The following is a 72,089-nucleotide window of genomic DNA, read 5'->3' as shown; positions in this document are numbered from 1 at the left end:
ACTTAAATAAATAAAAAGATTCGGCAAAACTGAGAACTAGCCTATAGATAAGCAAGTCTGACACTGAATGATATATCAGCCTCCTTCAGTTTGGTCTTGATTCAAAAGATTCATTTTACTGTGAAAAGGCAACAGCTTGGATGCTAGGGGACAGAAAGAGAAACGCAACAAAGCTTTCATCTCAGACATATCTTATCCAAAGACTTACATTCATTGCAGCAATTATTTATTACTCACTGACTTTGTGAAGGCCAAATGTTAGGGTCTATAGGGTCCAACAGAGATGAGTGGGTCTTCAAGGAAATTAAATAATAATTATTTTGATAGTTAATATTTATTGAGTGCTTTCTATCTGCCAGACACTTTAAGAGCTTTGTGTGATTTATCTCACTTAAGGCTCATGCTAGCCTTGTGGAGTTGGTGATAATATATCCATAGTGGAGCTGGTGATAATATATCCATATCCAGGTAAGGAAAGTAAATCCTAGAGAGGTCAAGAAATGTGCCCAAGGTAACAAGGTGACAAATGGTATTAATTTGAATGCAGTGTTCATGTGCTTAACTATTCTGCCTTGCCAAATTTATTAGTTTCCTAGAGCTGCTGTAACAATGTATTTGAAGCCAGATGATTTAAAACAAGAGAAACTTACTTATTAAGTCTCACAATTCTGGAGGCTAGAAGCCTGAAATAACAGTGTCAGAGGTGCCATCCTTCCTCTGAAACTTGGGATGGAATCCTTCATTGACTAGCTTGAGTTTCTGGGGGGTTGCTGCAATCTTTTGTGTCCTTTAGCGTGTAGCTGCATGACTCCAATCTCTGCCTTCAACATTACATGGTATTCTCCTGTATGTCTCTGTCTTCATATGCTGTCTTCTTCTTTTTTTCTTTGAGATAGAGTTTCACTCTTGTTACCCAGACTGGAGTGCACTGGCACGATCTTGGCTCATTGCAACCTCTGCCTCATGGGTTCAAGCAATTCTCCTGCCTCAGCCTACCAAATAGCTGGGGTTACAGATGCCTGCCACCACTCCCTGCTATTTTTTTGTATTTTTAGTAGAGATGAGGTTTAAGGGGTTGGCCAGGCTGGTCTCGAACTCCTGACATCGAGTGATCCACCCACTTCGGCCTCCCAGATCCACCCACCTCGGCCTCCCAAAGTGCTAGGATTACAGGTGTGAGCCACCACGTCGGACTTGCTGTCTTCTTATAACACCAGTCATTTTGGATTAGGGGCCATCTTACTCCAGTGTGGTCTCATCTTAACTAATTATATCTGCAATAACCCTATTTCCAAGTAAGGTCATATTCTGAGATATTAGAGTTTAGGGCTCCAACATATCTTTTCTGGGGTGGGGGACACAATTCAACCCATAATACCAATGAATGGAGCTAGCATATGGGGCTATAATAAAATAGAAAGGACATTAGTCTCAGTCCAGTCCTGTCATATGAACTTAACGTTACTTTGAGAGAGGCACTTTCTTTCCATGGCCTTCATTTTCCTCAATAAAGAAAGATGTTGAAATTTATCATCTCTAACTTACTTGCAGTTCTAACATTCTAATGTTCCTCCATTTATAAATAATTATAATGAAACACAAGTTTTATTGGGGATGTTTAAGCACATATCCACTTATGGAGATAAGGGCTGCTGTGATGAAGGAGATGAAACTTCATAGGCTCTCGAAACCTTTAAGAATGATCAGGACGGTTTCTAGAGGTATTGTCTAGGGAAAGCTCCCTGGAGGAGACTCCTGACACGGGGAGATATGTTGGATTTTAGAGAATAGGCTGTTGGCTGGATGATGGATTGCATGTAGAGAAAGGGTGGAGATAGGCTGGAAAAGTATGTTGGGACATGCCAGGATCAGAATGGTCTCTACTTAATTGAGTGTGCTCAACGTTACCACTCCTAAAGGCTTTCAGCAGAGGTATTATGGGACTTGTGCACAGCCTGCATAAAATATGCAGGCAGATGGAGGAGTAACTAGTTAAATCACTGAACGAGTCTAGGTTAGTGTCAATGAGGACATAGCATTGAGTTTGTGAAGGTAGACACCAAGATTTTGGAATCTGATGAACTCTTATCTGAATTAATTTGGAGGGCTAGAGAAAATTCTACTTGACATAGTTATAAAGGCTGTACTAATGTGATATTTACTAAAATTATAATAGTATAATAAAGTGCTAAATTCAGAGCATGGTCCCAGAGAGAAATTAGAAGTTAGAACTAAAAAAGGAGCACCATGTCTACGGCAGTATATAAACCACAAGGAGGAAATCTAGGTCTGGGCCAGATGCCAAGGAGAAGAGGAAGCAACATGCAAGCTGGTTGAGACTAATGGTTCTGAATCAGGGCTGTAAACAAGGCAAGAATGTTTTGGACTTTATACAACAATGTAAATATGATAATTACTACTTAACTATATACTTAAAAATGGTTAAGAGGTAAATTTTATAATATGTGTTTCTTTAACCTCTATTAAAAACATGTTAAGGAGAGTTTTTTTTTTTCTTTTTGAGACAGGGGCTTGCTCTGTCACCCAGGCTAGAATGCAGTGGCATAATCATAGCCCACTGCAGCCTCAACATCCCAGGCTCAAGCAAGCCTCCGCCTCAGCCTCTTGAGTAGCTGGGGCTCCAGGCACATGCCATCAATCCCAGATAGTTTTTTAAAACTTTTTGTAAGGACAGTGTCACCCCATGTTGCTTAGACTGGTCTTGAACTCCTGGACTTAAGTGATCCTTTTGCCTCAGCCTCCCAAAGTGCTGGGATTACAGATGTGAGCCACTACTCCAGTCTTATGAAGAGGAAGAAGAAGAAGGAAGAGGAGGAGGAGGAAAAAGAACGTTGTGACCTTTCTAATTTGGAGCTGGCCATGTGGCTCAGTGGCAGGTCTCACATTTGGTAAGGAGCCAGGCCAGATGGATTTGGTGAGGAACAAGGTATGGGGAAGAAGCAAAAAAATATCAGAGGTTTAAAACCTAGATAAATGGTGGTTGAGTGTCAGGTCCTATTCATCGAAATAAGAAGGTTAAGAGGAGTCATTGATTTGGACATTAAATTTGTGAAATAAATTTTTAAAATTTTTGTTGTATTTTATAATATTCTAGAAAAAGGTAACAGGATGAAAATTAGCAGTAGGCAAAATTAATATATTCATCAAGGAAAAGCATAAAACAATACAAAGCTCCAAGGACGTAAGATTGGAAATGTCTACCTTTATCATCAGAGAGAGGAAATGAACTCTAAAGGAGACTTTACAAGTTTTTCAGAATAACCTTGTTGTGTTGTGGAATTCAAAGAGGAAATTTCAAGAAAGAGGCACTGCCCAACAGCAGAAGATGCCTCAGAGAAGAAGGATATAGACTGAAAATAGAGCATTAGATTTGGTAGTAAGAAGTTCACCAAGAGAGGTTTCAGTAGAGAGGACCAAATGTAAAGCATAAGGAATAGGAAGAGGTGAGCAAGAAGTACATGCAAAGAGAACAAATTACAGTTTCTCTGAAGGGAAGTAGAGAGACAGGTAGCATATTATACTAGGTAGATTGCCAGGTACAAAGAAAGTGTATTGTTTTATTAGTTCTAAACATGTTTGCTGGCAGGAGGAAATATTTGGAATTGGCAGTATTATAAGTAATAGAGGGTAATTGTGGAGCCAGTTTTGGAAAAGGTCGAAAAGGGGTGTTCAAGAACCTATATGGAAAGTAAGATTTGGCAAAGAAGAGGCATTTTGAAACAGCGTACCAACTGGTCTCCCTGCGTTCGATTCTACTCCAGTCCATTCTGCAATGTGTGTTCATACTGTTCTATCTAATACACTTATCTATTTATGCCAATCTTTGCTTAACATTCTTCAGGGAGTCTCTGCTGTCTTTGGAATAGAATCCAGGATCTTTATCATATGCACATTTCCAACATCCAGACCTGCTGAATTTTCTACCTTGTGTATTTGTCTTCTGGCTTCCATCAACACCACCACCACCACCATCACCACACACACACACACACACACACACACACACACACACACAGCAAAACAAATACATTGAATTCTCCAAATGTATCAGACTATCTGCCTATTTCATTTTTTATTTGCATATGTGGACTATTTGACTGACTTGTAATACTTTTTTTTCTCTACCCTCTCTAGTTTCTTCTCAACATTCAAAAAGTAGTCTTGTAATTATCAGTTTCCTATCACCATGTTAATTTACTTGTCTGTCTCACAGAAGCTTTTATTTCTGTATCACTAGTATCTTATAAAGAGGCTAATATATACAAATTGCTCAATAAATATTTACTAAATGAATGAAAAAGAATGAATAAATGAAAGGTATCGGGAAGAGAAAGGGTAGAGATGAAGCAAGGTTCTGTGGGGTTCTTTTTTCAGTTGAGGAGGAGGATTCTCAGTGAGATAATTACAACATTTTTATATAAAAGAAGAGAGGCCTCTTCCCAAGAGTGTGAGAATTTTTGCTGGATTTTTGGTGGATTTCTAGAAAGCAAAATTATCAAACTACTGTCTCAGTGGTTAGTAGATCACATTGCCTCATCTACCCCTCTAGTGGGCATTATTCGTCATCGTTGTGGTCATCAAACTAAACATAATGTTTTCACTGTGTCTGCACTACAGACCTGAAAGCGCCTACTCGCGGTACTGATTGAAAAGGAGGATCCACCTCACCTTTGCACCTGCAGTACCACACCCAGCAAAGTGCTAGCTTCTCTAGTGTATGCCCTGAGAAGCCAGGTAACTAAACCTGTAAGTGCCATGAGAGGGACTCCAATCAATAAAAGACAGAAGAAGAGATCAGGAGATTAATTGCTTGCCCTTTCTGCTCCTTTTGGCCAGCACCTGTACCGAGACGTGGTGGTTGAAAAAAGCCTCTCTGGAAATGACTAGCAATAATGTACTCCTTTGTGTCTGCTCTCCCTACTCTGTTCTTTCCTCACTCTTGTGTCCCAGGGATTGCATTATCCATTAAGGTGTTAGCATGCAAGTATTTGCCTCCAGATCTATTTCTAGAAAACCTGAGCCAAGTAAGGAATTTTTAAGAAATTTTCTAATGTTAAATTTACCATTAGAAATGCAAACAAGATTAATTAGATCATTTTCAATTAAGAACATTCACTTATTTGCATTGGGCTCTGTTTGGATCCTTGAGAAAACAGATATCATATAGAATGGTCATTGAAAGAGAAGGGAGAGTCATGAATACATGGGAAATGAATAGTCAAGCAACAGTCAACAAAATAGTGGTTCTCATTTTGGAGCCATCAACAGGAGGTAATCAGAAACACATGGCTATGGTGAGCATAAATGTATTCCCCAAATAGCAAAGTTTCCATTAAAGGAGCATATACTAAGGAGATTTTCTTTCATTGTTTCTGTTTATAATTTAATGTGCTTCCTGTGATATGAAATGTTAAAGTGTTAGATGCTATAAAAATAGATAAATCTATTGAGTGCCCTACTTTGATGAAGACAACACATCTATGTTTATATATTAAATTGAAATAATGTTAAGACTTGGCAGGTTGTAGGCAATATTTAAACTACTAACATTGGGAAAAAATTCAGAAGAAGTGACAAAAATACATTTGTTTAGCCAGGCCCTTTGGATTATTCATATGGAAAAATGAATTAAAGTTTGGCAAGAAAGAGGGAGAGTACTTCCTTACTGTGGAAAGTTGGCATATACTATACCATGATCTCAATCCATACTGAAAACAGCTTGAGACATTGAACCAGATCCCATGTGTAAAAGTGTACAGGGTAAAGTCACCCATCATCAAATATTTGTTAGTACAGAACCCTCCGTTAGGAGGCTGATAAAGTACAAAAGGTCTTCTCATAGACACAACTGCAACAAAAAAAAGGCTGAGAAATATGTATTACTTATTCAATGAGTAAAAATTCTGATCCAAGAAGTTTTCATTTCTGTGTATTTACTTTGGTTTCTGAATGTTTATCCCTGTAAACACTAGAACGTTCCCTGAAATACTTGTTTTAATATGCTCAGTTGAAGTCTTTAATAATGATTTTTTTTCATTTTTGGTTTTTAAATCTAGATTCAATTTACACATCCTGGAGGGGCAGTTAGTTTAACATATAACATACTGGTTGGTAAGCATTTTTAGTGGTTCTTAGCATGTTTTTAACTCTGAATATCTGACAGAAATCTATAATTTCCCCCCCAAAGATCTGCACATACACCTACATTACAGTATTTTGCACAAAATGTCAGGGACATATACATTTTATACATCTAAATACATTCTGGAATCCATGAACCCCCGGTCAAAATCAACTGTGTTAAGTAACTTTCAAAAACACTTAAAGCAAAGATTTGACTAAAGAAAAGTCCTAATAACAGGAATATATTGGTTTGCAAATAAAAATAACAACACAATCCAAAATTTACAGATAGAAACAATGCTACTTACATAAAATGCCTCAAAGCTAATTCTAGGTTTTCAGGAAAACCTATATAGCATCTAATCAGTTTTTTTTAATGAACTTCACAAATAGTTATTTTAGAAAATGATCAATATATTGATAAAGACATTCTCTCTTCATTTTAGCCATCTGAAAGAATAATAATTTAAATTGGAGTATGATTTGACTCTTTTTTGAAACATATACCATAAGTAGAATTAATTTGTAGCTGGTTTTAATTAATGTGTGTGTGATACTTTCTCACTTCCTTTCTGTCTCAAATAAAAAATGGCTTTAATCCGGGGGCTGACATAGGTTAAAAATGGAAGTACATGGCTAATGTTTGGAAATCTACTTGTCATATCCACTAGGCTCCTGAACTATAATTGTAAATTTAGAATCTTGCTCGTGATTAAAATACTTAATACTGTGAATCATTTGTAAACCAAATTCATCATGCATTTGGCATTTTTGGTGAAGAAAATTCTCAAGTGAATGTTTTACACCAGCAGCCAGTAAGTTTCAGATGGTTTACAAATAGTAGGAAATTCAAAGTTGAAATGGAATTTTCTATGACAGCCCACAAATAACAGCTAACATATGCCTAAATTACAGACAAAGCAGAAATCACACAGAGTGAAGAAGGGGAATAAGAAAGCTGTTAAGTTCATGAATAAAACCTTTCCATTCAAAATTCTTCGCAAAAATTTTAGGCATTTAATAGCAAGACTATCTCAACTATTTTTGAAGAAATTGCATTTCTCAATATTAGAAATGAATAAGAAATGACTTTAACAATCACTTTACATCCATTGTAACTGTGATGTATTCAGGAAAAGAAAAAAAGTTAATGCTAGTATAAATTAACAACAACAACAAAAATACACATTCTTCAATCACTATACTGTGCCTAAAAATAGATATGCAATTTCAGTTGCCATTTCATTTTAAAGTGTTTCTACTTATATTATCTGCTATTCTTTGTCATAGATATTCCTTGGTATTACAGATAACAAATGAAGTCAATTAAAAGTTTCACATTTTCTTTGTTTTAACTTAATGTTATTTTGTATTTCAATAATTTCTTGTAGTTGTGGTTTCAAAAGTTGTTACAAGGGCTTTGAATTTACTTTCATTTAGAGCCTCAGCCCTGTAGTAGGAACCAAGCAGCTTGGTAGCTATTGCTCTGGGGATGCATCATGTCATGATGCTAACCACGTGGTCAGGCTCCTTGTTCATAAAATGATGACAATAATATCTACTGTACCTGTCACACAGGGCAGTAGTCTGAAACAAAATAAATAAAAGTGTTTTTAAAATAAGTGAACAAGTGATGTTGGTCAATTGTGGATGTGTTGGTAATCATGGTAGCAACAGAGCTGATGTTCAAGAAGAAATTCTAATTCAAATGGTAACCGGGATCATAAGATCGACTGGAATCTACTGTAGATATAAGATGATGCTACTTACAGAGCCCTCAATTATGTTGCTACAATACTACTTGCCGTACCATTAAAATTTAGTAGGTTTGCCACCACGATTTTTTGGGGGTGGAGTTCTTTTCTTTTTCTTTGTTCATATTCTGTTTTACACTCGATTATTTTATAGGTTATTATTTTACTGGCATGCATGGGATTCTGTGTTATTTTGTGTGTTTTCTGTGGGTTTTTTTTCAACTCTTGACAAGGTTAGTAGTTTATCTGAATAATATAAACATAGAATAATCTGTATTTCCCTGATTCTATAAACAATAAAACAGTATATCAACTGTTTTGAAGAAACCTATTATACTATTACTTTAAATGCTTTAGAAGTAAATATATTGCTTTAGAGATGTGGTCACCAATTAAGAATCGATCTAGCTAATTATAAAATAAAACTTTGGAGTATCTTTGAGTCTGGTATGGTCTGGGCACTCATACTGACTGCCTGGAGAAAAGAAACACTCAAGGTTTATCAAAGTTTTTGAATCTTTGATTTATGGTTTTGAATTGTAAATCCTCAGATGTCTTAGAATCCTGACATTTTAGAAAGAATTCATATCACTTTACCCCTCCTCCAAACTGCCTACTTCATTCCACTGAAATGAAGAGAAATCCTAAGAGATAAAGTAAGGCCAGAACTTTCTGGAAGTAACTATAAGAAGTTGAAGCTTATGTAACGTGTTTCTCTGTCACAGGTCACTCTCTAGGCTGTTTACACTCTGGATCCCTTTCAGACCTCATGGAAGTTAATTTTAGTTTTACAGAAAGAACAGAGAAGCAGATTGCTGTCTTTGCAGAAATTGTCTCTATGAAGCTTATGAGAGCCTTACCTTTCTGGTTTCCTCGGCATTGCCAGAGAGAAGGAAGCACTGTTTGTCCTGGGAGAATCCTTTCTTGCATCTGCTTGCCTGGGTTTCAATGGATGTCTGTGGGACAGCCCCAGGGCCAGCGGCTGTGAGCTTCCTCGTCCCTCGGAGGGTCAGAGTCTGGTAGAAGAGACAGACTGCTACCACCAAGCCCACTAAGAAGGGTCGGGGGCAAAATCGCCGACGACAAGGGAACACTGGGCGACAGACCATGACCAGTTCAGCTTCACTTGGCCCCTGTCCACGTTGCGGAAAAAGTCATAGCAGCTATTTTTTGTCGGCATGAAAAATACTAATCTGTCTTCTTTTTCCACAACTCCAATCAAGTTTGCTTCATCCCTGCTTAAGAATTTTCCAAAGGGTTGTGCCAAGGAATCATAGGTCCCGAAAGTCTGAGGCATTTAAAAAGAGCTCTTCCATGAATGACAGTCAAAAGTGGATGACCTGAGTTTAAAAAAAGACATCAGAATAATAATAGTTGTAACGAATAACCTGAGTGTACCCCAGGCTGCCAAACTGTTGCCTCCACTAATACCTTATGTTGACATCTTTAAACTCACAGTAAAGGTTTCCGACTCTGCCTCAGCTTTGCAGGAAGGGAGAAAACAACACCATAGTAAATCTGGAGTCTGAAAACAGCAATGAAGAATGCAAAAGGTTAAAACCCAAAGTGCCTGTTGCACAGCTGAACGCAGGCCAGGTTGCCTTAGCAGTTCCTCAATTTTCCTCCGGTTTTTAAAGCAGTCTTGCTTTCAGCCTTTTGTATGCTCCCCTTCATTTAGTTTTAAATCCCCACTGTCCTGTAAGCGTTCACGGCTTTTAACATAAAAAGGGCATACACGATTTGAATGGACATGGGTACTGTCAGGGTTTTTGCTTGTATTTGTTTCATTCCGTTTCAAGTTCAAAGTTTTATGTACTTACTCAGTTTTCATCCTTTAGCCAGAAAAAAAAAGTTTTCATGATTTCCTAATGGATTGCTGATCAAAACCACTCGGAAGGAAACACCCAGTCGTATGACTCCAATTCATCTCACATACACACACACACAGACACACACACACACGCAGACACACAAACACACGCGCGCGCGCGCCCGCTGCACGCCCAGCGAGAGCAGAGGACCTCGGCATCGCAGCCACCCGGGCCGGGCTGAGCGGGGCGGAGCTAAGGCCGGGCTCCTCCGGCCCTGGGGGCTGCTGGAGCCGCGCTGTCAGCTCTCGCTCCAAAACGGTGGGCTTCCCACGTTGGAAGCAGCAGCTAGCATAACCCCAAATGAGGCCGCCCACCCAGAGCTGCAGAATTCAGAAGCATATCTGGTGTCTGATCTTCTATACAACTTCTTTTTCCTAATACAGAATTGTAAAAACAAATAGCCTCAGCCAATTGGTGACAAAGGTCGAGGGCAAAACTAAAGTGGACTCCATGAGTGATTGGGAGTTTCTTCACTCCAGGGTATTGTGGTTACGCTTCTGAGGATAAGGGGGTCACGAGTACTGTCTGGACCTCAGACAGCAAGCATCAGAACTACTCAGTCGCCCCTGTGCCTTAGAATCGAACTCATGTCACAGATGTTCTCATTACTCCTTTCCTGGACTATAGTTTGGTCTCTCAATGACCTGACACTTTATGGCCTGACATTTTGCTGCTGAAATGAGTTGATCATTGCAGGTGTCGGGGGTTAACTTTTGCCCAGTAGATAAAGGTACACGGTGGGCTTTGTCCAGAATCAGCTTAATCGAATTATGTGCAGACCTTCGGGAGGACTCTGCTGGTAGCGCAATTCTGCAAACCCCCATCCACTTTTGCTGAGGCTCTCAAGGGGAAAGGAAATCAGTCTAGTGCATGTTGCTCCCTCTCCCAGTCCTTGCTTTGCGAACTCTGGATACCCAGGGCTGTCTTAGGCTCATAGCGGGCATTATTTAAAGGCTCTGGATCTGAAGAGGTTTTCAAACTTGTTTCTAAGCCAAATTCTTGTGGGCTGAGGTTCTCCCGTGAGGCCACACCCCTAGAGTGAGCCCCACCCAGGGGTACGCTGCTGTCAGCCGCTTGTATTTTGAGAAACGGAGCGCCCCCTAGGGGTGTCCAGCTATCACAGATTCAGAGAACTGGGCATCTGAAGTTCTTGTGAGAAACCCTTTTAACGCCTTATAGAACAAATTAATTCATATATTACAGAAGAAATATCCACACGGACGGTAGATTTATCCCAAGCCCTTGCATGTATCACCTCCAGTGGCTTTAATATTATTTAATTTATAGGTTCAGAGTCTTTAATCTCATGACAAATGGAGTAGAGAAAAATAAAGTGATGCTTCACTTTTAGAAGCCAAAAGAGCTTTAAGAGAAAATGGCTAAACAATGGTGTTGCAGGACATATAGTTTTGGTGGATGTAATGTGATCTGAGAGATAATAAGAATTATGAGATTTCTAAATTGGAATCCAGGGTGTGACAAAGCTGTTACTGAGTGATAAAGAATCAGACGGTTCTGTTAAGTTCTGTTAAGGCAAGAAGTCTGAAAAACAGAGTCTGGGAAATCTGAAGTTATTTGTATGTATTATTTAATTGTTAAGAACAAGGTACAGAAGAAAGAGTAAATCAGATGCTAAAATAAAATTGCCTTTGGGTTGGGAGAAATGAAAGACAACAGTATTAAAAAATTTAAGAAGATGATATAGCTAGACTTCAAATAATAGAAATTGGGAAGAAGGTGGAAAATTAGTATCCCAGAAAGGATTCTAGTAGATTGAAGAACCCGATTCCCCATTTTAACTACTGAGTCCAAGGGAGACTCACGCCTGTAATCCTAGCACTTTGGGAGGCTGAGGCTGGTGGATCATGAGATCAGGAGTTCAAGACCAGCTTGGCCAACATGGTGAAATCCCTTCTCTAGTAAAAATACAAAAAATTAGCTGGGTGTGGTGGCGGGCACCTGTAATCCCAGCTACTCAGGAGGTTGAGGCAGAGAATTGCTTGAACCAGGGAGGCAGAGGTTGCAGTGAGCTGAGATTGTGCCACTGAACTCCAGCCTGGGTGACAGAGTGAGACTCCATCTCAAAAAAAAAAAAAAAAAAAAAAAAAAAAAAAAAAAAAAAAAAAAAAAAAAAAAAAAAAAAAAAAAAAAAAAAAGAAGGAAAGAAATATTTGCAAGAGAGAAAAGAGGTAGCATCAGAAGGTACAAGCAAGAGGTGGAAAGGAGATATAGTAGCAATCATCACCCAATAGACTAAGGTGATCCACAAGCATCTGATTTTAGAGTAAGCCCAATCTGGATATGACTCATGTCACTACTTTTTATCAGCTGTTCTTAAACAAGTGGTTTCACTGAAGTCTCAGCTTTCCTCATTTGTGAAATAAGGATACTAATGTTTCCTTTCAAGTGTTGTTGGTACAATTAGATGAAACAATATATGGAAAGCACCTAAGCATTCTGTGAGTATTTGCTGGATAAATGAATGTTGAATGCATGTCCGTTAAGTTTTGAATCCTGAGGCTGTGCTCTGTCTTCACTGAGCTTATGCATGATGTGGTGTCAGACACATAAAAAGATAATTATCAAATAATGAGCCCTGTGGAGCATCTAAATACGAAAAGCAAACATGAGATCTTAGTTCTCTTCTCTTCCGTCTTTGAGGTAGAAGTGTACTCACCCACAGATGCTGGTTTGGGAGGACGAGGGCAAGGGTGGCATGAAGGCAGCATGTGGAGACGCCACCTGGGAGGTATTTACACCTGGGCGGTAGGATACACACAATTGAATGATAGAGTCTGAAGGAGTCAGAAGAGTGAACGAGGCCTGTCACAATGTCTCACACCTGTAATCTCAGCACTTTGGGAGGCCAAGGTGGGAGGATCGCTTGAGCCCAGGAGTTGGAGACTAGCCTGGACAACATGGTAAAATTTCATCTCTGCAAAAAATAAAAAAATTAGCCAAGCATGTTGGTGCATGCCTGTAGTCCCAGCTTCTCAGGAGGCTGAGGTAGGAGGATCATCTGAGCCTGGGGAGGTCGAGGCTACAGTGAACCATGGTTGTGCCACTGCACTCCAGTCTGGATAACAGAGTGAAGCCCTGTCTCAAAAACAACAAAACACACACACACACACACACACACACAAAACAGGGCATAATAAAGACAGAGAACAAGTTAGTTTATGGATGGGGTGAGAGGGTAAATATTCACTAGAACCATGAGCTTGTGTATTCTGGCAGTGTTTCACACTAAATGCTTTTGTGCATATAATTTCATAAAGTACACTTTACACTAAATAATTTCAGTATTCAAGAACCTCTGTTTAAGCAGATTAATCTGGGACAATACAGTAACAGGCCTTTCAGGATCCTATCATTTTGAACTTGGACAAAACAGAACAGTATTTCTCTCCGAACCTCTCCAACACAAAATATACAAAAAATAGACCACACATTTCATTTGGTCTTTGGCATGGAATGGGGATGAGGAAAGTATACACTCAAATAATTGTTTGAAGAAGGTTTTTTTTTTTTTTTAATTTATTTTTTCAACTAGAGGAATAAAAGTATTTATAATGGAAGATTCCAATGTTGGATCAGAAACTCTGGGAAAGTTACATACTTCTGTACTCCAGGAGTTTCATCTTTCTCATAAAACAGGGGTTTCGGGGATCAACTAATGACCTCAAAGGTCACCCTAGGCTATGAAAATATATGCTTTTAGGGACACATTTTGACATAGATTTCCCTCTCTGTCTTCAGATTCTGGGCTCTGTTGCTTTCCTGCAGGGAATTGCCTTTCCCTTTCAAGATATTATCTGACTATGATAAGGTAAAATCCAGCTGTAGTTACTAGCAGTGACGTCATGAATTAAGTGCTGGGAAGTCTTATCAGCAGTGCCTGTTCTCTAACCTTCCAGCACGTCTTCCCTAAAAAGTTCGACAGCTGTCTTCTCAGCTCTTATCACCTCTTATCTAATGCTGACTCTAGAACTTGTCCCATAAGCTATGAACATAATTTGTTTTTAAACCCTGAATGACACACTGAATCTCAACTATGCAGAAACATCATCCTAGGTGCTGGGAAAAACAGAAGACATATGACAAATATTATAAACAACTAAAATATAAGAAACACACTGTTGAATTAGTCATCGTAGGATAACTGCTGAAACAAATAACCTTAAGGTTTTATTGGCTTGATACAATAAGGGCTCGTTTCTCACTCACATCATTTTTCAGTGTTTGACAGTTTCCTCTAAGACATTTGGTACCTAAGGTCCTTCCACCTGGTGACTTTCCAGAGTCTAGACTCTTGGATACCCACTGGGATCCTCTGCATACCATTAGCAGACAGTGAATGAGAAAGGGCATGATGAATTGTGTGGGAGGTCTTTTATGAGCCAAGCTTCAAATTGGCATATATCTCTAGTGTTATATTCTATTGTACAGAGCCTATATGGATCCACCTAACGGAAATGAGGTCTAGCTACATGCCCAGGAGGAAAAGGAAGTAAGGCTGATAAATAGATAGCAGTCCCCGCCACAAGAAGATGGGTATATTCCAAGCATCATGGAGAATCAAAATAAGGAATACACATCTTTTGAGAGGTAATAAGAAAAAAGTAGCCACTTCTCAACTGGGCCCTAACGAGTCGCAAAGATTTCAACTCCTGCCAAGAGGGAAACTAAAGTTCTTATGTCTTAGTGGAAGACCATTGAGAGACAGCTGGAAAATAGTGTTAGGTACAGATCAAGAAGGGCTATCATTTCCAAGTTTAACAGTTTATTTAGCCTTTATCTGAACACAGTAGGAATCCAAAAAATTTCTTTCCCAGATTTGTTAATGAAGATATGGTATTCAGGGTAGGATGACCATTGTCTCCAATTATCTGAGAATTCTGTTATCCTACCACTACCTTCTATTGTAAATTCAAAACACAAAATCTCCTTTTTTAGTTGGGATAAAGACAACAACATGAGTAAAATATATGTGGTTATCATTAGTGTAAAACACATGTAAGATTTAATTTTAAATCTATGTGAAATGTCAGATTCCTGCCTTGGAGTCTTTACTGTCCCTTAGGAGACAAATGTTGTATTCAGTTAAGGTATTTGCAAATACACCTGATGATGTATTATACTACAGAGTTATATACAAAGAGTATAATTTTTCTACAGACTACGAACTTCAATTTAAGACCCGTGAATCTTCTATGAAGCTTTCTATGCATTTTTTTTTAAAATGAAGATTTCCATCTTCCTTTTCAGTGGTCCTAAAAACACTCTAGGCTCTGAAGGGTGACAGCAGGATATGACAAAGTCCGTGAATTGTGTCGAAGGGTGATATGAAGAACTTGCAGGACTCCCCTCGCACACAGCATTTGTCCAGTTTACACATGGAAGTAAAATGCCACAGTGAAAATTCTTCATTTCGCTACTATTTCTTAATTTTTGTTTGAACAGACACATGCTACAGTCTCTTTGTAAGTTTCTAGATGAATGAACAGTCCAGATAGACTAAATCCTCCAAACTAAATGCTTTCAATCTTTGATTGTACATTAGACCTGTGTTTCTGAGAATACAAATCACCTGGGATTTCCCTATGCTAACACTTGGTGCTGCCTGTTTTAAATGGCACATACACATTTTCAGTTCTCCACAGTTTTCCACTGGTCACTTTATTTTTTACAACTTACTCTTTTTAATAGGCATTTTGAATTTACTTGCATCAGTACCAAAATTATTTTCATTACATTTGTGCTGTATGTTAGTTACTAGTGTACTTACAATCCTTTGCCATACAAACTGCTTATGATAGAAGATTTTACTCATCTCCATCCCCTGGGGGCATCTAGCATCCTTGGCAAATGATTGTTTAAAAAATTGTATTTATAGAATTCTACACATCATAAATTCAAATGTTTTCCAGTATTATTTCAATTTTTCCACATTTCACATCATGGTAACATTTAACTAAGAAGAGGCAGCTTTGTCTCCCCAAATAGGAGACATTTGGTAATTCTAGAGATATTTTTGGTTGTCGCAACTGGCAGGTGATGGTAAGGGAGTGGCAGAGATGCTACCAACTCCTAGTGTATAGGGGAAGGAGTGCTGCTAAATGTATTCTCCAACATACAGGACAGCTCCCACAACAAAGAATCATTTGGCACAAAATGCTAAAAGTGCTGAGGTTGTGCAGCAAAAGAAATAATCAACAAACAGGCAACCTGGAAATGGGAGAAAACATTTGAAACTGTGTATCCAACAAAGAGCTAAGATCCATAATCTACAAGGAACTCAAACAACTCAACAAGAAAAAAGCAGATAACCCCATTAAGACATGGGCAAAGAGCATGAACACTTTTCAAAAGAAGATATACAAGTGGCCAAAAAAAAAAAAAAATACGAAAAAATGCTCAACATCACTAATCAGAGAAATGCAAATTAAAACCACAGTGAGATACCATCTTACATGTCAGAATGTCTATGACTAAAAAGTCAAAAACCAAAAGATGACTGAAATGGTGATTCATGCCTGTAACCCCAGCACTTTGGGGGGTCGAGGCAGTTGAAGCCAGGAGTTCAAGATCAGCATGGCCAACATGGCAAAACTGCATCTCTACTAAATGTACAAAAATTAGCTGGGAATGGTGGTGCACAAGTCGCTGAGGCACAAGAATTGCTTGAACCCAGGAGGCAGAGGTTGCAATGAGCTGAGATGCACTCCCACCTGGGCAACAGAGGGAGGCTTTGTCTAAAACAAAACAAAATATAAACAAAAGAAAAAAAACCCAGAAAACAAAAGATGTTAGTGAGGATGCAGAGAAAAGGAAACACTATACACTGTTGATGGGAAAGTAAATTAATACAATCTCTACGAAAAACCCTATGGATATTTCTCAAGGAACTAAGAACAGAACTACCATTGGATTCAGCAATCCCATACTGGGTATCTTCCCAAAGGAAAAGACATCATTCTATCAGTCGACAGCCATACCACCCTGAACACACCTGATCTCATCTGATCTCAGAAGGTAAGAAGGGTCAGGCCGTCAGGCCTAATTATTCCTTGGACAGGAAACTTAATTACTCAGAAAGATACCTGTACCCATATGTTTACTGTAGCACTAGTCACAACAGCAAAGATATGGAATCAATCTAAATGTCCGTCAACAGTGGATCGGACTTAAAAAATACACACACACAGCCCATGGTGTACTCTTCAGCCATAAAAAAGAATGAAATAATGTCTTTTGCACCAACATGAATGGAACTGGAGGGCATTTTCCTGAGTGAAATAACTTATGATATCAAATACCACATTTTCTCACTTATAAGTGGGAGCTCAACAATGGCTACACATGGACACACATGTGGAATAACAGATATTAGAGAGTCCAAACAGAGGGTGGGGTGGAAGGGGATTGAAAGATTACCTACTGGGTACAATGCTCACTATTTGTGCAACAGATACACTTAAAGCCCAGACTTCACCACTACGCAGTAGAACCATGTAACAAAACTGCATGTGTACCCCCAAAATCTATATAGATAAGAATTTCTTTAAAGTGCCAAGATGAAAGAACTTAAAATTAACTGAACAAATAGTTGCTGCATTTTTTTTTTTTAACATATGGCTGCTTGAGATTTGTCTGTTACTTAAGTTAGAATAGTGAGTGCCTCAGCAGCTTAAGGCAATGACATGATTAGCTTCCTTAGAATTGTAGCCATTTCCTGAGTGTGTAATTATACTGCTACTCAAAACAAATGCAAGTTCGGGCGTCTAATTTCCTTTAAGCCTCTCAAATTTGTCTTTGAAATTTGCATCCTCTAAAAGATTATATATAAATATATAGAGATATATCTGTATATATGTACACACACATTCTAAGAGAGACAGGTAGAATCACTTCTATTAGTGAGCACACATGTAAAATGGGGGAGGGTGCGTGAGGTGAGGTAAACATTTCATTGGGTAAATATTTAACCCAATGAATTATACTATTTATTTTCATTACTTTCTTCAGGACATAAATTTATACCTTGGCATGGAGCCAGAATTTCTGTTTTTATCAGTTCAATAATATATAAAACATGAAAAAATTTAACTTTCATTTGTTATATGACAGATCAAACAATGATCTCCATTAGGAATCTCATGTATCTTCTCTGATAAGACTCTTTGGAAACTGTATATATATATTTAAATGTCTCAAGACAGCCACATAATTTAGCTTCTTTTCTCATTTTCTTTTCCTCTTTCCTTTCTTTTTCAATGTAATAACAATTCAAACACTTATTTCCATTTTCAGAAAATAAAAGGTATTTTAAAACTTTTATATGTGTCATTTGACTATCTAAAAATGGATGTGTGTGATGTGGATGGGAGGGAGGTAGGTTTTGTTTCATCACTTCACTGAATACTGGCATTCACATAGCTCAGCTGGCTGGGTCAGAAGGAAACATTCTTTCACTGAGTATAGCCCTTTGGTCACATTCCATCACATAAAGTCAAAAGGTTACTCCTAAATCTAATTTAAACCATATGATCTCTAACAATATATAAGCTTTTCTTTTCTTCTTTCAACAGATCACTCTTTTAAAAACATTTATGCATCGTGACCACTGGTAAAGTGAAAATGTGTTTTGGCACATTTGGGAAACCCACGAAAAATACATCCAGTTCCTCAAAGTATTCAAGAAAAAAATGAATGATCATATTAAAGACAAATACACAAATACTTCAAGGATATAATTATAAACTTGGATAAACTCGAATGGGATATATACCAGGGAGGTCATACCTCATCAGAGTTAGATTTTACTAATACCTCATATCTACCTGAGCATAAAAATGAGGCAATCCATTAGAATGACTTTACTAATATTTTAACTAGTTTTATTAAAACCAAGTAAGTTTAATTATTAAAACTAGTTATAATATTAATTAAATCATTCTAATGGATTGCCTCATATTTTTATGTTCAGGTCAAATGTCTGGGGCATTACATTTGACTTTTACAGTTTTTTAGGTAACTTGATGCCTATTACAATTCTTCTTATTTTAACATACAGTATGGAGGGTTCCTGTACCAGAGCAGATTGAACCACGCAGAAAATAATTAGCATATGACCACTAGTTTTTGCCTACAATTGATATTAAACCTGTGAATTTTTTAAATTAGTCCATCCTCAAAGATTAGTAGCAACTAGTATGAAACTTCCTAAGTAGAGCTATTTGTATTCATTAACGTAGGCAGGTAGAGGTGGAGAAAGTGAATAAACAACACATCAACAGACATATGCATCCACACTCTCACGTCCCACACCGACAGTAAGTTTCATCAAATCTTCAAACTTTTAATAAGCAGCAGAAAGATGAATGATTATAATGTTCTCCTCTGTAATTTCCTTTAACAGTAAAGAAAGTTAAAGGTGGTACCTAATTAACTAAAAACTGAATTATACAGCTCTGGAGAATTCATTAATAATTAAATTGCTTTCAAATAAATATTTTAATAATGTGTAGGCTTCTAACAATCTATTAGTTAAAACACAGACTTAGAAGGTATATGTGACTTACTGCTTAAAACAGAAATAGCCAGAGGCTGCTCTCTCACATTTTTCTTATATCAAACTTCAATTTAAAATACACACTTAAGGCCAGGAGTTCAAGGCTAACCTAGGCAACTGAGACCCGGTCTTTACAAAAAATATAAAACCCAGGCGTTGGTGGTGCATGCCTGTCATCCCAGCTACTCAGGAGGCTGAGGCAGGAGGATCATTTGAGCCCAGGAGGAAGAGGCAGCAGAGAGCTGATTGTGCCACTCTACTCCAGTCTGAGTGACAGAGCGAAACCCTGACTCAAAAGAAAATCCCAGAAATCTGAAGTTAGTTCATCTTTAAATCACTTTAAACTTATTTCTCTGTAGCAGAATCAAATCATGAATATGAAGATCCTGGATCAAAAGCTATGAACTGGTTCAGCAGTTTCAATTTTATTATCTAAATAAGGAAATCTAAAAATCTTGACTAGCAATTCTAATTTGTCTTCCAAAAATCAAGGGAAAAGATCCACCTAAATTTAACATTTTCCAATTTACAGACTAATTAATTTTAAGCCATCCCTACTTTATAATCCTAATAAGGGAATTGCTATGATTTCATTAAACTGTTAAAATAATCCTAACTACAGTTAACCAACAATATGTAAATGTTAGCCTCTGATTCCTATAACAAACAATTCCTGCTCTTCATGAATACTCTTGCTGTCTTTTGGCTTCTTTACCTGACACTATGTCTACCTGCCTCATGGCCACTCTTTCCAGACTGCCTTAAGCTCCAGAATGCATGTGAAGAGTTTCTTCTGCCGTGAACACCGTCTCTACTACATGTTTGTAGGACTCAGTTCAAATGACACCTCCTTTGTTAAGTCTTCTTGATTATGTCAGCAATCAATTTCCCTGCCTCCCAGTGTTCTCCCAGTGCTTTGTATATCCATTATAGCATTTATCAAAATATCACAATTATTTAACATGTCTGCCCACACAAACTCCCTCACACACAAACACATACAATACCTTCATCTACTCTCAGCACCTAGGTGCTTAATATTTGTAAAATTAAATAATATTTTTGAGGGTTTTTTTCTCTTAAAACCCATCTGCTAAAAAATATGTGTATTTTTATATGAGAAAGCTGAGGGGAAAACCATTGCAATGTCTACACATTAGAGTATCTTACTCCTTTATAATCCAAGTTTGTTACACATTTATTTGCAGAAGATTAAAATAATTAGATCAATAAGACTATTTCTAAAGTCTAAGGACAAAGGGCACTAAATTGCACAAACCTAAGATGGTTAAAAACCTAAAATGTGGAATTTGCTTTAAAGGAGAAGAGAAAAAAATATAAACTGCCCTTGAAAAGAATGATTGTGTACTTATCAAACACTCAGCTTTATTTTGGCATTTAATTAAGCCATTTATTGCTTCAAATGTGTCTCCATGAACATTTTGATATACACTCCACAGCAGTAAGGCCTCAATTTTCACCACCTATGAACTGTGAACCCACATTTGGAAATTTTGTTCCACCAATTATTACATGAGTTTTGTACAGCAGAGATTTTGAATGTGTATTTTATAATACCAAAAATACTTACTATGCCCCTTGGTGTCAATGTCACAAAAAATATTAATAGTTGGCCACATTTTCGGGGGGGGATGAGGTAGTTCCATGTTTGGGCCCATTATATGTCTCAGATATTAACAGGTTCTAGCCTTTACTAAATACCTGCACCAAATTTTGGTTTATTTCTTTACACATGCTTCATAAAATATTCAATGTTTGAGTTTAAAACTTGTCAAAGTGTTTTATGAGTGATTTGGTAAGGAGTGGAATTCACACACTGAAAGGAGACATAGCAGCTGGAAAACAGGATGTTCCTGACTCACACAAAGAACTTTCTCTTCAAATAAGGCTGCACATAAGGCTTTTTCCTTTGACTAATTCTATAAAATGAGTGAGTTTGGAATGGTCATAATATATAGAGGATGTAATCATACATTTGAGCATCTCTAGGTAATCTACTTTGATAAACTAATTAAATACTACATTATTTATCACTTCTTAAAGGGTTATAAATCTTCATGAAAATACTGAGTATCATGAAATCATAATCATGATATTATGAAATCATGAGTACATATTGAACTAATGAACCTAACTTATTTAGAGGTTCTGTCAGAGTTATAAAATGAACCTAACTTATTTAGGGGTTCTGTCAGAGTTATAAAATGAACCTAACTTATTTAGGGGTCTGTCAGAGTTACAAAATCAGACTGTGGCAGCTCAGAATCATGGAATCTCAAGGCTTGAAGAAACCTCTGACATCCCCTATCTACCTCACACCCTTTGGGTAGCCTTGCATAGATTTTGTACTGTTTCCTGAATAAGTTCTAAGAGGCTCATAAGTGGTTTAATTAAAGCAGAAATCTGATGTTAAGTTTCAATACTCATTACAATATGATGTAATAAGTATCTTAAAAGTTAAGGATTTTTCTATCGACTAGACTCAATATTATACTTTAAATAAAACCTCCACTATGTAAATTTATAATTTAAATAGCACCTATAGAATAAGACCTATTCTATAGCCAGCATCACCCTGGTGTAATAAGGCCCAAAGCAATACAAAATTTGAATTAACTGTCATACCAGTATGTGGTAGAATCAAAAATAGCTGAATTTTAAGCTCCCAACCAGGAGGGTCTCTTTATTTGACTACATTGCCTCCAGTCAAATCACCCATAACCATTATTTAACTGCTGTACTTAAACTTCTTTCATGTCTCTTAGACCCAAGGAAAAGCCAGAAAGATGTTCCAAAAAAAAAATACATTGGCATTTCAAATGAACATTAAAAATATCTTTCCTATATTCTCATATCACAAATTCCAAACATGATTAAAGACATCACAGATTACACAGTATTCTGTGTCCCGGGTCTCTGATTCTTTTTAGATTATGAAAGTTGAAAGTTAATTGGAATTCAGAAATTTTCATTATGTAAAGTATAAATACAAGTAATTTTTTAAAAACTTTATTTTAACACCTAATACAATTGCAATTTTAAGGATTACTTGCACAAAAAAATAAACACATTTGGTATAAAAATGTATCACTTTAACACCCTTTCCCCTTCAGTCCCCCACCCCCGCCCTCATGAACTGCACTCTATCTGGATGCAGAAACATAGAAAGACTAATGGCACAAATTCCTTTTTACCTACAGGAGTTTCTGTTTATGTACCCAGGTACTCTAGAGGATACCAGCCCACTTTATCACATGAACCATTTCCTTCAGCCTGCTGAATTAGTTTCACAAAGAAACAAAGCTTATTATAAAGGCATTTTAAAAACCATTATCTTAAATTCTTTTTAGAAGCACTGACTTTTTTTTTTGTAATCATTTATATACAGTGTTACATAACAGCTCTGGAGTACAGTACATGCAGCAGAATATACCTGTTGAATATAAAATACTTTCCTTAAAATCTTCATCATTGAAATTCCTTGAAGTCTAAATTATAGAATGCCCATTACTTTGAGAAAATGGTTGAGGAGTACAAATGTCTGCATATGTTGGCCACTGAAATAATCAAAGGCTAACTGGAATAATATTCATAGCACGCCAGGAGTGCATAAATAATTTACTTACATTATTAAAATACAACCCATAAAATTCAAGTTCAAGATCTTATAGGATTGTCTATGTAAATCCTTTAAGTGGTTGCCTGGAAATGCATTGTTTCTTTTTTCTCTTTTCTTCTTTTTAAAGTCCTATATAAAATGTTCAGCTGAAGTTTATTTCTTCCTCAAACAAAAGAACCACCTTTATTTGTGTCTGCTGCCTCTTCTCTTCATTGCAGCAGTGCACTGTGGACAGTACCATTTGCCTTTTGGTGCTTCTGTCAATCCAACACAGCCATAGTGGAACCATTCTATAGGACACTAGAAAGCACAATTGCAAGAAACAAGCTTTCAGTACTTCTAAAGACGAGAGAGTATATTAAAATATACTCAGGGGAATGAATAATCCATTTAATTTAATAATAATTAGATGTGTGACATCAGAATCTTTAGATCTTGATCAGTTAGACATCATTTAGTCTAAGCAATAAGCCTCATGGATGAAGAAATGGAGGCACAGAAAAATTATGCCTCTTCAAGAACCCTAAGGTCCATGTAATCTAGTCCTATAATCCTAAATAATTAACGAAAACTCACTGATTTTCAACTTTCATGGGCAAAAAGAAGTGAGATAAGTCTTCTATGTAGAAGGTAAATATATCTTAAGATTTTATTTAATATTCAGCCTTATTTGCTCTCTCATTAAGTGGAATAAGTTGATTGTAATTAAGGACATTAATTTATGTCTTATGCCCTGGATTTCCTACCTGGGTGTTTCTATTCCTAGAAACAGAGAGAAAAAGTATTCCTCTTTAAAACGCATTAAGCAGTTTTACTCTTTCATGGGAAGTCTTGGCACTCAGAAGAGTACAAACTGAGAATGAGAAGAATCAGAGAAGCATGATGCTGCTAAACACAGAAATCTCAATCGTCATTTTTACTAACTGCCCCAGTGATGTTCTTGAGGTGGTTGGGCAATATTGTTTTCGCAATAACCACAAACAGCCTACAAGGCATTCTAGATAGGGAAATAGAATGAGGGTCTGTCCCCATCTGTGCAAGCATGTTGCTGTGACCCTATGAAGTCTAGAGTTTTAATGCACCTAGGCAACCCCCTTAATCTTCAGATTGTTTTACAAATTTAAAACTCTTGTTAATCTTAAGATCCTGTCACTACTAATTAGTACTTCTGTAAAATTTCAGGGTTCTGTTACCCCTCTGGAGTAAAAGTGGAAGAAATGGGGACTGAGCTATATGAAAATAAGGAGGAAGTCAAAATTACCAGATAACAGTATTCTCAGTATTCAATAAAAAACTTGTATCTCTAACCAAAATTAAGTCTCCTGAAACCCAGGATTCCTTCCTTTCAAATCTCCTTTATTTTTTGTATCAGAGGTGGCTCTTATCAGCTGACAATTGCAGAGTACAGTAAAAAATGTTATACTCATGAGAGGAAGATAATCTCACATTAGATCCTCAATTATCCTACCCTTTGCTTTAGCACGGTACAGTCTAAAAGAATGAATTGTTTTAAAATTCCATTTTTTTCAATGTGATAAATGAATTGGATTCCAGTAAACAGTATTTTTTAGCAAAGGGAAAGAAGGTATTTATAATTTTCATACAACATAAACTTATGAGACAAACAATCTGTATATACAACCATAAAATTCATTTTAAAAACTAAAATAGGTAACACATTAAGGGACACTGCCCTATTTTGAAGAGGAATATTTTAGCATTAGCATAACATAATGAATGTAACTGCAAACCTGTTTTCTTAGACCAAGCCATACAGCAAATAAGACAAATATTCAAGTAATAACAGCCTGTGATTTTTTTTTTCATTCCTATATAGAAAAATTTAATACTTACATCTTGGTTATCACATCCCACCATCTCACCATAAGATACCTAGTTAAAAAAAATTAAATGTATTATGACTATGTAACAAACACCTAAATCTCAATTAACTGTTTATGATCCTTTTGGAAAATAGAGAGAAATACACTGCATATACAATTACACTGAGAATCAAGGTGTAATAGTTTTTTCCTTAAATACTCATTTGGGGGCGGGGTCAAGGGTGAGAGGAAATGCACAGGAATTATCTGCCCTTCGGATGTCTAGGAGGACTTGTGATATAAACCACCTGGACGAAGCAGTCATCTTTCTGGGTAGTTCTTACTGCAAAAATTTTAAGTTTCTTTCTTGATTATTTATTTACTGAAAGTTTTTACTTCTTCGGTCACATTAGGTCATTTAAATTTTTGCAATGAATAGACCACTTCCTTGAAATTTCTAAAATTATCTATTTTATGTCCTTTCTCATTTTTCTTTTGCTGTTTATCACCAGCATTTCAGGGTATAACTTCCTAATTCATGAGTTCACTGAAGTTCCCTGTGGACTGAATAATTTTTCAGACAGGATTAACTAGATAGCACACCTTTTGATTCTCTGCATAAGTGAAAAAATATTTACATGGTCTTATACATAGAAATAATTTCTCTGAATATTAAGTTTTGGGGTGCTCTTTATTTTTCCCTGAAAGTTCTACAGACATTGCATCACGTTCAAGATTTTTAGTGTTACAGAGGAAATCTCTAGCTTCAGTCTGATTTTGTTCTTTTGCAAGTAATCTACTTTCATTGCCAGGATACAGGATATGCTTTCCTTAATCATTTGTACCGAAAAATGTTTATCAGGTGATAGTAGAACACCTAACAAATTGTTACAATTTTAAAAAATCAGATTGGCAACTCATAATGTAAGACCCAATAGTATGCTGATAGACTAAGATTTAAATGGGAAGAAACTGAAGCACATAAAGAACTAGACAAAACTATACAAAATCTAGGAGAAAATATTATACAAGACAAATTTTTGTGGAAATAAGAGCAAAAGCTCTTCTAAGTATATAATTCATGGCTCACTTCATAAAGAAAAAGATTAATAGTCACAACTATATAAAATTTTATAATTATAAAAAAAACTAAATCAAGCAAACGTTTAAGGTACATAACAAAAACAACAGAAAAATCAGCCAACACCATCAGGAGTCAATTCATAATGTAAGAAATAAAAATGGTCAAAAAATGTCCAACTTTAATACTAGTGTGTATTAAAACAATCATGATATAAAACTGTCAAATTGGTGCTTGGTTTTTAAAAGAAAATAATATCCAGTGTTGGACAGGGTTTAGCAAACAGACATGTTCATTAATTTTTAGTAATAAATTTCTAGAAAATATATTTTGGTAGTCTGTCAAATATTTGCAGCCTAATTTTATTTCTAAAAAATTAACCAATAAATTAGATATATATAATGGATTACATTTAAAAAATGTCTATTGTAATATTATCCCCAATTTCAAACAAATTAATACCAATACAATAATCTATAGCTAGGTATTGGTTAAATAAACTATAGTGCATGGTATAAGAGATAACTATGTGAAGATTAAAAATATGATCTTAAAGAAAAATCATGTTCAATATACCTGATTTAGAGAAAAAAGCCAGTAACAGGAAAGTATACACTGTGGTTCCTACGGACAAACTTACACCCACAGACGTGTGCGTATCTGCATAGACACGTGTTACGAAATGCATGCTTATGTCTCAATGCTGAAGCCCCTAAAGTGACTGTAATTCGACACAGAACCTATGAGGAGGTGGTAGAGGTTAAATAAGGTCATAGAGTGGAGCCCTACTCTGACAAGGCTGGTGGTGCCCTTATAAGAAGAGACACCAGAGCACACTTTCTCCCTCTATCTACCATGTGAGGGCTCAGTGAGAAGGCAGCAGTCTGCATCTAGGAAGAGAGCCCTCTTCCAGAACTGAATCAGTGGACACCTTGATCTTGGACTTTCTGGTCTTCATACCTGTGAGAAAATAATTTTTTGTTGTCTAGGCCACCCAGTCTGTTGTATTTTATTAAGGAAGCCAATGTGCACGGGGTGGTACATCAAAAATGTTTAGTTACAGATTATATCTGAGGGCTGAGATTATGGCTAACAGTTTTCTTTATATTCAATATTTACAGTAAATGTCACTTCTGTACGAAGCGGGAGAAAAGTATACAAATAAAGCAAGGGTATTTTAAGCGAATTTTAAAAAGTGCTTAAAAATGAAATAGTTCTCTTTTTTCTAGTTTATTCAAATTTTACTTTTATACATATACCAGACTTTTACCTGATTACAAATGCAGTATCGAGGTTCATTTGGGTCGTAAGTCCAATCAACCTGACTGTTAGAATCAGATTCTGGCACTACAGTTGCTTGTTGAGAGATTTCTTGTACAACAGTCGATGATGAAGAACATGATGATAAGGAAGAAGAGGAGGAGGAAGATGATGACTGCTGGCTTGAAGACTTGTTGTTGTTTCTGAAAAAACACAGTGTAAGTTTTATTTGCACACGATCCAGAAGCTACCATAGAATAACTCCTAAATAAATGGTATAAAATGAAACGACATCAAATGTATAAATTAAAGTCTAAGTTAAAGTAATTTGGGTTTACCAATGACTTAAACTGTAGGTAGCACTTTGAATAATACAAGTTACGGCTACTTTGCAGACATTATTTGTATTTTTAAGTAAACTGAATATTCTGCATCAAAACCTAAAGCACAAATACACAAAAACATTTGATGTAAGTGGTTATAACCATCAACTGATGTATGAACACCTACCACATGTATGGCAGGGAACCAAGAGTGTAAAAATTTACAAGTAATTTACCGCTAAGCCATACATTATTTAAATTCTAAATTTTATCATAAGAAATCACATTAAACTTACACTATTAAGATTAATTAATTTTTAAGATGACACTTCTGTTGTGGTTATTTCATATTGACCATTCTTTTAGGGATTACTTCACAGAAAATGTAACACTTAAAAATACAGATAACATAAATACTATGTAACTAATTATTTTGGCTAGCATTTTAACTTTCATTATGTATAAACCCACAGTTACCTGGGATAGACAGTGATAAGTGCTATTAAGTTTTCATATCTAAAGCTTATAAAATCGTCCCAAGTCTCATATATAAATCTAGGGATATTTTCATACCATTAATTTTTGGGACCCAAGACTAAGAATTAACATGCCTTGTTTGCTGTTAATCAAAATGAAAAATCTTGTTTTTTAAAAAAATCACCAGGATATAATTTACATTTCATGCATTAATTTACCTTGAAACACATGGCAAAATAAAGGGCAATAAATGAAAAGCAGTTACATAAAATACTTATCTTAATGAATGAAAGAAGATAAATAGAAGTCATGTATTAACAAACTTAAGACTGTAGAAAAATTAAAAACAACTGTAACACTTTTTAAAGATTTTATCCCTTCAAAATATGGCAGTATAAATGAAAACTGCATGTCTCCTCACCTTTGCAAGGTTCATTTTAATCCATTATATCCTGCCTTTAACATAGACAGGCCTGGCTGAGGTATCAAGTAGACCAAGTACTCAGTAAAGGTGTGCGGCTACTATAGCAATAAAACTTACTTGCTCTTTCGACCACTCCGTGAGTCAGCTGCTGCTGAACTGGCATTCTGTGTTAATGTTGTCATAAGTGCCGAAGATGACGAATAGACAGCTGTTTCCCTGGCCACTGAAAATTCTTTTCCCAGCTGAAAGTCATTATTCTTAAATGCTTCATAACTGGCTTTTAAACTTGATGTTCTCCGTCCCTCCTTCATCTTAAATAGACATTGATTGATAGCATCGATATATGTAACTATGCAGATTTTCTTTTTCAAGTTATAGTTTTATTTTGGTTTACCCAGTATTAACGGATATTGTTTCAACTATTATTTTCATCACTGGAATTTAAGCTTTCTTTTTGAGACAGAGTTTCGATCTGTCACCCAGGCTGGAGTGCAGTGGCGCGATCTTGGCTCACTGCAACCTCCACCTCCCATGTTCAAGAGATTCTCACGTCATAGTCTCCCAAGTAGCTGGGATTACAGGTGCCCACCACCATGCCTGGGTAATTTTTTTGTATTTTTAGTAGAGACAAGGTATCACCATGTTGGTCAGGCTAGTTTTGAACTGCTGACCTCAGGTGATCCGCCTGCCTCAGCCTCCCAAAGTGCTGGGATTACAGGCGTGAGGTACCCGGCCCAAGCTTTTTTACGGAAAGATTTATAATAAGAGTTTACACAGTTAGAATATAAACTACGGGATGGGCAACTTCTTCATTTGAAATACAGACAAACTATACAGAAGTGAACAAACTCAAGATGACCGAAGTCCAAGGTTACAGAGGAAGCCTTGGAACTGGCAGAAAGAATGAAGCACTGGGTTAGCATGTGCTGTGGACTGCAGTCAAGAACACGGGCAAATTGAGCAGTTATTGTGAGAAGGGTCTGCAGATGATCTGCATGATAAACCTATTTTTTACTGTTCATTATCAGTCGGGTAATTCCTACATGTTATTTCATTAAATAAAGTATCAGATACCATAAAACCATGACTTAAAAATGAAACTATACAATGTTAGAAAACTATTTGTTTACATCAGTTATTTCTTTTTTTTTTTTTTTGAGACACAGTCTTGCTCTATCGCCCAGGCTGGAATGCAATGGCACAGTCCTGGCTCACTGCAACCTCTGCCTCCTGGTGCAAGTGATTCTCCTGCCGCAGCCTCTGGAGTGGCTGGGATTACATGCACCCACCACCATGCCCAACTAATTTTTTTATTTTTTAGCAGAGATGGGGTTTTGCCATGTTGGCCAGGCTGGTTTCAAACCCCTGACCTCAGGTGATCCAGCCACCTTGGCCTCCCAAAGTGCTGGGATTACAGGTGTGGGCCACCACGCCCAGCCTACAACATCCAGTTATTTCTATTAGGTTTCCAATGATCCAGACAAAATGTAACATTTTGTCTCTAAACACTACTTTTTACCTGAGCTGTGGCCTGAACTGCTTGAGCGGCTGCCATGGTAATTGCCCCTGCACCAGTTCCTGAAGGTAATGAGCCAATGTTATAGGACGGCAGAGGTTGGGAGGAATTCACATTGTAGTTACTGTTAGAAGAGGCAGTGGAAGTATTATTTCGACAACCTGTGTAGGCATAAAAAGGAAAGAAAAATCGTTGCAGAGAACATAATGTGAATGAGTTTAAAATACATTATTTCCCAGCACAGATAAACAACAATTAAATTAAAATTTTTCATGTCACTGCACATTAAGTCAACTGAATAATGTATCTTGTTGTCTTTTTCTTCTTTCTCCATATGTGTACTTCAACCAGGCAAAGATACTGTATGATTCATTAATCCTGAAAGATTTTATTTCCCCTTATTCCAACACAAACAAAAAATGCAATTATATTTAAGAAAATTAACTTACCTAGCGTATTTTCCTTAGAGGCATCTGATGTAAGGGTGGACAGAAGAGCTTCAGATTTAAACTTCTTTTCAGGAATATGATCTGTTGTTGTATGGTGAGAAGTTGGATTATATTTCCTTTCTAAATAAATAAAGAATTCACGTGTTTTTAAACTTTAGAGAACTATGGACAAGGTATAATACTTCTCTCCAGTTATAATGTGGAATAGTATGATCTGTGTTCCTCTAAAATACAGAACAGGATGTTTCCTCAGAAGGCAGGACAAGCAGAACTCTGTGTCACGTTTATTAAGAGTAGACTTCTCCACCATTTAAAAAACTTCAGTAGCAAAGTACTAAAGATAACCCAAGATGCATGATGGGCTCACATACAATATGAGGAAAATTTTGTTTTCAAAACATTATCTACCACTTAGAAAAGTTTTCAGTCAACTATCTCTTCCTGTATCAACTAGCCAGACAGTCATCTAACAATTCATCCACTCACTAACTTACCAGCCACTCAGACTTAATTACATACAAAACATTAGGTTAAGCACTGGAGAAGCAAGGATGAAAAAGACAAAGGGCCTATTACAAAACAGTTTATTGTCTGCCTCAATTGTAAGGCTCCCTAAGGAGAATCAGGTATGTATAGGGAAGGAATATATGCTATTAGTACCATACATTCTCCCTCTAAGAGAGAACATTTAAGAGAAAACAGAACACTCATTTCTGAATCACATATGCTTTCGCCAAGGAAAAAGATAGTCTGCCAGTACTTGCAATGGAAAGAAAAAAAAAAAAAAGGATTTCTTTATTTCTTTTTCAATCCATTGTGTAAAGTTAAAAAAAGAGAATATACAAGTGATATAATAAGGTTTTAATTGTTTTTCAAAACGTAGCTGTACTACACCAAACTTACTTTCCACTGGAGTATGTGAATGAGCATGGTGATTGTTCACTGGCTGTGAAGGAGTATCTAATTCCAAAGATCCTAAAAGAAGAGAGGCACAGAGATACACCACTATTAAATGTCACCACAGAACTTCACGTTAGTCTACTACAGGCAATGAGTTCCCTTACCCAGAGGAGGACTAGCAAGTTCTGATGCATATGCCTGTATCATTTTAGCCAGACATGTTAGAGGATCACCACTGTCCATCCCACACTGAGTTATCCTCTCTCTAAACAATAAGTTATTCCTTTCCCAGTATTTATCTTAAGTACAAAATGGCTCAAGGCATACTTGCATCTAATTAGGGAATTTACCACAGTGGGTGCATATAAAAGGATGAATGGATATTTTAATCTCATTACTGGTAAGAGCCAGCCTAGTTTTACTGAATTGAAGACCTTTTAATGCGAGATTCTAAAGTTCTACGTAATGGGGGACATTACTACATGAAAAAATTATTTGATTATTAAAATGCCATTATGATAATAAAGACTTCATAAAAGAAGTTAGGGATTTTGCTTGCAAAAAGTGAGAATAACACCAAGCTTAAAAATAACTTTAATGAAATTTTCTGGGTTTATTTTTTGATCCCTTGAGATGAAATTATGGCAGGGCACAGGGTGGAACACTTTTTATAACTTGATCCAATTTTGCTTCATATGTCTGTGTCCTTAGAGAGGATGCTTTATTAACTTTCCTGCAGTACTGAATAGGCATGAATTATCATTACTCACAGCTATCATCAGCATTTTTTTAAAAATCAAAGCAGCTAAAGAATTTTAAGTTTTGTCTCAAAATACTTATTATCTTCAGATAGGGTTCCTCAAGAAGAAAAGTATCACAAATAAATAGGATGGTTATCTAAAGTGATAGATCTACTTTTGAACACAAAAATGCAACTATGGATATCAAGACAGACTTGTGATTGGCTTCCCTAGCTGACTTCTGGTGAGTATACAGAGAGATAGATAGATTGGCACTATAAAGAAACCTTTCCGCTGTGTGTAGAAACAGGTACATATGCCTGCTATTAAAATGCACCGAGAAAAAATATGCTTGAAAGTTTTAATTAAACTCTAGTAGAAATTAGCCATAACACTAATTTGGTTCAATTAACACCTAGTGAGTGCCTACTCTATGCCTAGTACCACACTAACTGCTTTCATGTATGTTACCTATTTAGGTTAGAAGAAATGCTAAAGTAGTTAAGGAAACAGTGTTCATGCTTCCATTTTTGGGAAGTCACACTAAAGAAGTGACAGGGGTAAGTTATAGCAGGAGATCAAATAGAGCCTTGCAAAGAAATATTAAAATGGTTTCTTGCTGATAAGCAAAAGAAGGAAACGCTTCCTTAAGAAAAAGAGGTAGTGTTATAAAACAAAGTTGAATCTTTTTCAATATATACAGTTAAGGAAAAGCCATAAAGTAATTCTTACGAAGAGAAACTAACCACCTTCCTCAAAGCTTAAGTATATAAAGAGGCATGGTAAAGTCAACACACTTAATGCAAGATAGTTAATTTGTCTCCCGATGGTTACGTTTCTCTAAATTTTTGTTCTTACCACTCAACTTACTAGGATATGTGGATATAAAAATGATTTAATATGCTATTTCATAAAAAGTGAGTGGATGATATCCTATATTATCTCTCTCAGTATTCATGACCCAAACATTTCTAATTGCTAGGGTCCAAGCTATCTGGCCTGGATGCCACCATCCACTGAAGGGCAGGATTTGAAAAGCCTCTGTGGGACAAGTGTCTTCTCAGTGATTTGCACATGTACTCTCCAATATTGATGGAAAACTGTAAATTTTACTTACGCCTCTCTAATATTTCTGTAATTCCAGCATTATCAGCTTCCAGCTCCATTTTAAACTTAGCCAGTTCCTGATCCAGCTTTCTCAAGTGTCGATCTACCTGTTTCAAAGAAGATCAAAGATAACCACCAAAATTTGGGACACTGTTAAAGTGTCAGTTTAATGAGGAAACCTAAATCTTTGTTTCTTTTAGTGAATCTGCTTAGTATCCTTAAGCAAGTCAATTAACCTATGCCTCAGAGGTTGTTAATCTATAAAATGAGGGTACTAGGCTAATAATCTCCCAAGTCTCCTTTAATACATTTTAAATTCTAAGACCCGGACTCTCAACTTGTTAGGAAATGTTCTATACTCCATTTTCAGAAGTAAGGACATGAAAATTAAAAAAAACTGAGATTAGGGATTAGAGATGGGAGGAGGGAGTGGAGGCTGGTTACTTTTCATAATATATGCCCTGTGATTACTTAAAGCCTAATTTCCTCCTACGTATAAGGCCATCATCCACATTGTCATATGATAAAAGCTGTTATTTAGAATGATGAAAGATCCCTAGTCTACAAAGAAGCTCCTATATTCTACATATCTATTTCTCTTAGGCATGAAAGTGAACCATTATGCTTGTAAACATTTACATGAAGAGTAACAAAAGGGGTTTTTAGTCAGAAAACTCCATTCCTCAAAAGGTCTGGTTAAAATTATTTTATTTATAATATTACTTCCCTAGTTAAGTTGGCAAAATTTTATTTTCTCACTGAGAGATCTTTTGATTAATTTCAGAAAATTATATGACACCTCAAACTAACAATAAATGTCTTAATGTATTTTTAAGCTTAATATTAAATATTTTTCAATACTTTTTCAAACTTACTACTTTGAAGTGAAACAAAAAAACACACAAATTCTTTGAAAAATATTCATGTCACATTATTGACAACATCCTTTTTCCAAGTCTAGTTTCCCACTGGATTACTGCTAGAATTCGAAATAACTTTCCTACAGATATCAAAATGTGCTATGCGCCGGGCGCGGTGGCTCAAGCCTGTAATCCCAGCACTTTGGGAGGCCGTGGCGGGTGGATCACGAGGTCAAGAGATCGAGACCATCCTGGTCAACGTGGTGAAACCCCGTCTCTACTAAAAATACAAAAAATTAGCTGGGCATGGTGGTGCGTGCCTGTAATCCCAGCTACTCAGGAGGCTGAGGCAGGAGCATTGCCTGAACCCAGGAGGCGGAGGTTGCGGTGAGCAGAGATCGCGCCATTGCACTCCAGCCTGGGTAACAAGAGCGAAACTCCGTCCCCCCCCCCCAAAAAAAAAAAAAAAGTGCTATGATACTATTATCAGGGCAACATTTTAAGTGAGGCTTAGAATTAAATAATGTGTAACTAACATGAGGAAGAAGGGGAGAAAGGCAGCAAAACACAATGTGCATGGGTTAGATGCCTAAGAAGGGCAGGTAATGTACTTGGCGCATCAGATGACCTCTCTTTTCTATCCCTCAATCTGATCTTTTTGGTTATTACTGTCCTCACTTTACAGGTAAAGTAACTCAGCGGGGTTACTTAAGTAACATGTCCAAAGTCATACAGTTAATGCATTACAGAAACCAAATCTATCTGTAAAGAATTGTGCTTTGCCATTTACCTGACATTGACCTCTGAACTTTTTGCATGCAGGAACCAACTCTTTTTTTTTTTTAATTCTTCAGAATAATATAACTCAAGTATAAAAAGTATAATATTGTCCTATTATTTGTATTTTATATATTAACAACAATCATTAGGGTGTTGGTTTGTACTTTTTCAATAATTGAAAGCTAGTTTTCCCTCTACCTTTACACACACATTACTTTTCAGAGTTCTAGAATATTTAAAAACCTGTAACATCACATATTGTGAATCCTTGCTCCTATTCAAAGAATCTGCAGGTAATTGAGCATCCTTTAAAGGAATCTCCCTTCCAATAATTGTGTGAACACAGACGTCTGTTATTCAAGCATACCTCTTTCATTGTCAAAATTTAATCTCAAGGGAAATCAGAAAAAATATTCATATTTAAGTGCCAAGACTACTAATGCAATGAAAACACTGCTTTTAATATCTACAATTATACCAATAATAAATAATGAGCTATCATGTGCTTGGTGCTGGATTAAATGGAGGATATATAAAGAATGGAAGAGAATCCTTGCCTTCATAGGAATTAGAATGTAGTTGAAAAATCAAGATTTACATATGATTTTTAATATAATAAAGGATAAAATGTATAGTCTAGATGTCACAAAAAAGCAACAGTTCAAAAAGGGTCAGAAGTTGTACATAAGAAAATACAACACCGGTAGACACAAAGGAGGTATGAATTAGACGGTGAAGATGGATTGTATTCAAATAGAAGAAAAAAGGAATCACAATAAAAATGCATACAGAAAGATAATCAATATGCTTAAAGAAAAAGTATGACATAACATGTAATATATATACAAAGCATAGAGAGCAAGAATGTTAGAATCTAGGTTGAGGGGTAGTGTTAGGGTGAGATGAAGACCTTTCTTTTTCATACCATACACATTACCTTAACTCACTTCACCTCTGCATTTAAGGATTGCTCCATTTTATTCAATATATTATTGATAAAGTTCACTACGTATGACAATGTGAAAAATAATGATGAGACTTGCAATACTAGATAGCTCAGAAACGGCACTAGAACCTAAAGGCTTAATAACTCTAAAAACCAAATTCATAATTAAAACGAACAAAGAAAAGCCTTAACCACTTGTGGTAGGCAGCTTTATAAGATAGTTTCCAATCATTCTCACTTCCTCATATGTAAAAGAGATTATGAAGTGATTAATATTATAAACTATTATTAGGCAATGAGAATTATTTTTCTTCTATTTACCACTGCTGTACTAAATCAAATTAGAAGTTGGGAAGTAAACTGACCACAAGAATGTGCTTAAGCAATAATGCACTAGGATATTTAAACAATATTAAACAACCATAATAAGAGCTGTGAACTTGCCTGAAATCCATCATGTGCAATCCCTCAACTTACATGATTCTGAATGGTTAAAGCACCTCTTCTAGCCGATTACCATGTTGTCCTCATAGGAATCAAGCAAAGCAAGGACCTAAGTTACCACACCCCTCCACAAACACCTGCTTTCTTAAGACTGATTTACAATAGTCAAGAGGTTACTGACCCAACTGAGAGATTTTCCATTAGCCACAGATTCCTAACACAGGGCTAACCAAAGAGTCTAATTATTTATTTTTTCCCAGTTAATGTCAATAAATGCTATAAACAAAGTTTCCTTGCCTTATGACCCCAAATCATTTTCTATAACCCCAAATCATAACGGCTTTAAGTTTAAACTTCTATTATTCTTCTGGCCTCTTTAAAGACAAAGGAAATTCTACCAATATTGCCTGTTAACGTACTCATGATCATAGCAAAGTCATACTTGGCCCCTCTGCACAAAACAAACATAACACCTTCATCCTATAATATTTGCATAGAGTTGTAATAATTTGACTCTTTCTTTCTTGACTATCTGGTTTTTCAATATTTATATTTTAAAGTGTATAACTAATGGACCTAAACAAAACTAAATACAGCTTTTTAAAAGTCTCTACATGATTTACTGTTTCCAATACAATCAATTTCTAAAATTTAGATGTCTAGCTTGCCCTTTCAGAATATGTAATCAAGTCTGTTACACTCTAAGTTGAAATCAACAGCAATAAGATAAATTTATATCCATGAAAAGGTCTGGTAATAGCAAGTAAGGAGGGTAAATTGGGGAAGAAAAAGGAACCATGATGGCAAAGTATTTCTCAGATGATAGGTCATGAAAATGATTCTTTACATCTCTAAATTACTTTTAAACTAGATTAAAATGTGGCCTATCCTTATGCTGAAACAAATACTTGAGAGGGCTTAGCATATAACTTGGTCTAATCATCTTCCTGAAAGACAATAAGGACAAGACAGAAATCAAAAGGTCAAATTCACATAATATATTTCTTTAATTAGAGTATCAGATGAAAACTCTCAAATTTATAGGTAAAATGTGCATCTGAAATATAATCATCTCAGGAACAGGCCAGGATATTAAAAAAAGAAGTAAGTTCACGGGTATTGAGCACTGCAAGAGACTGCTAAAATCATTCGAGCAGTAACTAAAAGCTCAAATTTTATCAGGGTATGTATAAATCTACTTTATTAGGGATTGCAATCTAACACATCCTTATGACAGGGACATCTGGCTGAGAAACACAAATAAGTGTTTAACGACTATTTATGAGTATCAGGATTCTAGAAGAAAATGATTTTAATCGGATAGATTTTGTGTGTGTGTTAGTCAAATTTCACTAAAACGGCTACTGAAATAAACTGTCAGTTTGTTCTATGGGACCCCTAAAACAAATTTCTTCATTTGTTGATAATATCTAGTTTGGTTTATTCCTTAATAAATGAGGTCACCAGTGCAGTGATGGTCATAGGAAAAAAACGTTTACTACTAATTTAAAAGTAAATAAAATATTTCAATGAAAAAAATACAATGAAATGCAATGCCATATAAAACATTGAGAGATAAACACAATTACACACTAAAGTGATGTACCATAAATTTTGTAAAAGTACATGCTTATTTAAAATTACTATAATATAATGTTTAAGCAAAGGCATACATACATAAAATCTCCTTTAAGGTCTATTCTGCGCCTCTGTTTAAAGTCCTTCACTGGCTTCCACTGCTTTAGACTAAGAATTACTCTCCTACACTGGCTCGCAAGGCCACCATGTGTTAGCTCCTGCCTGCTTCCTTTCATGCTACTCCTTTCCCATTACAGACCACAGGCCAACCACCCAACCTCTTTCTTGGTTCATTATGCAAGTCTTTTCCACCTCAGACTTTGTTCTTGTTATACCACGTGCCTGAAACATTCTTCCCTTAGCTTTTCCAACAGCTGGTTCTTTCTCACTTTGCAAGTACAACCTCAAATGCCATCTCCTTAGACTACATTCTTAACAGCCTTTGCCAGTTATTCACTTTTCTCCCTCTCTCTCCCCCTCCCTCTCCTTTCCACCATGTTTATTTCTTCCTGGGTACTTATCAAAATCTAAAATAGCCTTAGTTTAACAGTTTTCCCAGGCCGGGCATGGTGGCTCACGTCTGTAATCCCAGCACTTGGGAGGCCGAGGTGGATGGATCACCTGAAGTCAGGATTCGGAGACCACCCTGGCCAACATGGTGAAATTCTATCTCTACTAAAAATACAAAAATTAGCCAGGCATGGTGGTGCACGCCTGTAATCCCAGCTACTCAGAAGGTTGAGGCATGAGAATCACTTGAACCCAGGAGATAGAGGTTGCAGTGAGACAAGATTGTGCCACTGTACTCTAGCCTGGGCAACAAGAGTGAAACTCCATCTCAAAAACAAACAAACAAACCAGTTTGCCTAGACATTGTCTGTCTGTGTCATTACTACCCATCTACTACCTGTTGACTGCTCATATGGAGTTCTATGAACACTTGCTGAATGAATGAAAGTCATACTCTCGCACTATATAAAGTTGTACAAATACAAGTACCACTGTTTTCTGGGTAAATGATCTCAGAACAGAATTTACTGTAGTTTTACACTTACATAATGTCCCATCCACTCCCCTTTAAAGCATACTAGCAGTCTCAGTTCTCAAATGTTAAATTTTATAGGAATGTAATTTCTATTATTTATCAATTTTCATTGGATGTTTACTATTGTTATTCAGGGTGAATAACTAATTTGACAGGTTAACTCCATTTAGTGACCTCTCAATTGAACAAGTCAATAATTCCCTTATATTTGACTATAATTATGTGTAAGGGTAATAAGGTAAATTTCTTACCCTCAGGCATAAAGTGCTCAAATATTATAAGACATTGTGGTGATATGCACTACACAAACTACAAGTTTTCCAAGAAGGTATATAATTGTTTTTGACATTTTGGTAATTATTTACTCATAAGTGATACTAGTGTTTTACTTATATTTGTAACATCAAATTAGTAAGTTTTCCTCTTAAGTATATTTCATCTAAAAATTTACTTAGTATGTAGGTATTGTAAAAATCTTGAAGGCAGGAAAGAGATGGCTAAGATTTGGAAGACACTGGATTAGATTATCTCGAAAACCTTTGTCCTTCTCTTCATTATTCACTTATTCTACTATGTCAGGCTCTCAGGGTACAGAATGACTAAAAACTTTACTTACCCTCAGACCCCCTGGTCAGGAGAGCTAATATTTTTTTATTTTAACAATAAAATGACTGGGCACAGTGACTTATGCCTGTAATCCCAGCACTTTTGAAGGCCAACGTGAGTAGAACACCTGGGGTCAGGGGTTCGAGACCACCCTGGCCAACATGGTGAAACCCCATCTCTACTAAATATACAAAAATTAGCCAGGTATCATGGCGCACATCTGTAATCCCAGCTACTCAGGAGGCTGAGGCAGGAGAATAGCTTGAACCCAGGAGGCAGAGGTAGCAGTGAACCGAGATTGTGCCATTGCACTCGAGCCTGGGCAACAAGAGCAAAACTCGGTCTCAAAAAAATAAATAAACAAATAAATAAGATTTTGGGGGGAATATGTTAACTGGAGGCCCAATATTTTCATTACTTTGAATAGTAATGTTCACCACATTATTAAATATATCTGTTTTGTTGTTCAAGGAAGGGGTCTTTAAAAACAAAAACAGGAAGAAAAAGTATTATTGTAAGTTGAAGATATTTTTAGTTAAAATGCTCTAAACATACATATTACTATAAGTTTTTTATTGTAAAAAATATTCCCTTTCGCTGAATGCTCATCTGCAAATCTTGTTTTACAAGAACTTTCAAAATTAACTTATATATCAGAAAAGGAAATCTATCCAAATTGAAGACAGTAACAAAATTATGAGAGCAATTTAGTAAGAGGGATACCAAAAAGACTGGAGCAAAGAAAAGGATCACAAGATCAAGTGTTTCATCTCCTAAAGTGATGCTGTAAAGGAAACTAAACTCACCTGAATTGTATTACTTCTTGAAGTCACACCTGGAAGTAGCTATTTGTATACAGCAGCATCCTTGTCTGTCCATCAAAACTGAACCAATCTCAGCATACTCTGGTACCCTGGGAGAAACTGCCTCCCAACTAAAATATATCTACACCAACAATGACACCATTAAACTCTCTCACCAAGACTCCTAACTTGGGGGTCATATTAGTTCTTTTTCTTCTCTATTAACATATTCAAGTGATTTTTCCTCAACAAATATTGATTGAAGAATAGCTATGCTAGGTTGTGAAGACATTAAAATAAAAACACATAGTTCCTGACATTTATACTAGGGAAGACAAACACAAAAGCAAAGGTAAATATATAATTACAATGTTATTTGGTCAATAATAACATCACGTGAATAAGAGTGATTTGGAGGGTAAAACACAAACTGCTCATTACCTGCGTAATATCTATTCTCCCCTTCTTTCTGACAGAACCCCACATATCTAGGGTGGCCATGCAGCTAGAAGGAGCCAGTAAGATACAAGATGGCAGTTAGTAAGACTTCTAAGAAGACTCTTTAAAAGAGCTGACTGAACTATAAAATGTGCCCTTCTGAGTAATCTCCTCTGCAAGTCGTCTTCTTCCTGCCCAGAACATCTGGTGGAACAGATGAGAAGTAGCCTGGGACACTGATTTTGTTGGGGTGGCCATACAAACCCTGGTCTGCCTCCTCCAACAGGTATTTTACATGAGGGATAAATAAATGTATTTATGAAAACCACTCTTATATGCCTTTCCTGTTATAAGCTGTCAAATCTCTTCTAGATGTAAATGATACAAATATCAAAGTTAAAGAGGTATGTGTAGGATTGTGAAGGATAGGACAAGGTTTACCAAGCAAACAGGAAAAAGAAAGTCATTCCAGTCAGGGAGAGTCATGCATACACAGTATGTTCACTGTGGATCAGGCATGTGGATGATGGTGAGGGACAGAGGATAACAAAGAGACACAGAGATCCGGCAGGAATCAAATCAAGAACTTTTGCATGGCATGATAAAACAAGTCAGTAGCAAAGCGCTTAAGAATTTCAGGCTGGGTGCAGTGGCTCAAACCTGTGATCCCCGCACTTTGGGAGGCCGAAGCAGGTGGATCACTTGAACCCAGGAGTTCAAGACCAGCCTGGGCAAGACAGGGAGACCTCAGCTCTACAAAAAAATACAAAAACTAGCCAGGCATGGTGGCACATGTCTGTAGAAGCAGCTACCTGGGAGGCCGAGGTGGGAGAATTGCTTGAACCTGACAGGAGGAGGTTGCAATGACCTCTGACTGTACCACTACACTCCAGCTTGGCTAACAGAACAAGGCTGTGTTAAAATAATAATAATAATAATAAAAAATAAGAAAAAAAATCAAACAAGGAGAGGGCATACTTAAATGTGTATTTTAGGAAAACTGTGATAAATCAAAGGCAGAAAAACCATTTAGAAAAGCTACTGTAGTTGTTTGGGTGAGAGATGAAGAGTATTTGAGGAGATACACACTAGAAAATGACATAAGGGAATGTTCTATATCTTGATTGGGATGTTGGTTACAAGAGTGTACACAGCTATCAAAATGTGAATTGTACACTTAGGACATGTAAATTTATTGTCTATAACTACATTTCTTTTTTTTTTTTTAAGTATTTCAAATACAGCAAGCTAAAGAGTGATGAAGAAGAGACAATTAGAGGCATTTATAAAGTAAAATGAACAACACATCATCAAAATGTGGGGAAGTTAGTGACAAGGAATATAGGGTGACTTTGAGTACCCAATCTGAATGACTACAAGTTCAGTGGTTCATCTGAGATTATGAAAAAAAAAAGGTGGTGGTAGGGGCAAGGGAGGGTAGTTAGAGAAGAAAAAGGAGATTCTTTAAATTTTAAAACACTGAGTTCTAGGACCTGGGAATACTCAGATAAGATGAAAAGACTCAAAGAAACAGCTTGGGCTTGAGGAATAATTAAAGTATAATTGTTAATACTAAGAGAACACATGGAAAGGTAGCAGAGGAGTGTTTCTCAACTTGGGTGATGTGCAAAGGTCCGGGATAAAGCTGGCATTTGACAAAACAGGTCTTTACTGTGTGGCATTTGGTCTTTCTGGCCTTCTTGGCAGGTAGAAAAGGGGAAGAGAATCACCTTCATGTGAGAACCACTTGAAGAGTAAGAAACCACATAGGTCAAGGACAAAACCCTGAGGAACACCAACATTATGAACTATATCCAAGAAGGAGTCTGAGAAAGGCCACAAAGGTGGGAGCATCTAGAGCAAACAGTCACATAGTAATACATGATCAAGAACGGCAAAACAAAACGAACGGCAATAAGCATTAAATGTCACCACAGGGTCAGTTACACGGAATTGAAGTTGTCAGATGGATTTAGCAATAAAGAAGTCATCAAATGACACTTCAGAGGATTGGTAAATAGAACCCTGATTGACATAAATTCAGGAATAAATTGAAGGTAAGGGAGTTGTCAAAGAGTCTGAATGAGAAACTAAAGACTACACTGGCTAAAGCAGAGTCATGGTCATGACAGGATTTATATTTGATTGTCCGGGTTTTTTCTAAATATGAGAAAGACCTGAGCATGTTTAAATGCTATAGTATAGAAGCCAATAGAAAGGAAGGAGGCTAAAGATTAAAAAGAGAAGGCATAAGTGACGAAGTGAACATGCAGCAAGTAAAAACATGCCTTAAGGCAGCAACAACCTGGAAGGTGCCAGTAAGAAAAGAAGATCAAGAGTTCAACCAGTCTTTTGATTCAATAGAAAAGGGCTGACAAAATAGAAGGAAATGAAGTGTAGACACAAGTGTTTCAGAGGGTGAGCAATTACAAGTGATGATCAGGTTCAGTCTGTGGCAACTGAAGTGGATTAGTATTTGCAAAACCCAAAGAAGTAGATGACTAGGTAGTAAAAGATAATTTCAACAGCGAACTGTGAACCAGGTGCCAGTTTTTCAATCAAGGACTGAGGCTGACGTAGAAGCCACTGAATTACGGTGATAAAAGGTAGAGGATAACTGAGATGATTATCACTAAGTCTGAAAGAGAAGGGATTTTTATATTAAGAATATAATGTTCACCTGAAGTAGGATTAAAGTATTTAAAAAGAAAGGGAGGGAGAGAGTAAGGGAAAAAGAAGATAAACAAAAAGGAAGAGGGTAGAGCAAAGGAGAAAATAGAAAGGAAGGGGAGGGGAAGAGAAAAGAAAAGACAAAAGGAGGCCTCAGAGATACTAGGGGAGTGAAAGACAGCAGCTTCAACTTGGCAGAGCTGAAAGGGAAGCAGTGGCTTCAGGAAAATAGAAAATTCTAGTTCAGGAAATGAGATGGACTGTCCTTAAGGAAGGAGCAAATGGATACTGTTGGCCAAATTAAGAGCATTATATGTATTTTAATGCAAACCCTCCAGTAAGGTATAAATTAATATTGCTGTTTTACAGGAGGAAACTGAGGTTCAAGATTAAATAACTTTTCCAAAGTCATGCTGTCAGTGAAATGGCTGAACTAGGGTTTGAACTCACATCTGCATGGATCCATTATGGACATTTGCTTTCTGTTACATTTCTTATGTTTTATTAAATTTACAACCTCACTTTTATTACTTCGCTCTCTAGCCTTGGTAATATATCCCCTCTCAATTAATTTCTGAATTTGTACTTTCCTTCTATGTTATGCCATTATCTCTGAGTGAAATGTTTTCCCCTCAATACACCATCTAATTCAGGACTCTGACTTTCTGAACAAACTGTTCAAAACTCTTCCTATACCCTCTAAGAAATCAATAAGTAACTCTGCATGACTTACTTCATTATTTTTTTAGCAGACACCCCTTAATATTCAATTGTGTTAATGTTTATTACATGTTTCTGTATGGGTTATCCACTTTAGTTTGCAGGTAGGTCTTCCCCACTACAGTAGTTTACAGACACCTTGAGGACAAGAGCCATTTCTAGTATTTATTTACTTTTTATTCCTCCATTATACCCAGGTACAACTCCCTTTTATCAGGCACAGAGTGGATGAACAGTGTGGCTTATAAATAAGTGATGAATACACACACACATATTTAAAAAGCATATATTTATATTTTTTCTAAATACACAAAGTATCTTTAGTAAAGGTCTAACAAGCAGTAAAACAACAAAATAATCAACAAAACAAAGAATAGAACCAAAGAGCTATATGAATTAAAAAGCAGGCAGTCTCTAAATAAAGACTGATACATACAGTCATTAAATATGAGGAAGAATGTTACTAAACAAATTAGTCTAGATTCAAATGTAAATGCCTTTTTCTAAATTTATAGACGTAATTAAAGACTGAAACAATAACTTTTTTTTTTTGGTTTTTATTCCACAGTAAATCAAGCTGCAGCCTATTCCACCTATCTTTAGGCAGTGGCTTTTATGAATTTTTTTCTCAGAATAACTATATGAACAAAAGAGCCCAGGTTATCAGAGCCAGTAAAATGTGTGTACTACATAAAAGCAACTAAACATTTTCCATGGCTCTACATGACAGGTGTTTTCTAGTTTGGTATAAGCATTTATAATTTACACCATATGTGGTGTTCACCTTTTTTCCTGTGTCTTGCTCACCAATGACATTTTATTTGCACATACTTGTTCAATAATAAATCTGTATTCAGGAAAGACAACATAAATATGAAATCTATACACTGAAGTTAGCCAAAAGTGAGCATTGGTTTTTTGCTCTAATTTACTTTAATGTAAAAACAGAAATGGCTATTTCCTAAAGAATGTATTTTAGAAGATGTTTCAAATGAAAGAGAGCACCATCATTGCATCAGTATGAGAAATAGTAAATTATCTATCTTCTTGGTGTTTTCAATCTTTTAGAAGTGCTGCTGCAAAAAAAGAGTCTTGTTTAAAGTGTGTCATCTTATATTTCTCAAACAACTGCCACAGCTTTACATACTATCTGTTAACGTCACTCAGGTAAACACTGATTCAAATGATTCTTCTTCATTTTAATCAGACTACCAAGAACTCTTGTCAAGGCATTCTTCTCTGATAAATTTTGCCACAGAAACAATCTCAAAATGATGTGTAAGGCACATAACCTCACTACCTTAAGAAGACAAGGATTAGTAAAATAAAGTTAAACATTAATTCAGGTTTAAAAAATATCTAACATCAGAAACAATCTTACCTCACTGTAGAGTTACTGAAATGCACAGTTTTCACCACATTAACTAACACTGTGGACTCTGGCTTTAACCATAAAATGGACACTGAACTGTCAAATTAGATGTGATCAAGAGAGCAATATTTCAGTTTTAGTTGCTTCTTCCTACATTTAAGCCGATATATTTAAAACATATTCTATTATTCAAGTAGTTATGGCACAGTGTGCACATTACTTTTACTTACCAAGTCATATATCTGGTTTGCCAACTGAACCTTCTCATCTGCATCTTCCAAAGCTTTATAGTAGTCCTAAATGAAAATATTTTCATTTCAAAAATAAAATTAATCCTTAAAAAATATTCATATGCAGGACATATAACTGCATTTTCATTATCATACCTTGTTATTACAGCCAGTCATCCTACTTTAGTAATAAAAAGCCTGTTAGAAGCTGGGCACGGTGGCTCACGCCTGTAATCCCAGCACTTTGGGAGGTCAAGGAGGGCAGATGACTTGAGGTCAGGAGTTCAAGACAAAAATGGCGAAACCCCGTCTCTTAAACATAGAAAAATTAGCCAGGATTGGTAGTGGGCACTTGTAATCCCAGATACTTGGGAGGCTGAGGCATAAGAATCTCTTGAACCTGGGAGCTAGAGAAAGCAGTGAGCAGAGATGGCAACACTGCACTTCAGCCTGGGCAACAGAGCAAGACTCTGTTTCAAAAAAAAACAACACAAAATGAAAGAAAAACCTGTTAGAAATAGGGTGGGGATGGGAAAGGATTAGAAACTATGCAAAATGGCCAAGAGTTAAAGGGAGATGTTCAGAATTTCTAGAAAGAATATAATTAAAAATAAATGCCATTCTAGGTCTAGAAAAAGCTGTATGAGTTAATGAACAGTATTTAAAATAAAAAGTTAATTAAGCTTGATCTAACTTGTAAAGTACATTTGCATTCCATTAAAAACATTTTTTTTTAAGCTGAGCTACTGAAAGGATTCTGATCTGCATTTCCCTATTTTGCAGTTGTTCTATAACTCTCACTTTAAATTAGGTATATTTTCATACAACTCAACCTGTATTTTAGATTCTGCCTCAACTTACTAAAAGAAAAGAGGGGGAAGGAAGAAGATACTATGAATTTCCATGGGGTACTAGACTTTTCAGGGTATACTCAAAGTGCACTCTACCAAAACTTTATTAGGTTAAAGAGATGATTAGTGACTTTGCGATGTACATGTATCATGCCTGTATTCACAAACGCCTGTGCCTCCAGGTATCTTCCAAGCCAGCACTACTCTGTTATAGATTATGATTTTTTTTCTAACAGAAATAATTTTCCCTTCATGAAGTAGAATAAATAACATAACTACTCATTTGTAATTTCCAAATTTCTTTCTTAGTTGAACCTTTTTTTTNTTTTGCTTTGAGACAGAGTCTCACTCTGTTGCCCAGGCTAGAGTGCAGTGGCATGATCTAGGCTCACTGCAACTTCCGCTTTCTGGGTTCAAGTGATTCTCCTGTCTCAGCCTCCCAAGTAGCTGGGATTACAGGCACCCACCACCACACCCAACTAATATTTCTATCTTTAGTACAGACAGGGTTTCACCAGGTTGGCCAGGCTGGTCTCGAACTCCTGACCTCAGGAGATTCACCCGCCTCAGTCTCCCAAAGTACTGGGATTACAGGCATGAACAACCACACTCAGCCTTTTAGTTGATCCTTGAACAATTTTATGAACACTGGGTTTAGGGAGGCATTATTATTCCGCAATATTAAGACTTGTTTAATGTCACAAGCTAAATAGCAGAGTCATGACCAAATTCAAGTCTTCTAAGTTGTTCTTTCAATGTATCCATCCCTGAATGAATTCGATCATACTTGTAAAGCAAACTTCGAGGTTTGCATGTATACTCATTCAATTCTGAAAGAGAGGTATAACCACCATAAAACTGACAAAACCTCAATTCTACATTTCCAGACAAACGTCATATACAAATTTAGAGTTTTAAACTAAAAGGCTTTCTTACATTCCTTCTAACTTTTCGGATTTTGTTCTTCTGTGGGTCTAATTTATGTACCTAGCAATATATAAAATATTCTCCAAGATCTGCTGATGTTTATCTACCCTAGTTTGTGGTCAAAACTATAATACAGTACTCCGTCTCTGGAAATGACTCAACTTTAATTATATGGAACTAGAATAAAACAAACTAATAGGAAAAAATGTACTTTTTAAATAGTTTGTCACTTTCTAATAGTCACCAATTATTGAGACAATTTTTTAAATTACCAAAATGCTTTAATGACTAAAAATCCCTATCTAGAGCTCTAAAACACAATAGCCATTAATAATATTCCCTCATTTTGATATCTAGAAAACTATTTAAATTTGAAATATCTTTTTCAGAGCATTCCAATATTTCTTGATAAACTTTTTTTTAAAATTCCATTTTAGGTTTTGGGGTACATGTGAAGAACATGCAAGACTGTTGCATAGGTACACACATGGCAGTGTGATTGGCTGCCCTCCTCCCCATCACCTATATCTGGCATTTCTCCCCATGCTATCTCTCCTCAACTCCCTAAATTATCCAAAGTGTTGCACATACTTTTTTGATGGAAGCCATTTGTTCTTCTCTCCACTCAGGTTTATTTTTCTTTGCATTCATAAAGAATTCACTGACTCTTTGTTCTAGTTGATCCATTGCATCTATGACATAATAAAAAAATCATATTTAGATGACCAAATTCATATATCAAATATACACGGTTTGATTTAGGGAGAAAAAAAATCTGACAATACACATTCTTTCACTCTGCCAGTAACTTAAATATGTTATTCTTTGATTATGTAAATATGTAATGCCTAAATTACCTTCCTTTAAAGAGTTACAATTTTCCTTATTGATATTTTTGTTTTTGTTATTTCACAGCTTTTTCCAATAGCCTAAGTAGAGTCCACAAAGTAAACTGGCTGTATACTATAATTTTTGAGCAATACAGCATTGGGGTCAAAAGCTAAAGGTATTAAATCAGCCAAATGCACCAAAATACAATTAAAACACCATTAGATAATACTCACATTTCTTTTAACAAGAAAAAGTGATAAAAAGATTTGGTATATAGCATTAAACATCTCATCATGTCATATCCCAACTGAAAGTAATAGGTACAATCATTTAAACATTATTTCTAGATAAGTTTTCCCCCAATTATGTGCCAAGACTAATCATCTCATTGGATGTCTGCTAAAAAAAAAAAAAAAAAAAAAAAAAAAAAAAAAAATGAAAAAAAAAAAAAAAAAAAAAAAAAAAAGGAAAAAAGGATTCTGTCATGTAAATTGAGAAAAATAGTTTTAAAATATACTTTTTTCTGAGATTTTCAGTCCATACTAGCCCTTTAAAGACTCTATGAAGTCCTATGATTTTTTTGAAGCATCTTCCTTTGTTTAAATAAGCATTTCTGAATTTATTTAGCACATTGTTCTGTGAATCCACAATTCCTATATAACTTTAGAAAATTCTAGTTACTGTAAAGAAATGCACTTTTAAAAAGGCTGTAATATGTATGACATAAGCCCAAATTGCAAAATAATTTAAAATTTTAAACAATAAAATATAAAATAATTTAAATTTTAAATAAATTATCCTTTATTTAATGTCTACTTTGTATTAGATGCTATAAATTCTAATTCAACTGTAATATTTTAAATCCTTAGATGATTCTCTTTTTACAATGAAAGCCCCTCACAAGTGGTAATACAGTCAAAATTAGTAAAGCCCTAAAACAAACTCAGATCTATCTGATAGATCAATCCTGCAGAGAAGACTACTTCAGCAAATCTTTAGCATTTCAACTACACTAAATTTAAAATGGATTTTGTGAGATAGCCTGAGAACGACACACACAAAATTCATAATTCATACCACAATCCACTGAAAAGAAGGTGGCTTCCATGCCACCACTTTCTATTACATGCCTCCTGAACTTACAAGAAAAATGTACTCATAAACAAAGAGTATATAAGTGGTGGTGTAGTCATATGCAGAGAAGTCAGGGGCAGTGAAAAGGACAGGTTCTTAGCTATAGCAAGCGGTCCCTGTACAACCTATTTATAGTCCTTGCTCTACTTAGAGCAAGGTTAATTTGTGGAAAAAGTCACAGGACTGCCAAGCTATCACTGAAAGAAAAAGAAATGTTCATTAACTGCCAGATTTTTTTGGTACATCAAGTAAGAAACTTTACAGTGAAATCTTATTTCTGTCACTCATTTTAACTAAGCAAATGATGATTCTGTTACAATTCAAAATGTATCTTATAATGTGTAGCTAACTTTTCAAAATTTGACATTCGCCAGGGTCTCTAAAGAGCTATATATAACCTGCGCTTCTATGCTTTCTACTCTTGAAAAACTGTGAATAGAATTAACTTTATAAGTATAAATGCTGAAATCTTAGTTCGATACGAAAAGGCTCAAGACAACATCTCAACATTTATGCTGACGTCCATTGAAACATAGATAACTATCTCAATGACGGTAGAAAAATATTTTTTGCACAATCCCACATTCTAGAAAGGAATACACGTGTCCTAATGCCTCCTCCTCTTGCAAAAGCCAGAAAGAAGTAGCACAGGAGGGAAGGAGAAGGCGAGATTCAGGACTGCTAATTCTTTCTGACAACTCCTCATGCACTAGCGGAGTGAGCCAGAGGACAGTGAAAGATCATTAGGCGTTAGCAGAAATGACAAGCAAGTCTGGTACTGAACGCGCGCAGCGAACCAGAGTAGTAGACGCGCCAACTTACTTTGCACCTGCAGGTCCATCTCGCGCATCTCCGTGAAGCGGTCCCGCAGATCCATAGGAAGCTGTTCAATCACTGTCAAAAACAGAGTCCGTCAGAGGGGTGGGGCCAACGGCGAAATACGCGCTTACGTCACTGCGCGCGTGCGTCCGGGGGGGTCGAGGGGGCCGGCAGCCCACAACGAGGCTGCCAGTTACCGTGAGAAAGAAACATCCCCCGCCGCCCCCTCCCTCTCCGCCATCTCGCTGCCCGTCCACTCGCGCTCTCGCCCGCCCGCAGGTCCCACCGGCGGCTCCCGCCAGCGCCGCGCACTCACTTTCCAGATAGTCTTCTAGGTACAACATCGCGACCCTTAGAGCTGAGGGAACGAGGGGGTCCAGGGGTTTATTTGTGTCACTCGCTGTCGCCGGAGTTTTGTCCCTTCCAATATGGCGCCTCCGCTAGCAGCACCCGCTCGACTCAGGAAAAAAAAAAAAAAAAAAAAAGAAAAAAACCACTTTGGCGCCTGACGGCGCTTGCCTCACTGCCGCCCGGAGCTGCTATTGGTTGGTTGAAGCAATGACGTAAGCCGGCCGGTTTTCGCTCCTGTTCCTTTGTGGGAAATGTAGTTTTCTTCCTCCCGAGCAAGGGTTGGCACGCTGGCGGCTTCCCTCATAGGAACTACGAACACCAGGAACCGTTGCGAACAGTGCGTAACCGAATCAGAAATGCGGTGCCTCTGTTTATTTGTTGATTTTTGCACAGAGAATGGCGGGAGTTGTATGCGCCTGCATAATGCAACTAGGAACAACTTTTCACCTGTTCTTTCCGTGATTCCATGTCCCGGCGTTTGTGAGTCATAAGTTTCAAGAAGTGCCAGGCAAATAGCAAAGGTTCCAAACGCTAGAATAATCAGCAAAGTTCAGGGAATTTGGATTGCTTAACATAGAACTCTCTGCTGGAATTTATCCTCATTATTAACTCCTGAAATATAAAAGAGACATCTGGTTGGCTTACATGTAATTTTAAAATAGTTTATAATGAGACTATGGAGTGAATATGCATTTCCGAGATTAAAAGACGCACAGATAGTGACAATAGCCACTTATATATTCTAGTTTGCGGTCCATCTAGTTGTCATTCCAGTGTAATTGATCGGTACATACAATCTGATATCATCATCTTCATCATCATCATTATCATAGTGAGCAACCGTGAATAACGCATGGAGCCTTGATTTCTAATAGGCTGAAATAGCAATAATTTTATGTTGAGTAATAGTCCATATTAGAGGTTTGCTGTCCTGGGTGTTCTTTTCTACTTTTTGATCTCTCCCAGAAAATGTTTTCCTGTGATGTATTTAGTACGTCCCTGCTGTTTAAAAAAAAAAAAAAATTATTAACTCTTGCACCCAATAAATAATAGGTATTGTTATTCTTCACTCTTAACTCTTCAGTTTTCTGGGGCAATTGTCATTAGTTCATAATTTGTTGTTCATTTTCTGTTTTTCAGATTGCAGTTGAAACTGTGTGTGTGTGTTTCTTGCTTTCCTTCTTCATCATATACTCTTGTACTCAACGTTTTTACTGCACTTAAGCAGGAAAATTTCCTGTTAGAGACGAATGATGAATAATGATGAATCTCAACGGAACCTTACTACAATCCTAATAAGAATTAGGATTTTTTAGTTTCTAATTTTTTCCTTACTTGCATCTAAATCAAGTACTCTCAATCTTTTTCTACCTTCTTCTTTCCCTCCTTTCCTATTTTCTATCCTTCCTTCTTCTGGCTGCTTTTAAGATCTCTTTGACATCTTTGTGAGTTTTGCAGTGATCTAAGTCTGAATTCCATCCTCCCTTCTTTTCCTTTTATTTGCTTTCCTCCCTTTTATTTCCTTAAATTTTAAAAATATTGCTTAGTAATTTGAGGGGATTCCCGAATTTCAGGATTGGTGTCTTGCAACAATTCTAAAAAATTATCAACAGTTGTCTTTTCAGTGTTGCTTATTTCTCATTTTTTTCCATTAAGACTTTCTCTCTTTATTCTCTTGTTTATCTTACTCTTTCATTTATATGTTTTATAATTTTCAAAATTTTTCAGGTTTAGAAGTTCTATTTGGTTCTCTTTTCAAGCCATTTTCTAATTTCTTATGCAAATTATTTAGTCTATATCTCGTTTCCGTTAAATCTAATATTGAAACATTTATGGGTCTTTTTGTGCTAAAATGGGCACTTTTGCTCATGGTGCTTGTTTCCTGGTGGGTTGTGATTTTGGACTCTGAATTCGTGTTTTTGGATTTATAAACATAAGGATTCTTTGAGGCTGGAGTTGAAATTGAATTTTTCAGGAGAGCATTAGAATTTGCTACTCACTTTGTTTGGAGACACCATAAACCCTAGGACCAGATTAAATTGTCCACTTGAGGTTTATTGTATTGCTCAGATAGATTTAATTTGGGCCTCTATTCCAAATGGATTGTTACAGATTCTCAAAGTGTTTTTTGTTTTTTGTTTTTTTTTCATTTACTGGGCTCCAAGGCCAAGACAGGCTTGTTTCATTACTGGTTTCTTCTGTGCTTGAGGCATATTTGTCATTTACCCTTACATGGAGAGTATAGTCCATGCGGCCCCAGATTTTTGTCTGCTGTAATACTCTTCCTTTTGAACTGATGCTTGGGTTTATCTTCTGACCCTGGCATGCTGAACAGCTATTAAAGCAAGGGCTCTAGGTGTCCAGAACTTGACAGATAATCTCTGAACAAAAGCCTACTTTGGCTTGCACTTGTTTCTCAGGATAGTCTCATTTTCCTTCTTTATTTTTTTCCCCCTTTTATATTCCCTCTGAAAATTCCTTCATTTCCTACTAGTTTATCAGTGTATTTTATTTTTTTAATCTGGCATTTTTAGTTGTTTTTGCCAGGTGGCTCTTTCAGAGTAGCTAAATGGTATGCTATCATCAATAGAAGTCGGTATAAATTGAGCTTCTTCAGGGAGTGTTCCCCATTAAGGAAAATGAGATAATAAATGGTTCCCAATTCAGTCAGTACAAATACACACTCCAGAGAAACCAAAAATAAAACTTACATACTGTATATTTTAGTTAATAAATGTAACTCTTACTGTTAAAACATGTATCAGCTGATCTGTAGAAATTATGTTTGCATTGTGATAACTACTTACATCATTAGGCCATGGTATCCGTGAAGATACCATTTTTGAGTGGCTGCCTACTTAAACCTATATTGCATTTCCAGGCAGTGCCCTTCATATGTGGATTGATCATATTTGTATCATAGTTTATTAATTTATCAGGGATTGACCAAAGCTGGACCTATCAGATACATTTTCTTGTAATTTAAAATTAGGAATAAAAAGACGCAGAGACTGGTAACTTCATGGTAGAATTATATTAAGCATAGGACAGTAAATAAATACACACTCCAGAGAAACCAAAAATAAAACTTACACACTGTATATTTTAGTTAATAAATGTAACTCTTATTGTTGAAACATGTATCAGCTGAGCTGTAGAATTTATGTTTGCATTGTGTTAACTTCTTACATCATTAGGTCATGGTATCCATGAAGATACCATTTTTGAGTGGCTGCCTACTTTAAAAAGTTGGTGTAGAGAACAAGAGCTGAAGCTGAAAGAACTTGAGAGTTTATGGGCTTTAATTGTTGGGTTCTGATTGTGTAAAGATATCGCAAGCCTCAAGTACTGTGCTTGCAGGGAGCTAACGCTAACCACCTTGCAATAAACCAGTAATCATGAAGGGTTGCTCCTATGAGGTTACCTGGGGAAACAACAATGAAGTTTTCTATCCATCCACCTGAGATCATGGGTGAAAAGGCAACCCAGGGGAATTTAGACCTTAAACCTGAACCATGCATGGGTGAGGAATCCAAATTCAGATTCCTCACAAGGTGCAGAGACCCGTTAAGCAAGACATTAAAAATTGGTCTGGCCTGTTGAAAGATGAAGGATCCCCGGAGAGGCAAATATAATAATATAATAATATCCTTTAGGGATGTTCCTCTTCCTGGGAACGGAGAGGAGCAACTGTTGATGGTGACCTCACATTGGAACACTGCAGATCATTGAAGAAATGAAGACATGAAGAAATTGTTGCAGATAGAATAAAAAGGCGTTCTACAAATGTGAGTACTGGAAGTCATGACTGATGAAATTAAACCAGAAAGTAGAATAAACAAGAAAAAAATAACGTGTAAAAATTGGAGAATCAATCTGAAATTTCCCATACCTGATTCATAGGAGTTCCAGGAGAGAACAGGAAAAAAAAAAGTGGAGACACAAATGAGTACATATTCTAGGATGATATTTAGATGAAATTTCTGAGTAGGTAAAAGTAATCTATGATTATAGGAATAGGAGAGTGGCCACCTATAGGAAAAGTGGAGTGATTAATCTTGGATCCCTTGGCTGACAGGGATTGTTTCTTATTCACTGCTCTGTCGCAAGCATGCAGAAGACACTCAGTTCATATTTGTTGCATGAATAAAGGAAAGTAGTATTGGGTGGTTACGGGCTTTCGAATCATATCTGATTTTGACTCCTGTCTTCCTTATTTACTCATGTGACCTGAGCCAAGTTACTCAAAGTCCCTAAATTGTTTTTTCATTCATGAAATGAGAGTAAGAAAGGACACTTGCATTGTATGATTGTGACAGGTCTCAAAGAAGACAGTGTTTAAGAGTACCTAGCACAGTGTCCAACACGTAAATGTAATTATGAAGAATATTATTTGTAGAATTGACAGTACAGAGATAAATGATCTAGTAAATGCCATGCCAAGGGCACTGCAGTGGAAGCAGTCACCCCAGAGTAGGCAAATAAAGGGATGTATTGTCGTTAGAGGATTTAAAAACAATAATAAAACTGACTTTTACAGTCTGCATTTTATTACCACCATGTGCCAGCAATTCTAAACAATGTCAGTGATGAAATATTTCTCCTGAAAAAAATATTCTGATAGTCTAAGGTCTAAACAGTAGCTTCAGTTTTGGTGAAATTTTAATAAAGGAGACAATACATAAATAGTTGATTGGAAATAAAAGACAAGACATAACTTGAGTTTTTTCAATTATATTGTATATGATCACTTGGAGTTTTTATTTGTGTTTTAAATTTAAAATAGTGAAACTAAACTGCTAGATGTAATATTTTTGTTTACTAAAGGCAAATTTTAGTTTAAATGTGAAACATATTACTGAAATGAATATTTCGAAAATGGAAATGTATTCTTTTAAGGTTGTTATTCTTCTTGTTTTTTATTTAATTGCTATAACATTTTAATGTGGTGTCTCATTAGTGTAACAGGCCGTTGTTTTTTCTTTCCAAAAAATGCTTAAATCTAATTAAAAAGATTAATCCATTACTTTTTTATTCAATGCTATTGTTAATTATTCACTACAAGCATGATTATATGATGAACTTTTGAAAAAAAGAAAATTTGCCTTTTCTGAATTTGTATTATGTTCATTATCATTATTCATTTAATTTCGTGACTATTTCTAAAAAAATAATTTTCTTGTATAGAGGAGGAACATATTAAAATTAACTGCTTCAGGTGTCAGATATGCTAGGTAAGTGCATTTAAATAGTTCTTACAGGAAACAGGTGTAAACGTATTTATACACAATGGCATAATTGTCTGCGGCTGTTTCCTTGGGTTTGATTTTGAAAGACTTAGGCTCTCTAGCATTCATTTTCTTGATAATGCAAATATAAATTACCAACCATCTTCTCTTTGTAATGCAATATGAAAGTATTTCAATGACTATAAAGATTTTTTGCACTGCTGGAAACTCTTCAAAGATTTTCCTTGTCTACTCTCCAGTATCACACAGGTACTCTATGATACTGATAAGTGCTGTTTGGGAAATTCTGGCTTTTTTCTTATTTTTATTTTTTACCTTGTCTTCAATGAATCCACATCAGTAGAGTCTTAGGAAAACTTACTTTGCTAGTAGGGGAAAAAGCGTTTTTCTTTTTTTTTTTTTTTGAGACGGAGTTTTGCTCTTGTTACCCAGGCTGGAGTGCAATGGCGCGATCTCGGCTCGCCGCAACCTCCGCCTCCTGGGTTCAGGCAATTCTCCTGCCTCAGCCTCCTAAGTACCTGGGATTACAGGCACGTGCCACCATGCCCAGCTAATTTTTTGTAGTTTTAGTAGAGACGGGGTTTCACCATGTTGACCAGGATGGTCTCGATCTCTTGACCTCGTGATCCACCCGCCTCAGGCTCCCAAAGTGCTGAGATTACAGGCTTGAGCCACTGCGCCCGGCCCGAAAAAGCGTTTTTCTAAAGTAGGTTAGGGTATTCTTACCATTAAGGAAATGGTGTGAATAAAATTGAGTGTAGAAGTATGACAATATAGTGCTTTTTTTATGCTCTGTCTATAAATATCTTATGAGACTTACTACATTGTAGACTAGAGCCTGCCTTTCTAACTAATTTGGAATTTTTCAAGGGCAGAGACCATGTTTTATTCATCTGTTGATCCACAGATCTGGCAGGTAATATGAGTTCAATAAAGATGTGATGAATTATTGAATGAACGAAGGCATGAGTATTAAGCACAAGTCCGTAAGATTCCAAGTTCAGAATAGAGAGGGCAACATAAAGTTGTCATGATTATTAACCATTAAGGTCTGTGAAGAAAATGGGATTCCAGTTGTCATCCAAGTAGCTGGACTGGAATGCTGAGAAGAATATTCTAAATAGAATTCTTTGAAGAATTCTCAAATACGGAAGTAGGTCAACCCCCTTCATAGTGATTTCTAATTAGGCTAACCTAAAAGGATAGGCAGAGGGAAAATGAAAGTAACATGATAATTCATGAAGCTCTATATTTTTTTCAAAAAACTCTTTGAAGTTGTAAATATTAATCTAGCATAATAAATAAGACTCCTAGGGAATTTGAGAAATAATATATTACAACAATTTATTTCAGTAAATGTTTACTGAACAACAAATACCAGTAATACAAAACGTGACCAAGACACAGTCCCTGTTCTTGCAGAACATAGAGCTTTTTAAGAGATGGTTCAGGAAATAATTTAAACATAATGTGATAGGTGCTATCATACGGTGAAATTTTGAGGAAGGGACTAGATTCAACAAGAGGAATTTACATAAATTCTGTTGAGATGTGATGGAGTTTTTGATGAGTAATGATCATATTGATTGAGCAAAAGGAAAAAGTGATAGAGACCAATATAAGAATGCAATATATAAAATATCCAAAGATCAGACTTTGTAGTCATTAAATACCATGTTTTTGATTACTAAGGATATTTTAGGATGCAGTACGCACAAGGATGCTAATCAGAATATTTACACTGATACAACCCTAACCAGTTGTTAAAATGTTGAGATGCTTCTACCTGTTGGTAAACAGCAGCTTCTCTGAGCCACTGCAGTGTCTCATAGTACCCTGTCTGCCCTGAGCCTTCCGATGAGACTTTCTGGGCCTCTCATTATGCAGCCCCCATAGAGTTAAAACCCCAGAACTTTGCATCAGTGAGGCCAGCCTCTTCTATATGATTTGCTAATTATTTTGGATATCATTCCTGGATACATTATGAAGTAAAACATAGGTCACAAATACTGTGTGAAATATGATAAGTACTTTTGAAAAAAAAGTATGTAGATAGATAGATACAGACATTATACTTTAGACTTCAATCTACATTTTAGTAGTTAACAATAGTTATTTCTGAATGATGGTGGAATTTTAGGTGATTGTATTTTATCTACTTCTATGTTTTTCAAACTTTAAAATTATTTTATAATCAGAAATACATTGTACATGCACACACACGTGAAGTGAAAGCAATGAGATTGACAAACTATGTGGTGTTTTGTGTCTTGGAAGTTTTCCAAGTTCTAAAAAAACTGGTCCAGTATTTTGCGACCATTCTTAAAGTGATGTACTTTATTCTCAAAAGACTTTCATACCGAGTTAATATTACTGTCAGGGTCCAGATGGTGTCCAAGTGTCAAAATACGAAGCCAAGTCATTGAGCAAATGAAGCATTTAGAATTCTGAGTCCCATTACCGGCCTTGGGTCAGATGCATAAAGGTCATGGATCTGGGGGAAGCAGATACACAAATAGGAAATGAGGTTAAAAACATGTGGAGGAAAGAATTACTTGCCAAGACAAATCCTGGAACATGGGACAACATTCAGAATACTAGGTTAAGGTCATCTGAGGTAGTGGAAACAGCATAGTTAAGGTTTTGGAATTAAGTAATTGTAGAGAGAGGAGTCTGTTTTGGATGCTGGTGAAGTCCTGTTTCTTGCACATACTCTTCCTGGATGATTGTGAGATGATGCCAGGAGGATGTGATAGAGGGATAGCACCATCAGTGTTGGAGTATCATTTGAGTAGCTTTGTCTTCTAGTTCAACATGTGAGGTGTGTTATTAGAACTAAATTTGATGGAGTAAACAAGTAATTCTGTATGCCATCCAGATATAGATTATAAGTGGATCCATGGGAGCAGATAACATTGTTCAATACCTAGGGCTTTGATTCAGAATGAAAGAGAATTACAGATAGAACTGCTAACCTGGGATCAATGGTTCTCAACCAGGAGCAATTTTGCCCTCCAGTGGATATTTAGCAATGTCTGGAGGCATTTTAGTTGTCATGACTTGGGGAAGTACTATTGGCATCTTGTAAGTAGAGGCCAGAGATGCTGCCAAAATGTCTTACAATGCACAGTACAGCCACCTGCAACAAATAATTATTGGGGCCCAGACTGTCACTAATGATGAGGTTAAGAAACCCTGCTGCAGATAGATATTGTAGCTGTAGAATACTCAACAACCTTGGGTTAGCGTTCCATGCCTGTCAATCACATTTTAATTTCCTTAATCAGTGTTGGTTTGAGAAAATTGTACAGTAGAGGGCAGTGATAAACTTTTGTGTTGTATCACTATTTGTCCTCCATAGATTTTTTTTTTTTCCTTTTTCTACTTTTCTAATTCCTAAAACAAAAATAATCGTAGATGCGAAACAAAACTAAAGAAAACAAAACTAAAGAAAATAATTTTGTATGTTTTAGGAAAAAACATTTTATGCAAGGGTGTATTGAAGAGTTTTAAATACAAATTTAACAGATCCAGGAACCATGACATTTTTACTTTCTTAATGCATATCCCGAGTACTGATATCTCCAATGTTTTACTCTTTATTTGAAAAAAACATACCAATTAAAAAACTGAAAGAATAAAATATATCACCTAATACTAACATGTAGTTGACATAGTTTTATTGGTAGCCTGTTCTAGCATTTTATAATCTTTATTTGTGTACTGCTGAACCCAGTGCTCTTTACTATAAGCGTATGTTCTTTTGTAGTTGATTTCATGAAATTCAGAAGCGTTTATTCTCCTTATATTAATACTCTGTATGCTTAAGGAATTTTTAAAGTACATCCTTCGTCTTTTTTCCAACTTAAAAAGTCATCAGAAAAAACAAAAGTCCAAGGTAGTTTGATAGGCCATTTTGAAAAATTCAGTACTATTATCCCTACTGTTGGTTTAAAAAATATTGTATTTATAGTAACAAATATCATGGTAAAATGAAAGACCAGTAATCTGAAATACCTATTTTCTAAGTCATCATTTAATTGTCCCACCAATTTTATGATAAAATTAAGAATTGACAAATGATAGGTATATTTTCAGAGTAGTACATGAATGTAGTAACAAAGTAATAGTGTAAAGAACTTGTGGTAAAATGCAACAGACTCCTGCCCCATTCGTCCTCATCTCCCTTCCGTTCCCTGGAGGTAATTACTATTTCTGTTTTTCATTCTTCTGACACTTGCCTTCAGAAGTCAAAATTATATGTTTATAAAGTTTTTAATTTGTTAATTTTAGATATATTACTTCTTCAATACAAATGTTGGCAATATACAACACTTAACACTTCCTCCTTGCTTTCATGGTTGGATATATAACTTTCACGATTTGTTATTTTATTGGTTAAACTTTTAATGTTAATTACATATGTATAATCCTACTCCTAACTCTAACACAACCCTAACTTCATCATTTTGAAACAGGCTCTCTTGACTCTCCCTTAGAAGACAAAGTTATTAGAGTGCCTTTTTTCCTATCTTTATCTCCTCTGCTTCAATTTCCTGTTTCCTTAACTATCCTTTTACATTGTCATGTTTGTTAATATGTCCTGCTCTGTAACAAGATTATACTGTAATCTTTCTCTAGACGTCTAGGACAACTCTAAAAGGTTAGAAATAAGTAACATTTTTATCACTGTAACTATATATATATTTTAATAATAAGGCAAAGAACCTTTTCTACTGGGGGTTTAATATTACAACTGTGGGGACAATTGAAGAAAACTGTTTTCAACACCATTTTATAACACTCCATCACATGCTCGAAATCATGCCACTTTTAATTTTGTTCTATATTGGGACCATTAATTATCATTCATTTACCCTCTGTTTTTTGCAGTTTGTAATTGCTTCTCTGTTTTTCTTATACTATATCCTCAGTTACCTTGTAATTCTCAGTCATGCCCTCTACTCATTGTCTCAAAGAAAAAAAACAAAATAATTGGTGTTGAATTTTGTCAAATGCTTTATCTAAATCTCATGATATTACATAGGATTTTCCTCCTTTATCCTGATAAGGTGGTAAATTTCATTGATTGATTTCTGGGGGTAAACCCCACTTGATTATACTATAGTAATACTTTTTATATATTAATGGATTTAAGTTGCCAATATTTTGAGTATTTTTTGTGCTTATGAGGATTATTGGTTTGTAGTTTTCTAGTCTTTGCCTTGTCTGATTTAGGTATCAGTTACATTGTCCTCAAGTGTGAAGGCTGTGAGGAATTCAGGATCAGGTGTTTGCTTTTAATGTTGTGCTGGAAAAGTTAAAAAATAACAGTGGAAAATTGTTTTCTCATTGCATTCCCCAAATTTTTATATGACTGTGACAAAAAATAATAGCTTGTTGCAACCAATAAACTCCAAACTAGATCCTATAGGTTATAGGATTGTAGCATCAGAAAAATTCACAGCCCTATCATATCTCTTGTTTGAGTGCAATGCTTTTTTTTTTCCATGGAAGTGCAGGACATGAAGAATAGAAATGTGGACCTGTGAGAGATTTTTGATGACTCAGAGACCCCAAATCTTCAAATATTTCTGAGCTTACACTGCCATAAACATAAAAACACCTTTTTTTTTTTCCTTAGCAAAGGCCAAATACAAAGTAAAACTTAACGTGGAAAGGTTAATGCACCCACATTTGCAAGATTTTCTACCCTATATCAGCAAAAATAGGGAGAATGGAATTGTAAATGCATTTTGAAGATACTAAACTAAGACAGGAGAAACAATTTTAGGTTAGGCTGAATTTTTCCATGTGGTGGCATATGCCAGTGAGTCTTATAGGCTTATGCAGTTGGAAGCAGTTCTGTTTGACTAGTTGACTCAATAAGTATTTAACAGTGGCCTACATTTAATGGATTGAGGTGCCAAAAGACTTAGGAAGATAGGGAGGTTGGAATAAATACATAAAATGCTCTTCTTTCACCCTCATCCTAATCATATCTGCTGAGTATGTCTAAATACTTTCTTTTTATCAAGACAATGGGAAATGTATTTTGAGCACAACATCAGTAACTTTAACTAACAGTAACTACAGGGGAATATTCTCTGTAGGCTAAGGAAGCTGGTAGAAGATGCTGCAGTTGATATGAAGTCTTTGATTGCAGCAGGGATGCTAGGTTCCAAGATAGCATGGACCAAATAGCCACATTTAACTACCAGGGGTGAAGTGGGCTTCATCCTCTTAATATCACTGCGGCCTGAGTGGTAATCTGAATGATCTGATCTGCAGTAATGTTCAGTGATAGATGGCTGACTGTTAATCAGGTTCTTATAAATTAATAGATGGACAACACACTAAAACTCCATTTATTTTCTATAACTAAAAACTTGAGGTGTGGAGAACAGGATCGTGATTGAAACCACATATTAGATTCTGAGACCTGAATTAGTTTACACATCTAGATTCCCTTTAATGAAGGGAAGATTGTTACACTTGAAAAGGGACCTTGCATCATTATAAGGCCATACCATCAATTTTTTTTCTAGCCTTCTCCAAAGACACGATTTGCACTTAGGTGAAATGTACCTACTTTTTCTAAGACTATTGGATACTGCTCTTAACTAATTATTGCTTCCTGAGTACAGAGAATTCTAAAGTTCACAAATTAATGTAGCTACTTATAAGATTTATGTGACTAATATACTTTTCAAGAAACTCTGCCTCATAGTACACCTACTACCACTCTGAACCCAGTCTTTGATAATTCCCCAGTTCCTTAATGTAATATTGAAATAGATATTAATGTACTGAGCTCTGCCAATCAGATGGACTCACAGGAGAATGAATCAGGAAGTGGTGATGAAGCTGGCATCATGAAAATTCATTCCAAGAGTGGCAGTGTTCACATCTAGTGCAGAGCTGATGATACAAGTTCCAGTTATCATATTTAGCCATGATGACTGTATGTTTAATTCAGTGCTGTAATTTTTTTTATTATACTTTTAAGTTCTGGGATACATGTGCAGAATGTGCAGGTTTGTTACATAGGTATACACGTGCCATGGTTGTTTGCTGCACCCATCAACCTGTCATTTACATTAGGTATTTCTACTAATGCTATCCCTCCCAAATCCCCCCAGTCCACAGCAGGCCCCAGTGTGTGATGTTCCGCTTCCTGTGTCCATGTGTTCTCATTGTTAAGCTCCCACTTATGAGTGAAAACATGCAGTATTTGGTTTTCTTTTCCTGTGTTAATTTGCTAAGAATGATAGTTTCCAGCTTAATTCATGTCCCTGCAAAGGATGTGAACTCATCCTTTTTAATGGCTGCATACTATTCCATGGTGTGTATGTGCCATATTTTCTTTATCCAGCCTATCATTGATGGGCATTTGGGTTGGCTCCAAGTCTTTGCTATTCTGAACAGTGCTGCAATAAACATATGTGTGCATGTGTCTTTATAGTAGAATGGTTTATAATTATTTGAGTATATACCCAGTAATGAGATTGCTGTGTCAAATGGTATTTCTAGTTCTAGATCCTTAAGAAATCACCACACTGTCTTCCACAATGGTTACACTAATTTACACTCCCACCAACAGTATAAAAGCATTCCCATTTCTCCACATCCTCTCTAGCATCTATTGTTTCCTGACTTTTTAATGATCACCATTCTAACTGGCATGAGGTGGGATCTTATTATGGTTTTGATTTGCATTTCTTTAATGACCACTGATGATGAGTTTTTTTTCATATGTTTGTTGACCACATGAATGTCTTCTTTTGAGAAGTATCTGTTCATATCTTTAGCCCACTTCTGAATGGGGTTGTTTGTTTTTTTCTTGTAAATTTGTTTAAAGTTCCTTGTAGATTCTGGATGTTAGTCCTTTGTCAGATGGATAGATTGCAAAAATTTTCTCTCATTCTGTATATTGCCTGTTCACTCTGACGATAGCTTCTTTTGCTGTGTAGAACCTTGTTAGTTTAATTAGATCCCATTTGTCAATTTTGGCTTTTGTTGCCATTGCTTTTGGTGTTTTAGTCATGAAGTCTTTGCCCATGCCTATGATCTGAATGGTAATGCCTAGGTTTTCCTCTAGGGTTTTTATGGTTTTAGGTCTTATGTTTAAGTCTTTAATCCATCTTGAGTTAATTTTTGTATAAGATGTAAGGAAGGGGTCCAGTTTCAGTTTTCTGCATATGGCTTGCCAGTTCTCCCAACACCATTTATTAAATAGAGAATATTTTCCCCATTGCTTGTTTTTGTCAGGTTTGTCAAAGATCAGATGATTATAGATGTGTGGCATTATTTGTGAGGCCTCTGTTCTGTTCCATTGGTCTACATATCTGTTTTGATACTAGTATCATGCTGTTTTGCTTACTGTAGCCTTGCAGTATAGTTTGAAGTGAGGCATTCAAATTCAGGAAATACAAAGAATACCACAGAGATATTCCTTGAGAAGAGCGAACCCAAGATACATAATCATCAGATTCACCAAGGTTAAAATGAGAGAAAAAAATGTTAAGAGAAGCCGGAGAGAAAGGTCAGGTTACCCACAAAAAGAAGCCCATCAGACTAACAGCGGTTTTCTCTACAGAAACCCTACAAGCCAGAAGAGACTGGGGGCCAATATTCAATATTCTTAAGAATTTTCAACCCAGAATTTCATATTTAGCCAAACTAAGCTTCATAAGTGAAGGAGAAATAAAATCTGTTATAGACAAGCAAATGCTGAGAGATTTTTGTCACTACTAGGCCTGCCATACAAGAGCTCCCAAAGGAAGCCTAAATATGGAAAGGAACAACTGGTGCCAGCCACTGCAAAAACATACCAAATTGTAAAGACTCTCAACACTATGAAGAAACTGCATGAACTAGTGGGCAAAATAACCAGCCAACATCATAATGGCAGGATAAAATTCACACATAGCAATATTAACCTTAAACGTACATGAACTAAATGCCCCAATTAGAAGACACAGACTCGCAAATTGGATAAAGAGTCAAGACCCATTGGTGTGCTGTATTCAGGAGACCCGTCTCATGTGCAAAGACACACATAGGCTCAAAATAAAGGAATGGAGGAATATTTACCAAGCAAATGGAAAGGAAAAAAAAAAACAAAACAGGCATTGCCATCCTAGCCTCTGATAAAATAGTCTTTAAACCAACAAAGATCAAAAAAGGCAAAGAGGGGCATTACATAACGGTCAAGGGATCAATGCAACAAGAAGAGCTAATTATCCTAAATATATATGCACCCAATACAGGGGCACTCAAATTCATAAAGCAAGTTCTTAAGAGACCTACAAAGAGACTTAGACTTCCACATAATAATAGTGGGAAACTTTAACACCCCACTGTCAATATTAGACATATCAATGACACAGAAAATTAACAAGGTTTTTCAGTACTTGAGCTCAACTCTGAATCAAGTGGACCTAATAGACATTTACAGAACTCTCCACCCCAAATAAACAGAATATTCCTTTTTCTCAGCACCACATCACACTTATTCTAAAATGCCACATAATTGGAAGTAAAACACTCTTCAGCAAATGCAAAAAAACAGAAATCATAACAAACAGTCTCTCAGACCACAGTGCAATCAAATTAGAACTCAGGATTAATAAACTCACTCAAAACTGCACAACCATGTGGAAACTGAACAACTTGCTCCTGATTGACTGCTGGGTAAATAATGAAATGAATGCAGAAATGAAGTTATTTGAAACCAATGGGAGCAAAGATACAGTGTACCAGAATCTCTGGGACACAGCTAAAACAGTGTTGAGAGGGAAATTTATAGCACTAAATGCCCATAGGAGAAAGTAGGAAAGATCTAAAATTGACACCCTAACATCGAAATTAAAAGTACTAGAGAAGCAAGAGCAAACAAATTCGAAAGCTAGCAGAAGAAATAACTAAGAATCAGAGTAAAACTGAAGGAGATAGAGACATTAAAAACCCTTCAAAAACTCCATGAATTCAGGAGCTGGTTTTTTAAAAAGATTAACAGAATAGACTGCTAGCTAGACTAATAAAGAAGAAAAGAGAGAAGAATCAAATAGACACAATAAAAAATGATAAAGTGTATATCACCACTGATCCCATAGAAATAAACTACCATCAGAGAATACTATCAATGACCTCTACCCAAATAAACTAGAATATCTGGAAGAAATGGATAACTTCCTGGACACATACATCCTTCCAAGACTGAATTAGGAAGAAGTCAAATCCCTGAATAGACCAATAACAAGTTCTGAAATTGAGGCAGTAATTAATAGCCTACCAATCAAAAAAAGTCCAGGATGAGATGAATTCACAGCCAAATTCTACCATAGGTACAAAGAGGAGCTGGTACCATTCCTTCTGAAACTATTCCAAACAATAGAAAAAAAAACTCCTCCCTAACTCATTTTATGGGGCAAGCATCGTCCTGATATCAAAATCTGCCAGAGGCACAACGAAAAAAGAAAATTTCTGGCTAATATCCCTGATGAACATTGATATGAAAATCCTCAATAAAATACTGGTAAACCAAATCCAGCAGGACATCAGAAGGTTATCCACCATGATCAAGTCGCCTTCATCTCTGGGATGCAAGGCTGGTTCAACATACGCAAATCAATGAAAGTAATCCATCACATAAACAGAACCAGTGACAAAAAACACATGATTATCTCAATAGATGCAGAAAAGGCCTTTGATAAAATTCAACACCTCTTCATGCTAAAAAACTCTCAATTAACTAGGTGTTGACAGAACATATCTCAAGATAATAAGAGCTATTTATGACAAACCCACTGCCAATATCATACTGAATGGGCAAAATGTGAAAGCATTCCCTTTGGAAACTGGCACAAGACAAGGATCCCCTCTCTCACCACTCCTCTTCAACATAGAATTGGAAGTGCTGGCCAGGGCAATCAGGCAAGAGAAAGAAATAATGAGTATTCAAATAGGAAGAGAGGAAGTCAAATGGTTTCTGTTTGCAAATGATTTGATTGCAAATTTAGAAGACCCCATTGTCTCAGCCCAAAATCTCTTTAAATGCTCTGATTTTTAAATATTGTTCTTGGCTGTAGAGCTTCTAATCCTAGTTTATGAGTTCTGCTGAAGGCTTAATGAGCTCCCTGATTCTTCTGATAAAATGTATAAATTGCCTGAATTGATTAAACATAGAATCTATTGGTTTTAATGAAAAAAATTATTGAAAACAATTTTTTATGTTATTTGATTATTCTTTTTTCAAATTCTTGATTTCAAGGTATATTTCATTTATTTTTATTCATTATGTAATTATGTATGTTTCATTGTCATTAGTATATATTCCAAATATTCTAAAATTTTGGTTTTGACATTCTTTCACTCTATAATTCCTTAATTAAAGTTTGGAATTTCTAGGTGGTTGTGAAGATTTTTCTCTATATTTTTGAATCCTAATTTTATTGTCGGTGATTCGTTAATGTGTTTGGTGTTGTTTCTATAATTTGAAGTTTATTCAATTTTGTGGCTTATCATATAGTCCATTTTCCTAAAAGCTTAATTTTTGAGAAGTTGTTTTGTTTTGCGGATACTGTATTCAGTGTCTACCTTTAAGTACTATAGTGTTTTACTTTGGGCCTTTACATATAAACTTATTTTTCTTTCTATTTAATCTATCATACACTGAGCTAGATACTGTTTTTCTGTATCTACTTATACTTTCTGCAGCTTAGCCATTTTGAATTTTGAAACCGTTGTTTGCTGCATAAAGATCTTTGAGAGAGATCTTTGTGGCTTTCATTGTTTATCATTTTAAAGTATTCCCTTTTCTCTTTAATGCTTTTTGCTTTGATTTCGTATCTGCCTGATACAGATTTTACAAACTCAACATTTTTCATGATTAGTGTTTTTTTTTTTTTGCCCTTTACTCTTGAGTTATTTTATTTTCAATATGTCTCTTGTATCTGCTTGTATATTGTATCTGTATACAATTGTATCTGTACTGTATATTGTAACTTATTTTTCATGATCAGTATTTTTTTGCCCTTTACCTTCAATCTCCATAGATATCATTTTATTTTAAATATGTCTCTTATATCTGATTGTATCTGATATATTTATTGTATCTGTATATTATATATTATAACTGATTTTATAGCCAATCTAATAGATTAATGTATTAGATTTCACTCATGAGATGACAATTACATTTAGATTTAGTTCTGACTTCATATCGTTTTTTGTTTTTGATGCTTTATTTGCTTTATATAATTTGCCAAGAAATCAATATTTAGAGCACAATTTAAAGAAGCATACATTATTTAAAGATTCTGTTTTCCCTTGTTTTCAATTGCAGAAATTACTGTTTAACTTAAACTCTGTCTTTCCCTTCTAAATTAAGGACAAGGCTTGCCGTGAAACTTTCTTAGTGTCAGATCCCCACAATCATGCACAGGTTTTCTAGATTCCTAACTCCAGCTTTTCATTTAGCATTTTGAACACTTTTTGTTAATGATTATATATCAAATATAATGTATCCTTTTCTCTTGTGAGGGCTCCCAACTAATTTCTCTGCATAGGAGAAACTGATTTCTTTCTCAGTCCCATTTACAATGCTTTCTACTTTAAAGTCAAGTAATATACTCGGGTAGAAAAAGAGTTAATGGTAACCTATATGTGTTCACAACTTTTAGAGCTATCTTCTCCCCCACTTGATTTTTTAGTTCTTTGTTCAAATGGAAAGTTATTTGTCCATCCTCCCTTTTATTCCTTTGAAACTCAGAGCTTTAAAGTCAACGTTCATTGAATTATTTAAGAAAATCTTTCAACCCCCATTAAAAACTGACCACTTGCATAAACTTACATCTAATAAAACTTACCTCCTATCTTTCCTTCCCAGTCTACATTGCAAACACACAGTCATGTACAATTTGGCTTTTAGAATGGTGATTAGTATCAGTAATATTGGTAACTATTATATTCCTTTCTCAAAAGTAAGCATCAGTATTATTTTTCTTGTAAACTTTTAGAGATAGCAATGTCAATAAATGAAATTTGATGATAAATATTGAATACTTTACTATGGTGCTTTACCACAAATATGTCATGCTTATGGAAAATTTTACTTTAAACTATGTGTGTATTTTCAACTGAAGAATTAAATTATGGATGGTAACATATATCTCAAGATCAGAAACATTAATTTATTTGATTCATCAACAGGAAAATGGAATTTCCATATATCTTCAAACTTGATTGTTAGCTCAAATTTAAACAAATACACATCTTCTTTTCTTTTAGTTAATTTTTTCTGCAGCTGAATTAGTCATAATTTCCTTTTTTTTTTTTGCAGTCTGAAAACACATCTTCAGCAATTAACTGTTTACTTTCTATTTTCTCAAAATCTGTTTACATGAGTTACATTCTCATTATCTACTCCTGTTAGCACAAAATTCTTTACAACTGATTAACCCTTAGTCGAGTAAAAGTTAAAAAGATCAATTTTAACTTAACATTTTATTAGTGTATATAGTAAAACAAGTACAAGTTTTAAAGACCCATCTTTACAATTGTCTTGTATAAATTAAAATATTATGTAATTTTGAAAGGGTACTTTTGGATTATTCAAATATTAAAATGTCTCTGAAGCACGTGTATAACTATGTAACAAACCTGCACGTTCTACACATGTACCCCAGAACTTAAAGTATAATAAAAAAAAGTCTCTGAAGACTGATTCTAATGCAAAGTTTTTAGTTAAATATAGTTTATTGCTTTTAATGCTATGACAATATTAGAGATACATTTTCACTTTATCTTAAAACTTTACATACTGTCATGTCTTCAAAATATACTCTTTCGTTTTTAACACTTTTGTTGGCGTAGTTATTAGCAGCACATGCTTAGGAGTTGGACAATATGATAGTAAATGTGTTATTCATAACTCACTGGCTGCGTTTAACTGCTCCTTGCCTCAGTTTCCTCAATTTTAAGTGGGAATAGTAACAGTTCCTACTTCAAAGGGTTGTGGTTAAGATTAAAAGAGTAGATATATGTAAAGTTCATAGAAGAGGGCCACTTTTGGAAGCATTATAATGAAGAGTGGTTAAAGGCATGGGCACTGGAGCTGGTCAGATCTGGGTACCAGTTCCAGTTCTACCACATACATTCATTTGGGAACTGGTGAGTAATTTATTTGTATTTTTCTGTAGGCTCCTGTCTTCTCCATATGGTAAGTGAGGATGATAATCCATATCTCATTATTTGTGGTAGAGCACATAAGATGACTTAATATTCTGCCATGTGGTAAGCACTCAATTAATGGTTCCCAGACATTTCCAATATACTTTAGAAGGCCTTTTAAACTTTTTTTTTTGGCAACCAAAGAGTAAGGTTTAATGTTAAGGTAAGGAGAGGCAAGAAAATAACAAAAAGCAAAGTAGTTTACAAACTACTTTATAAAATAGCACTTTCAGGCTAATAAAGGAATATCACTTCCTTAAATAACAATCTGTGGGATAGACAGCAATAAAAATCATTTTGAATAGGAGTGGTGGGAGAGGGCAGCCTTGTCTAATGCCAGATTTCAAAGGGAATGCTTCCAGTTTTTGCCCATTCAGTATGATATTGGAAGTTCTAGCCGGAGCAATCAGGCAAAAAAAAAAGAAATAAAGGGCATTCGAACAGGAAAGGAGGAAGTCAAATTGTCTCTGTTTGTAGACGACACGATGGTATATCTACAAGACCCTGTCGTCTCAGCCCAAAATCTCCTGAAACTGATAAGCAACTTCAGCAAAGTCTCAGGATACAAAATCAATGTGCAAAATCACAAGCACTCCTATACACCAATAACAGACTTAAAGAGTCAAATCAAGAATGAACTGCCATTCACAATTGCTACAAAGAGAATAAAATACCTAGGAATACAACTAACAAGGAACTTAAAGGACCTCTTCAAGGAGAACTACAAACCACTGCTCAAGGAAATAAGAGAGGACACAAGCAGATGGAGACACATTCCATGTTCATGGTTAGGAAGAATCAATGTCGTGAAAATGGCCATACTGCCCAAAGTAATTTACAGATTCAACACTATTCCCATCAAGCTACCAATGACTTTCTTCACAGAACTGGAAAAAAAACACCTTAAACTTCGTATGGAACCAAAAGAGAGCACACATAGCCAAGTCAATTCTAAGCAAAAAGAACAAAGCAGGAGGCATCACACTACCAGACTTTAAACTATACCATAAGGCTACAGTAATCAAAACAGCATGGTACACCAATGGAGCAGAACAGGGGCTTTGGGGGCAACACAACACATCTACAACCATCTGATCTTTGACAAAGCTGACAAAAACAAGCAATGGGGAAAGGAGTCCCTGTTTAATAAACGGTGTTGGGAAAACTGGCTAGCCATGTGCAGAAAGCAGAAACTGGACCCCTTCCTGACACCTTTCGCTAAAATTAACTCCAGATGGATTCAAGACTTAAACATAAGACCTAACATCATAAAAACCCTAGAAGAAAATCTAGGCAAAACCATTCAGGACATAGACGTAGGCAAGGACTTCATGACCAAAACACCAAAAGCATTGGCAACAAAAGTCAAAATAGACAAATGGGACCTAATCAAACTCCACAGCTTCTATACAGCAAAAGAAACAGTCATTAGAGTGAATTGGCAACCAATAGAATGCGAAAAAATTTTTGCAATCTACCCATCTGACAAATGGCTGATATCCAGAATCTGCAAAGAACTAAACAGATTTACAAGAAAAAAACAAGCCCATTCAAAAGTGGGTAAAGGATATGAACAGACACTTTACAAAAAAAGACATACATGAGGCCAAAAAACATGAAAAAATGCTCATCATCACTGGTCATTAGAGAAATGCAAATCAAAACTACATTGAGATACCTTCTTTTGCCAGTTAGAATGGCAACCATTAAAAAATCTGGAGACAACAGATGCTGGAGGGGATGAAGAGAAATAGGAACACTTTTACACTGTTGGTTGGAGTGTAAATTACTTCAACCATTGTGGAAGACAGTGTGGCGATTCCTCAAGACCTAGAAATAGAAATTCCATTTGACCCAGCCATCCCATTACTGGGTATATATCCAAAGGATTATAAATTGTTCTACTATAAGGACACATATATATGAATGTTCATTGCACCACTGTTTACAATAGCAAAGACCTGAACCAACCCAAATGCCCATTGATGATAGACTGGACAGGGAAAATGTGGCACATATACACAATGGAATACTATGCAGCCATCAAAAATGATGAGTTCTTGTCCTTTGTAGGGACATGGATGAAGCTGGAAACCATCATTCTCAGCAAACTGACA

General features: G+C 35.9%; 2 protein-coding genes across 8 annotated transcripts in view; both read right to left on the bottom strand.

Annotated features, from left to right (window-relative positions):
- Positions 1-11,634, bottom strand: part of CPED1 (cadherin like and PC-esterase domain containing 1) — a 307,276-nt gene extending 295,642 nt beyond the window's left edge. The window contains exons 1-3 of one of the 3 annotated variants that reach the window (XM_037733240.1): positions 9,719-11,634; positions 9,330-9,423; positions 8,759-9,238 (exon numbers count right to left, since the gene is read on the bottom strand). In XM_037733240.1, the coding sequence (XP_037589168.1) occupies positions 8,759-9,007 (249 nt within the window). In that variant the 5' untranslated portion in view covers positions 9,008-9,238; positions 9,330-9,423; positions 9,719-11,634. The remainder of the gene's footprint in view (positions 1-8,758; positions 9,239-9,329; positions 9,424-9,718) is intronic. The other 2 variants (XM_017513874.2, XM_017513876.2) reach the window with 2 other exon arrangements.
- Positions 11,635-20,732: 9,098 nt separating this feature from the next.
- Positions 20,733-50,630, bottom strand: ING3 (inhibitor of growth family member 3). Of its 5 annotated transcripts, XM_017513870.2 has the most exons (12): positions 50,454-50,618; positions 50,141-50,212; positions 47,945-48,045; positions 45,576-45,641; positions 33,094-33,190; positions 31,240-31,311; positions 30,337-30,456; positions 29,891-30,048; positions 28,489-28,682; positions 27,158-27,350; positions 24,838-24,876; positions 20,733-23,283 (listed from the first exon to the last, which is right to left on the bottom strand). In XM_017513870.2, the coding sequence occupies exons 1-12, from the start codon at positions 50,479-50,481 to the stop codon at positions 23,167-23,169; spliced, it is 1,257 nt and encodes a 418-aa protein (XP_017369359.1). In that variant the 5' UTR covers positions 50,482-50,618; the 3' UTR covers positions 20,733-23,166. The 5 variants fall into 5 exon arrangements, 4 of the variants coding, with proteins under 4 accessions (XP_017369359.1, XP_017369360.1, XP_017369362.1 ...); XM_017513871.2 differs by lacking the exon at positions 50,454-50,618 and having other exon boundaries at positions 50,148-50,212; XR_001820420.2 differs by lacking the exon at positions 33,094-33,190 and having other exon boundaries at positions 22,358-23,283; positions 50,454-50,630.
- Positions 50,631-72,089: the final 21,459 nt, after the last annotated feature.

This window comes from Cebus imitator, unplaced genomic scaffold, assembly GCF_001604975.1.
Source record: "Cebus imitator isolate Cc_AM_T3 unplaced genomic scaffold, Cebus_imitator-1.0 Scaffold508, whole genome shotgun sequence".
Classification (NCBI taxonomy): domain Eukaryota; kingdom Metazoa; phylum Chordata; class Mammalia; order Primates; family Cebidae; genus Cebus; species Cebus imitator.
Note: the sequence above shows the minus strand (reverse complement) of the source record. Positions and strands in the feature narration are given on the sequence as shown.

Excerpts from the sequence above, each read along its gene's own strand:
- ING3 (XM_017513870.2), bottom strand. The coding sequence starts at position 50,481 with ATGTTGTACCTAGAAGACTATCTGGAAA. Across the intron at positions 50,213-50,453 it reads CCTAGAAGACTATCTGGAAA|TGATTGAACAGCTTCCTATG; the intron begins GTGAGTGCGCGG and ends TGTTTTTGACAG. Across the intron at positions 48,046-50,140 it reads GATGGACCTGCAGGTGCAAA|ATGCAATGGATCAACTAGAA; the intron begins GTAAGTTGGCGC and ends ATTATGTCATAG.